Source organism: Bombina bombina, chromosome 1 (genome assembly GCF_027579735.1).
Source record: "Bombina bombina isolate aBomBom1 chromosome 1, aBomBom1.pri, whole genome shotgun sequence".
NCBI classification, from domain to species: Eukaryota; Metazoa; Chordata; class Amphibia; order Anura; family Bombinatoridae; genus Bombina; species Bombina bombina.
The window spans coordinates 523,112,873-523,184,961 of record NC_069499.1 but is presented as its reverse complement, the minus strand read 5'-3'; positions in this window follow the sequence as shown (position 1 = coordinate 523,184,961).

Below are 72,089 nucleotides of genomic sequence, written 5' to 3'. Positions count from 1 at the left end.
CAGAAATGTTTCCTCCTCAATACACAAATGGTAGGTGCCCGTTTGGCAGATATGCATTTATATACATTATATATATTACATTCCAGTTTACTGCCACTTTATGCAAGGACTTTCCAGATGCAAGGAGGCATTTTATCTAAGATTTTTGCATCTGTATAAAATGTTATACTCTCAGACTAAGATTGCTCAGTGTTTGAAATGAGACAGGTTAACTTAAAACTGTTCAGTTTACACTACAGCTGACTTAATTTTGAAATACATATACCAACAAGCCTAAATCCTGCATTTAACCAGATCTAATGGTATGAGTACCACAGCTTATGGTTCCACCAAGACCATATAGAGTACAGCATTTTCAAAATCCATAAGTACAGCTGACAGATGGGAACATTTGTACACTATATTTGAAGTGGTGCTTTTGGTTGGGGAAAATGGGGAAAAAACAAACATGTGTCAACCTATTAAAAGTACTTTTCTTCATCTAGCCATCTACCCCGATCACTAATGTACAATTTGAATTCACAGAATTATTTTTGTTTGCACATTTACAAATATGATTCTTTAAAAAGTAATCTCTTAATTTCTGCATTTTTTTTTTTATCATGCATATCACACAACGTTGATTTAGGGGATGCAAGGTGCATCAATGTTTCCTCCTGTGAGTGTTTCTGTGGGTGTCTGTCTTTATGTCTTTGTGCTTTCGTTTGTGTCTCTGTGTGTATGTATTTTTTTTCTGTGGGTCTCTCTGTGAGGGTGGGTGTGTATGTCTTTGTGCATTTTTTTGGATGTCTGTGAGGGTGTGTGCATATATCTTTGAGCTTTTTCTATGGGTGTCTCTGTGAGGGTGTGTGTATGTTTGTCTTTGTGTATTTTCTCTGGATGCCTCTGTGAGGGTGGGTGTGTATGTCTGTGTTTTCTGTGGATGTCTCTGTGAGGGTGTGTGTGTGTATGTATGTATGTATGTCTGCGTTTTCTGTGGATGACTCTGTGAGGGTGTGTGTTTTCTGTGGGTGTCTCTGTGAGGGTGTGTGCATGTCTTTGTGTGTTTTCTCTGGATATCTCAGTGAGGGTGTGTGTATGTATGTCTTTCTGTGTTTTATGTGGTTGTCTCTCTGTGTGTGTATGTCTTTGTGTGTTTTCTGTGAGTTTCTCTGTGTGTGTGTGTGTGTCTTTGTGTGTTTTCTGAGGCTGCCTCTGTCGGTGTTTCCTTGGGTGTATGTGCAAGTTTGTGTTTGTGTGTGTGTGTGTCCATTGTCTGTTCCTTTTTAGGACATTTTGACCTTACTACTGATTATTCACATCTTTCTACAGACTTTGAGACTAATAAGACCTTTCCGGAAGTCACCAATCCATCATTTAACCTTTAAATTATTGTTTAGGCAGTTCAGGGCCCTTCCTTTCAGCCACTGCATGCTGTTGTCATCATTTAGTTGGCATCTTCCTTTACAAAAAGATAATCAGAACTTCATATTTTGTTTTCTAAATCTCCTTTTTTTTTTTTTTTTACAAAACTTTAGTCTACCTCATTACTTGTCAGGTCAATGTAAACAAGTGCTGAGTGTCTGTTTGGGTGTCTGTGTCTGAGTGTGTTTCTTTGCATATCTGCTAGAGTGTCTATATGTGAATCCTTATGTGTGAGTGTGTGTTTCAATGTATGAGTGTGTCTGTGTGTTTGTATATTACTACCTTTACAACATTTCCAAGTTTAAATAGACACAAGAATAAAGTGCATATACGTTTTAGTAACTTGGTCAAAAATTGCACATGTCAAGGGGGGGGGGGGGGCTGATCAATGGTTAAGTCAGGGGCCCAAAATTCCTAGTGGCGGCCCTGTCTGCAAGGTCTGGAAAATATATTCTAGTGAAACATGCAGATTTTATTGCATATATCCCAGCGTGTTTCTGAAGATTGAAGAGAAGGTCCCTCCTGCTGTACTGCATCATTAAATAAGAGTAATTAATTCAGTGCTACAGAATATGAGAGGCTTTATAATTATTAATTTCTATGAAGCACTTCTTCACAGATTGGGTGTTTTTTCTTCAAAAATGCATTGGATAAGAATAAGCCTGTGGGCAGGCTTGTTGGGTCTAAGGCTCTTATCTGCCAATAAAATCTGTTTCTATAGAAATTGTATTAATAATAATAACTAAAGGGACACTGAACCCAAATTGTTTATTTCATGATTCAGATAGAGCATGCAATTTTAAGCAAATTTCCTATTTACTCCTATTATCAATTTTTGTTTGTTCTCTTGCTATCTTTATTTTAAAAAGAAGGCATCTAAGCTAGGAGCCAGCAAATTGTTGGTTCAGTACCATGGACAGCACTATTTTATTTGTGCTGTCCAATCAGCAAGGACAATCCAGGTTGTTCACCAAAAATGGGCCGGCATCTAAACTTACATTCTTGGTTTTCAAATAAACATACCAATAGAATGAAGAAAATGTGATAATTAGTGATGTCGCGAACAGTTCTGCCGCGAATAGTTCGCAGCGAACATAGCATGTTCGCGTTCGCAGTGGATGGCGAACATATGCGATGTTTGATCGTTTGACCTATTCGTCATCATTGAGTAAACTTTGACCCTGTAGCTCACAGTCACAAGACACATTCCAGCCAATCAGAAGCAGATACTCCCTCCCAGACCCTCCCACCTCCTGGACAACATCCATTTTAGATTCATTCGGAGCCTGCATTCTTAGTGAGAGGAGGGACAGTGTAGCTTCTGCTGATTTAATAGGGAAATCGATAGCTAGGCTAGTATATTCAGTGTCCACTACAGTCCTGAAGGACTCATCTGATCTCTGCTGTAAGGACAGCACCCCAAAAAGCCCTTTTTAGGGCTAAAACATCAGTCTGCTTCTTTTTTTTTTCCCTGTGTAATCTAATTGCAGCCTGCCTGCCAGCTCAGGCGCACAGCGTATACTGTGCCCACTTGCCCAGTGCCACCACTCATATGTGGTGTAACAGTGTTGTGCATTTAAAAAAAAAACAAAAAAAAAACTTTTTTTAATTTGAAATAATAGCAGTCATTTTCCTTCACACGTGTGCGTTTGAGGTCCTGCCAGGGCACAGTGTGACACCAGTGCAAGTCATATCTGCTAAAAAAAGTAGTGTACATTTAAAATAAAATAAAAAACTTCTTTTAATTTGAAATAATAGCAGTCACTTTCCTTCACACGTGTGCTTTTGAGGTCCTGCCAGGGCACAGTGTGCCACCAGTGCATGTCATATCTGCTAAAACAGTAGTGTACATTTAAAAAAAAACAAAAAAACTTTTTTACTGTGAAATAATAGCAGTCAGTTTCCTTCACACGTGTGCATTCCAGGTCCTGCAAGGGCACAGTGTCACACCAGTGCAAGTCATATCTGCTAAAACAGTAGTGTACATACATTTAAAAAAAAAAAAACCCTTTTTTTATTGTGAAATAATAGCAGTCAGTTTCCCTCACACGTGTGCGCTTCAGATCCTGCCAGGGCACAGTGTCACACCAGTGCAAGTCATATCTACTAAAACAGTAGTGTACATACATTTAAAAAAAAAAAAAAAACTTTTTTATTGTGAAATAATAGCAGTCAGTTTCCCTCACACGTGTGCGCTCCAGGTCCTGCCAGGGCACAGTGTCACACCAGTGCAAGTCATATCTGCTAAAACAGTAGTGTACATTTAAAAAAAAAAAAAAAAAAAAAAATTTTTTACTGTGAAATAATAGCAGTCAGTTTCCTTCACACGTGTGCATTCCAGGTCCTGCCAGGGCACAGTGTCACACCAGTGCAAGTCATATCTACTAAAACAGCAGTGTACATACATTTAAAAAAAACAAAAAAACTTTTTTACTGTGAAATAATAGCAGTCAGTTTCCTTCACACGTGTGCATTCCAGGTCCTGTCAGGGCACAGTGTCACACCAGTGCAAGTCATATCTGCTAAAACAGTAGTGTACATTTAAAAAAAAAAAAAAAAAAACAACTTTTTTACTGTGAAATAATAGCAGTCAGTTTCCTTCATACGTGTGCATTCCAGGTCCTGCCAGGGCACAGTGTCACACCAGTGCAAGTCAAATCTACTAAAACAGTAGTGTACAATTGTACATACATTTAAAAAAAACAAACCTTTTTTTACTGTGAAATAATAGCAGTCAGTTTCCCTCACACGTGTGCGTTCCAGGTCCTGCCAGGGCACAGTGTCACACCAGTGCAAGTCATATCTGCTAAAACAGTAGTGTACATTTAAAAAAAAAAAAAACCCTTACACTACCTGAACGATACAACATCATACCTGATGTTTTAAAGCACGTTATTCCAAACAATTTAGGAATGTTAGGTGATTTATGCCCTTTATGGATTAAAACCAGACTCTGCATCAACTATGTAATTTTCCATGGGAGTTTGCCATGGATCCCCCTCCGGCATACCACAGTCCAGGTGTTAGTCCCCTTGAAACAACTTTTCCATAACTTTTGTGGCCAGAAAGAGTCGCTGTGGGTTTTAAAATTTGCCTGCCTATTGAAGTCTATGGCGGTTCGCCCGGTTTGCCGGTTCTCAAACTTTTGCGGAAGTTCGCGTTCGCTGTTCACGAACGCAAAATTTTAGGTTCGCGCCATCACTAGTGATAATAGGAGTAAATTAGAAAGTTGCTTAAAATTGAATGCTCTATCTGAATCACTGAAGAAAAAATTTGGGCTCAGTGTCCCTTTAATAATAATAGAAATAAATCTTTAGAAACAAACTAGGAGCTGAATAATCTTCAACTTAACTAAAGTTAAAATAGTAGTTGATGGTACTGCTACAAGCCAGCAAATATTTAGATTTCTCTCAGCTAGATTTAGAGTTCTGCGGCCAAAGGGGTGCGTTAGCTACGCATGCTTTTATTCCCCTGCACCTTTTAAATACCGCTGGTATTTAGAGTTCACAGAAGGGCTGCGTTAGGCTCCAAAAAAGGGAGCGTAGAGCATATTTAACGCCACTGCAACTCTCGATACCAGCAGTGCTTACGGACGCGGCCAGCTTCAAAAACGTGCTTGTGCACGATTCCCCCAAAGGAAACAATGGGGCAGTTTGAGCTGAAAAAAAAACCTAACACCTGCAAAAAAGCAGCGTTCAGCTCCTAACGCAGCCCCATTGTTTCCTATGGGGAAACACTTCCTAAAGGGACATGCCACCCACATTTTTTCTTTTATGATTTAGAAAGAGAATGCAATTTTAAACATCTTTCTAATTTACTTATATTATCTAATTTGTTTTATTCTCTTGATAGTATTTGATGAAAAGCATATCTAGATATGCTCACTAGCTGCTGATTGGTTGCTGCACATAGAAGCATCATGTGATTGGCTCACCATGTACATTGCTTTTTCTTCAAATAAGGATATTTAAAAAATGAAGCAAAACAAATAATGGAAGTAAATTGTAATGTTGTTTAAATTTCTATTCTCTATCTGAATCATGAAAGAAAGATTTTGGGTTTAGTGTCCCTTAAGTCTGCACCTAACACTCTAACATGTACCCCGAGTCTAAACACCCCTAACCTTACACTTATTAACCTCTAATCTGCCGCCCCCGCTATCGCTGACACCTGCATATTTTTTTTAACCCCTAATCTGCCGCTCCGTACACTGCCACAACCTACGTTATCCCTATGAACCCCTAATCTGCTGTCCCTAACACCGCCGACCCCTATATTATATTTATTAACCCCTAATCTGCCGCCCCCGCTATCGCTGACACCTGCATATTATTATTAACCCCTAATCTGCCGCCCCCAACGTCGCCTCCACCTACCTACAATAATTAACCCCTAATCTGCCGACCGGATCTCACCGCTACTCTAATAAATGTATTAACCCCTAAAGCTAAGTCTAACCCTAACACTAACACCCCCCTAAGTTAAATATAATTTAAATCTAACAAAATAAATTAACTCTTATTAAATAAATTATTCCTATTTAAAGCTAAATACTTTCCTGTAAAATAAACCCTAATATAGCTACAATATAAATTATAATTATATTGTAGCTATTTTAGGATTAATATTTATTTTACAGGCAACTTTGTATTTATTTTAACCAGGTACAATAACTATTAAATAGTTATTTACTATTTAATAGCTACCTAGTTAAAATAATTACAAAATTACCTGTAAAATAAATCCTAACCTAAGTTACAATTAAACCTAACACTACACTATCAATAAATTAATTAAATAAAATACCTACAATTAAATACAATGAAATAAACTAACTAAAGTACAAAAAATAAAAAAGAACTAAGTTACAAAAAATAAAAAAATTAATTACAAACATTAGAAAAATATTACAACAATTTTAAACTAATTACACCTACTCTAAGCTCCCTAATAAAATAACAAAGACCCCCAAAATAAAAAAATGCGCTACCCTATTCTAAAATTAAAATAGAAAAGCTCTTTTACCTTACCAGCCCTGAAAAGGGCCCTTTGCGGGGCATGCCCCAAAGAATTCAGCTCTTTTGCCTGTAAAAAAAACATACAATACCCCCCCCCAACATTACAACCCACCACCCACATACCCTAATCTAACCAAAACCCCCCTTAAATAAACCTAACACTAAGCCCCTTAAGATCTTCCTACCTTATCTTCACCATGCCAGGTTCACCGATCGATCCAAAAGAGCTCTTCCGATGTCTTGATCCAAGCCCAAGCGGGGGCTGAAGATGTCCATGATCCGGCTGAAGTCTTCATCCAGCTTTATAATCCAGCGTTAGCCCAGAAAGCTCTTAACTACTGACTTTTTTCTGCGGCTGGAGATAAATGCTTACCAATATGTCAACGCGTTTCTGCCCTCAAAAAAGGGCCTTTCTCAAGACTAAAAACAACTAGCGTTTTTAGTCTTGAGAAAGGCCCTTTTTTGAGGGCAGCAACGCGTTGACATATTGGTAAGCATTATTTTAATCTTTACTTCATTCTCATATTGCATACACTATGTTGTGAATTTCTTTTTTTTCGGGACACTTTTTAGGTAGGGATGGGCGAATGTGCAAATTTTCGAATTTCGAATGTAGAACGAATGTTATTACCGAAATTCGAATTCTAAATTCGAATGTCGATAAGAACGAATATTCTTAAAAATTCGAAAATCGAATGTTATTTACAGTTTTCGAATGTCACTTTCGAATTCGAATGTTTATAATTATATCAAATGTCTACATTCGAAATTCGAATTTTTCGAATTCGAATATAAATTCGAATTTTTTGAATTCGAATATTGCATAATTCGAATATTACATTTAAAAGCATTAGAAATACTATTCCAATCTAAATTCAAATTTTTCGAATTCGAATACACGCATTGCATAATTCGAATATTACATTTAAAGATAAAGCATTAGAAATACTATTACAATCTAAATTTGAATTTTTCGAATTCGAATACACGTATTGCATAATTCGAATATTATATTTAAAGAAAAAGCATTAGAAATACTATTACAATCTAAATTCGAATTTTTCGAATTCGAATATTGCATAATTCGAATATTACATTTAAAGAAAAAGCATTAGAAATACTATTACAATCTAAATTTGAAGTTTTCGAATTCGAATACACGTATTGCATAATTCGAATATTACATTTAAAGAAAAAGCATTAGAAATACTATTACAATCTAAATTCGAATTTTTCGAATTTGAATATTGCATAATTCGAATATTACATTTAAAGAAAAAGCATTAGAAATACTATTACAATCTAAATTCGAATTTTTCGAATTCGAATATTGCATAATTCGAATATTACATTTAAAGAAAAAGCATTAGAAATACTATTACAATCTAAATTCGAATTTTTCGAATTCGAATATTGCATAATTCGAATATTACATTTAAAGAGAAAGCATTAGAAATACTATTACAATCTAAATTCAAATTTTTCGAATTCGAATACACGTATTGCATAATTCGAATATTATATTTAAAGAAAAAGCATTAGAAATACTATTACAATCTAAATTCGAATTTTTCGAATTCGAATATTGCATAATTCGAATATTACATTTAAAGAAAAAGCATTAGAAATACTATTACAATCTAAATTTGAAGTTTTCGAATTCGAATACACGTATTGCATAATTCGAATATTACATTTAAAGAAAAAGCATTAGAAATACTATTACAATCTAAATTCGAATTTTTCGAATTTGAATATTGCATAATTCGAATATTACATTTAAAGAAAAAGCATTAGAAATACTATTACAATCTAAATTCGAATTTTTCGAATACACGTATTGCATAATTCAAATATTACATTTAAAGATAAAGCATTAGAAATACTATTACAATCTAAATTTGAATTTTTCAAATTCGAATACACGTATTGCATAATTCGAATATTACATTTAAAGAAAAAGCATTAGAAATACTATTACAATCTAAATTCGAATTTTTCGAATTCGAATATTGCATAATTCGAATATTACATTTAAAGAGAAAGCATTAGAAATACTATTACAATCTAAATTCGAATTTTTCGAATTCGAATACACGTATTGCATAATTCGAATATTATATTTAAAGAAAAAGCATTAGAAATACTATTACAATCTAAATTCGAATTTTTCGAATTCGAATATTGCATAATTCGAATATTACATTTAAAGAAAAAGCATTAGAAATACTATTACAATCTAAATTTGAAGTTTTCGAATTCGAATACACGTATTGCATAATTCGAATATTACATTTAAAGAAAAAGCATTAGAAATACTATTACAATCTAAATTCGAATTTTTCGAATTTGAATATTGCATAATTCGAATATTACATTTAAAGAAAAAGCATTAGAAATACTATTACAATCTAAATTCGAATTTTTCGAATTCGAATATTGCATAATTCGAATATTACATTTAAAGAAAAAGCATTAGAAATACTATTACAATCTAAATTTGAATTTTTCGAATTTGAATATTGCATAATTCGAATATTACATTTAAAGAAAAAGCATTAGAAATACTATTACAATCTAAATTCAAATTTTTCGAATTCGAATACACGTATTGCATAATTTGAATATTACATTTAAAGAAAAAGCATTAGAAATACTATTACAATCTAAATTCGAATTTTTCGAATTCGAATACACGTATTGCATAATTCGAATATTACATTTAAAGAAAAAGCATTAGAAATACTATTACAATCTAAATTCAAATTTTTCGAATTCGAATATTGCATAATTAGAATATTACATTTAAAGAAAAAGCATTAGAAATACTATTACAATCTAAATTCGAATTTTTCGAATTCGAATATTGCATAATTCGAATATAACATTTAAAGAAAAAGCATTAGAAATACTATTACAATCTAAATTCGAATTTTTCGAATTCGAATATTTTCGAATGTAATCGTAAAATTCGAAACCGAACTTTCGAAAATCGAATGTTAGAATGTTATGTAAATATTCGAAATTCGATTCAAACGAAAGAATGTGTTAAAATTCGTGCCGTTTTTCGAATGTTGCAAAACATTCGCCCATCCCTATTTTTAGGATACCATAGGAGCAGCTGACAGGTGCTAGGATCCAAGCAGCTACTTCAGCTACCACACTCAGGAATTTGGATCTGTTAAAGTAACAAATATTGAAGGAACCAATTTCCTCACTTTCACCTTGTTTTTCATCACCCATTTTTTTGGTTTTGATGGACTTATTTTTGTTCTTCACTAACATTTGTTGATCAACTTTTTTGGAATATATTTTTTATGTTATTGCATATTGTTTATTTTATTTAATTATATCTTTACCTCACTGGATTAGTAGCTAGCATTTGTTATATCCATTTGCACTCACTTACCATTTGACTCTCTTTTTGCACTGCAGTGCATTTTTCTGACACACTATTTTTTGAACATTATTGTTTATACTATTGTTTATTAATTTCTTGCTTGATGCACTTGTTATAGTTGTACTTAGGCTTATTCTGTTTCACTAGTTTACACTCTTAGGCCTAGATTTGGAGTTTTGTCGGTAACGACCCGAAAAACTAACGCCGGCTTTTTTCTGGCCGCACCATAAAAATAACTCTGGTATCGAGAGTCCACATAAAGGCTGCGTTAGGCTCCAAAAAAGGAGCGTAGAGCATTTTTAACGCAGCTTCAACTCTCGATACCAGAGTTGCTTACGGACGCGGCCAGCCTCAAAAACGTGCTCGTGCACGAATCCCCCATAGGAAACAATGGGGCTGTTTGAGCTGAAAAAAAAACAAACACCTGCAAAAAAGCCGCGTTCAGCTCCTAACGCAGCCCCATTGTTTGCTATGCGGTAACCCTTCCTACGTCTGCACTTAACACTTTAACATCTACCCCGAGTCTAAACACCCCTAACCTTACACTTATTAACCCCTAATATGCCGCCCCCGCTATCGCTGACCCCTGCATATTATTATTAACCCCTAATCTGCCGCTCCGTAAATCGCCGCTACTTACATTATCCCTATGTACCCCAAATCTGCTGCCCCTAACACCGCCGACCCCTATATTATATTTATTAACCCCTAATCTGCCCCCCACAACGTCGCCTCCACCTGCCTACACTTATTAACCCCTAATCTGCCGACCGGACCTGAGCGCTACTATAATAAAGTTATTAACCCCTAACCCGCCTCACTAACCCTATCATAAATAGTATTAACCCCTAATCTGCCCTCCCTAACATCGCCGACACCTAACTTCAATTATTAACCCCTAATCTGCCGACCGAATCTCGCCGCTATTCTAATAAATGTATTAACCCCTAAAGCTAAGTCTAACCCTAATACTAACACCCCCCTAAGTTAAATATAATTTAAATCTAACGAAATTAATTAACTCTTATTAAATAAATTATTCCTATTTAAAGATAAATACTTACCTGTAAAATAAATCCTAATATAGCTACAATATAAATTATAATTATATTAGAGCTATTTAAGGATTTATATTTATTTTACAGGTAACTTTGTATTTATTTTAACCAGGTACAATAGCTATTAAATAGTTAAGAACTATTTAATAGCTAAAATAGTTAAAATAATTACAAATTTACCTGCAAAAGAAATCCTAACCTAAGTTACAAATAAACCTAACACTAGACTATCAATAAATTAATTAAATAAACTACCTACAATTACCTACAATTAACCTAACACTACACTATCAATAAATTAATTAAATACAATTGCTACAAATAAATACAATTAAATAAACTAGCTAAAGTACAAAAAATAAAAAAGAACTAAGTTACAAAAAATAAAAAAATATTTACAAACATAAGAAAAAGATTACAACAATTTTAAACTAATTACACCTACTCTAAGCCCCCTAATAAAATAACAAAGCCCCCCAAAATAAAAAAATGCCCTACCCTATTCTAAATTACTAAAGTTCAAAGCTCTTTTACCTTACCAGCCCTGAACAGGGCCCTTTGCGGGGCATGCCCCAAGAAATTCAGCTCTTTTGCCTGTAAAAAAAAACATACAATACCCCCCCCAAACATTACAACCCACCACCCACATACCCCTAATCTAACCCAAACCCCCCTTAAATAAACCTAACACTAAGCCCCTGAAGATCATCCTACCTTGTCTTCACCATACCAGGTTCACCGATCGTTCCATAAGAGCTCCTCCGATGTCCTGATCCAAGCCCAATCGGAATTCGAGGGACGCCATCTTGGATGATGTCATTTAAAGGAACCGTCATTTGTCGTTCAGTCGTCGGCCAGGATGGATGTTCCGCGGTGGGGGTCTTCAGGATGCTGCCGCTTCGCTCCGGATGGATGCCGCTTGGATGAAGACTTCAATCGGATGGAAGACCTCTTCTGGCCCGATTGGATGAAGACTTCAGCCGGATCATGGACCTCTTCAGCCCCCCGCTTGGGCTTGGATCAGGACATCGGAGGAGCTCTTCTGGACCGATCGGTGAACCTGGCATGGTGAAGACAAGGTAGGATGATCTTCAGGGGCTTAGTGTTAGGTTTATTTAAGGGGGGTTTGGGTTAGATTAGGGGTATGTGGGTGGTGGGTTGTAATGTTTGGGGGGGGGTATTGTATGTTTTTTTTTACAGGCAAAAGAGCTGAATTTCTTGGGGCATGCCCCGCAAAGGGCCCTGTTCAGGGCTGGTAAGGTAAAATAGCTTTGAACTTTAGTAATTTAGAATAGGGTAGGGCATTTTTTTATTTTGGGGGGCTTTGTTATTTTATTAGGGGGCTTAGAGTATGTGTAATTAGTTTAAAATTGTTGTGATATTTTTCTTATGTTTGAAAATATTTTTTTATTTTTTGTAACTTAGTTCTTTTTTATTTTTTGTACTTTAGCTAGTTTATTTAATTGTATTTATTTGTAGCAATTGTATTTAATTAATTTATTGATAGTGTAGTGTTAGGTTAATTGTAGGTAATTGTAGGTAGTTTATTTAATTAATTTATTGATAGTCTAGTGTTAGGTTTATTTGTAACTTAGGTTAGGATTTCTTTTACAGGTAAATTTGTAATTATTTTAACTATTTTAGCTATTAAATAGTTCTTAACTATTTAATAGCTATTGTACCTGGTTAAAATAAATACAAAGTTACCTGTAAAATAAATATAAATCCTAAAATAGCTCTAATATAATTATAATTTATATTGTAGCTATATTAGGATTTATTTTACAGGTAAGTATTTAGCTTTAAATAGGAATAATTTATATAATAAGAGTTAATTAATTTCGTTATATTTAAATTATATTTAACTTATGGGGGTGTTAGTGTTAGGGTTAGACTTAGCTTTAGGGGTTAATACATTTATTAGAATAGCGGCGAGATTCGGTCGGCAGATTAGGGGTTAATAATTGAAGTTAGGTGTCGGCGATGTTAGGGAGGGCAGATTAGGGGTTAATACTATTTATTATAGGGTTAGTGAGGCGGATTAGGGGTTAATAACTTTATTATAGTAGCGCTCAGGTCCGGTCGGCAGATTAGGGGTTAATAAGTGTAGGCAGGTGGAGGCGACGTTGTGGGGGGCAGATTAGGGGTACATAAGGATAACGTAGGTGGCGGCGCTTTGCGGTCGGCAGATTAGGGGTTAATAAGTGTAGGCAGGTGGAGGCGACGTTGAGGGGGGCAGATTAGGGGTTAATAAATATAATACAGGGGTCGGCGGTGTTAGGGGCAGCAGATTAGGGGTACATAAGGATAACGTAGGTGGCGGTCGGCAGATTAGGGGTTAAAAAATTTTTTTGAGTGTCGGCGATGTGGGGGGACCTCGGTTTAGGGGTACATAGGTAGTTTATGGGTGTTAGTGTACTTTAGAGCACAGTAGTTAAGAGCTTTATAAACCGGCGTTAGCCCAGAAAGCTCTTAACTACTGACTTTTTTCCTGCGGCTGGAGTTTTGTCGTTAGATGTCTAACGCTCACTTCAGAAACGACTCTAAATACCGGAGTTAGAGAAATCCCATTGAAAAGATAGGATACGCAATTGACGTAAGGGGATCTGCGGTATGGAAAAGTCGCAGCTGAAAAGTGAGCGTTAGACCCTATTTTGAGTGACTCCAAATACCGGCGGTAGCCTAAAACCAGCGTTAGGAGCCTCTAACGCTGGTTTTCACGGCTAACGCCAAACTCTAAATCTAGGCCTTAATCTGGTGTACCACTCACACTGATCACCTGTGATTATCTCTGTTTTTATTGAAATTATCAGCTTTAGCCGCTCCTGCAAGATATTCCTGTTTTTGTAATTTTATCTATATGTGTTTTTTACATTTTTTAACTGATGCTTTTTAACATGGTTCATTAAATAATCTTCTTTTATCTCTCTGTGAGTATATTTATCCCTTGGCCTCTTGTTGGCGCTGTATTAATTTCTTACTATTTGTGAATTAGCAAATCACACAAAATGTGGTTGTTGCATTCCGTCCTTCATTGAGTTATTAGTCACCATTCATTTGTCATATTTCCGATGAATACAGCAAATAACAATGTACAAGGTAAAAATTGTTCTTTGTATTAATGAGAGCAGAGGATGAAGTGTGTAGGTCAAGGATAAGCTTTGATAAGGAGCCAAGAAATCAGTCAGTGACTGGACAGCATTGCACAGGGAGAAATTAGAAGAGTTCCAAATGTAAGAAGCCAGGTAATCAGTAGAATACAGACAGCATGACATCTTCTGCTGGAACAAGCACCATCTTTGTTGCACAATGGATCTTGCACCAAACTAAGGACTAGATTACGAGTGGGGCGTAAAATTGCGCTTTCGCATGCTCGATATTTGTGCTCCACTCAGTAATACTGGCACATGCAAATGTGCGCTGGTATTAAAAGTTTAACGCAATGCAAACACGACCTTGTGTTCACATTGCAAAGAAGCTTTGCACTAACTAAGAGGTCTGACCGCTGGTTAATTTTTCTTAGTGCAAAGTGCTACCGCCAGCTCATGGTAGCATTAACCAGCCACTTGTAATGGCTGGTTATTTAACGTGCGTCCCATAAACGGGCAAATTTGTCCATTTATGGGCGCACTATAAATTAGCGCTCCACTTGTAATTTAGCTCTAAGTGAGGTAAATGTGCCATTTTGGGCCTTACAAATTTAGGGCCAGATTACAAGCTAAAAGTAGACTTTTAACGCGGGCAGGTTGGCACACGTATTACAAGTTGAAAGTAAATTGTTTGAGGTGCCAGCAAAACCCAACACGCTAAATTCAGGACTTCGGATATCACAACCGCATTAACTTCTTCCCCCATAGATTTCTATGGCATGCACTTTATGTTTAAATATTTTTATTGGTAACGTAATTCTTGTTTACTTACAATACAAAAGTTGATCAGCCATTTCTCCAGAAACATAACCATCAAGATAACAGGAGATGACAATCTCAATATACCCAAACAGCATTCTCCTCCACCCTCCTCCACATCCCAATACATAACATAGACCCAGAAAGACCTATCTTTGTGTGTAGAGGATTCTGGAATACTACATCAGCATCCAGAGATGTCCAAGGTAGTCCTCTGTATCTTGGAGATTGTCCCAGATAGATTGTTACAGTTACGTAAGTCTGTTTCTCAATAATAGAACAGTAAAAAACAAGGGTGACAATTTCTTAACTCTCGTAATGATCAAGTAAACATTTAGGTTAAGGTAAGTAGTTGTCCTTAAGACTCCTTTCAAACAAAACAGTTTCAGAAAGGGAAAAAAAGGGGGGGGAGGGGGGGAGGGAAGAAAGAAGAGAAGGGGGAGATAGTGTCCCCGCTCCCAGCGATCCTCCAAGGCCTACGAGAAGCGTTCAGACCCAGTTTCTAGGGGTCAAGTCGGCCTGCACGTTCTCCTCTGTGGAGTGTCGCATTGCTAATCCAGTAGTACCATATCTTCTGAAAAGAGGCCCTATTATTTAACGTGTCTGTTGCGTATTCATACATAGTATAGGTGTGGCATATTTTATTGTATATTTCTAACCATGGGGGTGATCCTATCTTCCAGTATTTTGCAATGCAAACCCTTGTCACTGTGCACAGAATTCTGATGAATGTATTGATATATCTATGGAATCTATCTATGTGTTTGTGTAGTAATGCTTGTTGGATAGTGAGTGTAACCTCCTCCTCCAGTGTTTGGCTAATAAGGGCAGAGAGTTTTTGCCATGTCCCCTGTATTTCCCTACATTCCCACCACATGTGTTTATAGGATCCCAATTCCCCGCACCCTCTATAACATAAGTTGCTGCCATTTGGCTGTATATGGGCTGTCCTCATTGGGGTTAAGTACCATCTAAATAGGGTCTTTGTGACATTTTCCTTTAGATCCATACTAATTAATCCCTTATCAGCTACTTGGAATAGTACATCCCATTCGTGTACTTCTTTACTTATGTTCAAGTCTTCCTCCCATTTTACCATTATCATGGATTTAGTTCTGTTTGGGGGCGTCTGCAGTGTTATGCATATTTTAGAGATATTGTGTTTGGTCCTTGTAGGATTTGTGCTATAGGTCTCTAAGACCGTAGATTGTCCCTTTTTTGATTTTTTCAGGAATAAGTGCAAGGAGGAGTTTAACTGAAGATATAGGTACCAGTGGAGCTTTATAGGAATCAGTTTTGTCTGTAACTGGGTAAAAGGAAGCAACTGTCCCCCCTGTATCACGTCCGCTACTCTGTAGAGCCCCTTGTTTTCCCATTTGGCCACTAGTCTGCGGGAGTCTCCTGATAAGAGGCATCTAATTGGTGTCATTAGAGAATATTCCGGGAACAGGTCTGCTCTTTTAAGTGTTTGTGTCCAAGTCTTTATGGTCAGGTCCGTGGTGTATGTTTTAGTATGTGTCTTAGTTGGGTGAGTAGTTTGTGCATCCCATAGAATTGAGTCTCTTTCCTCCCACCCCCCCAGTTCCATCTCCAAGAATACCCAGGTGGCCTCTTCCGAGCTTCTCAGGAGGCAGGAGTCTTGGGCTAGCCTGGCGGCTTTATAGTATTCCAAGAGATCTGGAGCTCCCACTCCCCCCGCCGCTCTACTCCTACAAACCACCTGTTTTGCTATTCTGGCCGATTTCGGCCCTCTTATAAAAGCTAGTATTTCAGCCTGTATTTTAACAAAATCTGTTTTGATCAATTTAATGGGGAGAGCCCGAAAAAGGTATAATATACGTGGGAGTATGTTCATTTTGACCAACGCTACTCTTCCCATCCAGGAAAAGCCGCACATCCGCCACCCCGAAAGGTCTTTTCTAAATTGGTTAAGGAGTGGAGTATAGTTGTATTTATACAACTGTTGCATCTGAACCGGAAGATTGATACCTAGATATCTTATTGTTTTAGGAGCCCACCGAAACTCAAAGTTAAGTTCTATTATTTTCTGTGTGTGGGGGGGAATGGCCACCGGGAGGAGCTCGCTTTTTTCCACATTTATTTTATAACCCGATATATTTGAGAATTCACTTAGTAACAAATGTAGATTAGGAAGCGATATGAGCGGCTTAGTAATGGTGAGCAAGATGTCATCCGCAAATAAAGAAATTTTGTATTCAGAGTGGGCTGCTTGAACTCCCGATATGTCCGGATGTGCCCGAATTTTGGCCGCCAGCGGTTCAATACAGAGGGCGAACAACAGGGGCGACAGAGGGCACCCCTGTCTCGTCCCGTTCAGTATGGGGAAAGAGTTGGACCTATACCCCCCTGAAGTTACTTGGGCCCGTGGGTTGGAGTATATAGCCCGCAGAGCGGACAGAAAGGTGTCACCGAAACCCATCTCCTCCATGACTGCAAACATATATTTCCAGTCTATTCTATCAAACGCCTTCTCCGCATCCAGTGATAGGATCAGAGAAGGCGTCTGTGTTTTTTCTAGGTGGTGAACTAAGTTAATCACTCGTCTGATGTTATCTGGGGCTTCTCTATGCTGTATAAACCCCACTTGGTCAGGGTGGATTATAGATGGCATGATTGGTTTGAGGCGGTTGGCTAAAATTTTGGTAAAGATCTTAAGATCCTGGTTAATTAAAGATATGGGACGATAGTTTCTGCATTTTTTGTGGTCCTTATCTGGTTTGGGAATAACTACTATTTTTGCATCTAACAACTCCTGGGGGATGGGGTTACCCTCCAGAATGAAATTACAAAACTTGGTTAAGTGGGGGACGAGTGTGCTTTTGAAAAGTTTATAATATTCTCCTGGGAAACCATCGGGGCCTGCTGGTTTCCCCGGTTTCAAATCTTTAATGGCCCCTAGGATCTCTACAGGAGTTATCTGGGCATCAAGGGCATCTCTTTGTTCTATTGTGAGCGATGTCAGTCTGCAGTCATTTAAGAATTTTCCCGTTTGGGTCGTTGTCTCCGTGTTATGAGTCACCTTTTCCCCATCATAGAGTTTGCCATAAAAATTAGCAAAGGTATCAACTATCTCCTGGGGGTGGGAGGTCAGAGTCCCATTTTCTGTTTCTATTGAGGGTATCGCTGATGCTCTACATCTCTCCCTAATCCTATGTGCCATAAATCTGTGTGGCTTGTTCGCATAGATAAAGTACTGCGATTTAAGTCGTTGCACCGCCCTTGCTGCTTGTGTATTTAACAGTGTAGTTAGAGATTGTTTCCTATCTTGTAGGGCTCGTAGCGCCGCTGGGCTCTTGGTCAATTTGTGCTGTCTCTCCAATACTTCGATATCTTTGTGTAATTGCGCTATGTGGGTTCTATATTTCTTGGTATTTTTAGCTTTGAGTTGGATCAATAGACCCCTAATCACTGCTTTATGAGCAGCCCAGGAGTACATAGGGTTTGTGGTGGAGTCAGTGTTAATAGTCCAGAATTCAGTCATGGTACGGAGTATGTCATTATGATCTTGGTTGGCTCTTAGCAAGGTAGTGTCGTATGTCCAAGTCCTGGTCCTATTAATATCCCTTAATCCTTCTAGGTCAGCCGAAATTATGGAATGGTCCGACCACACGCAGGCGTGTATACTCGAACTTCGTAACATGGGTTGCAATATCTGGCTTATATAGATGTAGTCAAGTCTAGTGTAGGAGTCATGTGCAGCTGAATAAAAGGTAGTGTCTGTGGTTGTACCATATAGCGTGTTCCATGTGTCTCTAAGAGTGTGTGGTGCAAACGAATCTTGTATGTCTTTGACAATGCGGTTGTGTCTGTGATGTTTAGGAGTCAATATTTTGATGCGTGGAGATTGAATAGGGGTCATGGTTATGTTAAAGTCTCCTGCTAATATAATCTTAGTTTGTGACCAGTCTGTCAAGAGATGAGCCACGTTGGCAAAAAATGTGTGCTGGTTATCATTGGGGGCATATATGTTACACAGGGTGACCTCACTGTCCAGGATACGTCCCTTCACTATTAAGTAACTACCCTCAGGGTCGGCTAGTGTGCTGTCATGATGGAACCCCACCGAAGAATGTATCAAGATAGACACTCCTCGAGTCTTCTTGGGTGCTGTGGCGTGGTAGTGTGTGGTGAATTGCTTTGTCCAATATTTCGGGGGGCTGTCTCTAAGAAAGTGTGTTTCTTGCAGAAACACTATATTGGCGTTCAGTGCCCTATATTGATTCATTGCCATCCTCCGTTTAATGTCAGTATTGAGACCACGAACGTTGTGAGAAATCAGTCTAATTCTATTGTTCATAGGTGTTTGTGTAGGTTTGCGTATACGTGAGTGATGGGTTATGCAAATACATGTGGCCTAGACAGTGAATTATCTTACCCCAGGACATCTGGTCCGCTGTGGTGGATTGTAGTTTATGAGTCTCTATTTCGGAGGGATCGCTGAGAGGGGGAAAAAGAAGAGCAAAGGATAAATAACAACAAATCAAACATTCAACATTCAATTGGTCCCTAACAGTGGGACAACTTAACAGTGCCCGAAGGCATCTTAAAGGTTGTGTGATGTTCACTCAACCTTAGGTATTGGGGGGCATCCGCCCATTTCTCTGAAATATTAGCAGGGCGAGAATAATCGCAGAGTGCGACTACCTCCTAACCAACTAGGGTAAGTGATGGTAATATTAATATCTGTCCATGACATGATGTTAAACCTATGTGGTTCAGATAGCTGATGGGGATCAGTTCCCTAGCATGGTTAATGGCACTTAAGCGTTGAAGTCTCATATCTATGAAGAATCTTTGTGGTTTCCTCTTTTCTCCAAGTCTCTTGTTGCAAGAGAGGAAACCCAAGAAAAAAAAAGAAAGGAGTTCACGATACCTTGTCTCTGAGTTCATTGGTTTTTTGCCTCTTGTTGTTGACCTTCTGCCAGGTCAATTGGGTATTAGAGCTCACTGAGGGTTCCTTCCGTGGTGGTGGTGAATCTTGTTCCGGAAGGGTTGGTGGCTCCAGGCCCAATAGGCCACATACCTCCGGAATATCCTCTTGGTTTTTAATATTTATTGTTTTAGAGTCCTTGAGAATGCTTAAGATAAAGGGGAATCCCCATCTATAAGGTAGTTAGTGGTCTTAGTGATCCCCTTCGTTGTAGAGTGCGCAGACTCAGATCTTGGAAAAATTGTACTATATTTCCCTGAAATTTAAAAGTAGGGTTTTTCCTAGAGGCCTGCAGTATTTTTTCTTTATCAGGAAAGAATGTCAATTTAACTATTACATCTCTTGGGGGTATTCCGTTTTTGGTTTTAGCTTTAAGAGCTCTGTGTGCCCTCTCCACGTGGAATGTGTACTCAGGGGGTGAACCTGTTATCTGACTGAAGAGTTGTGCAATGTATGCTGGGATGTTTTGATTTGTGACATCTTCTGGGATTCCTTTTAACCTAATATTGTTTCTTCTGCTCCTGTTCTCTAAATCTTCCATCTTATCCTGTATGTCCTGTAGGAGCTGTTGTTGGTTAGAGACAGTTTGCGCTATTTCATCTACGTTTTCCACCATCACATCTTTTTGGTCTTCCAATATATCGATTCTGTTTCCCATATCTGTGAGATCAGACTTAATTTCAGCTAGGCTGGATGTTACTGACGTGTGTATGGAATCTATCTTTTCCCACAGCTTTTCAAAATTATCCGTTAGATCTTTTTTGGATACTAGGGAGTGTAGATCCGCTCTAGTGATAGGGGATTGATCTTCATTGGGTGGTTGGGAGGGTTGATCCAGTTCTTCGTCTGTCTCCATGTCTTTGTTACTTTTGGGTGGATGAGAGGCTTTAAAAAAAGAGGATACTGACGAAGGAGTGTTTGGGTTAATTATTTTCTCTCCCTTCCCTCCACTCCTTGTAGCCATTGCTTTGATATGTTGATTATAGCAGCTATTGAATCTAGTGGTGTTAGAAAGGATGGTCACTTTTGTGGTTTAGGGTGGTCAAAAAGTTCCTTATATTTCTCTGTCTCAGGATATGGTGGAGCACAGCTCAAGGAGCAATAGATTCCCCCAAATAAGACTAATGTTTCAAGAGAGTTGGGGCAGAAGGAGAGAAGAGGCAAAAAGAGAAAAAGGGGGGGAGGTAAAATCCCCCACTAAGGTATGGTTGTATATTAGTGGTTCTTCATTTAAATGACAGACAACGCCCTGCTAAGTCTCTTTTGCAGCGTATGTAGAGGCAAATGTCCCCCCACTCTCTTACAATAGACTACATATCACTTAGATGGGGTTTAAAGTTGTGGAAAGTGTACTCCCTTAGCATGCAGTTAAATGTAATGCCCAGTGGGGTGCTGGATAAGCCCCAAATAGTGTTAAGAGAAAAATTCCCCATTTAAGTTTTGCTTGTAGTGAGAAGGCTTAGTATCTGTCAGAGCAGGTCAAGGCAGAACCACATTCAAGGTGTGTATTTCAGTTTAAGTATTTAACCTTTGGGATTATCAGGGTGTGTGAAGCTTTTGCCTCAAAGGTTAACAGTTCTCTGTTGCAGCACAGTCCTTGGCTTGTAAGCTCTATTCTCAGTGTCCAATTTCTACAGTGGATTAGTAGTAGTGATTATTTCAGGGGGTACCTGGGAGAAGCGGTGGCGAGGGGACTAGTGGAGCTTAGGTATATTTATGGTAGGGGTCAAAGCAACGTTATTTCTGCAGTTACTAATAGGGTCTTAGCAGTGTGTCCCTTGATTTTTATTTCCTGAAGCTCTGTTTTAATGGCCACTGACAGTCCGGTGCTTATTGGGCTTCTCTGGGAGCAAGTGGGGCCCTGGACCAGATCGTATGTTATGCCTTAGACTGTGGGCCACCCCACCTCCTCAATCTCCTCCCCAGATCCCCCCTACCTTCAGAAGATTGTTCCTCCCTGCTGTTGTGTGGATCTGATGACACCCGGCACCACGGGCGGCTTCTTTGCCGTCTCTCTAGGCCCTGCACGGGAGAGGTGCAGTGGCCCAAGCAAGATGGCGGATCTTCGCGCCAATTCTCAGTGCGGCTTCAGCACTCCGCTATATCGGGTCAGTGAGCAGGTTCCGCCGGAGACCAGGCAGCACCAGTCCTGATCTGGTAATCTTGAGGTTCTGTTGTGGGGTGTAATCCGCCCGGTCTGCGCTGCAACATGCGGGTAATTCCTTCTCACACACTGCCGGGCCGGGTGGTGTTAAAAGTGTCCGGTGCGTAGTTGTTCACCGCCCAATATAGCTGGGGTACCCTTTACAAGTCTTGAGGGGTAATCCGGTTCTGAATTAGCCTGGGTTTTATTGCAAAAAACATGGTTTTATTGCCCAAAATCAGGGAGCTCTCACTCTGTGCATCTGCTTCCTTTGGTTGCTAGCTCTGCCTCCCTATGGCATGCACTTTAAAAGAAAAAATATAACACTTATGCATGTCCACTAAATCAGAAGGTAGTTATGAATACTTTAAATTCTAATGTTCTTTACATAGAGGAAAATGTTCTTTATATTTTAACCCCTTCACTACTGGGACTTTGAGAGAAGAGCTTGTCCAAAATACCAGAGACGTTTTACCATTTTGCTATCACTTAACCCCTTAATGACCACAGCACTTTTCCATTTTCTGGCCGCTTCGGACCAAGGCTATTTTTACATTTTTGCGGTGTTTGTGTTTAGCTGTAATTTACCTCTTACTCATTTACTGTACCCATACATATTATATACCATTTTTCTCGCCATTAAATGGACTTTCTAAAGATACCATTATTTTCATCATAGCTTATAATTTACTGTAAAAAGATTATAAAATATGAGGAAAAAAACACTTTTTCTAACTTTGACCCCCAAAATCTGTTACACATCTAGAACCACCAAAAAACACCCATGCTAAATAGTTTCTACATTTTGTCCTGAGTTTAGAAATACCCAATGTTTACATCTTCTTTGCTTTTTTTGCAAGTTATAGGGTCATAAATACAAGTAGCACTTTGCTATTTCCAAACCACTTTTTTTTTAAATTAGCGCTAGTTACATTGGAACACTGATATCTTTTAGGGATCCCTGAATATCCCTTGACATGTATATATTTTTTTTTAGAAGACATCCCAAAGTATTGATCTAGGCGCATTTTGGTATATTTCATGCCACCATTTCACCGCCAAATGCGATCAAATAAAAAAAAAACTTTTTCACATTTTTTTTTACAAACTTTAGTTTTCTCACTGAAATTATTTACAAACAGGTTGTGCAATTATGGCATAAATGGTTGCAATTTTTTCTCTGGGATCCCCTTTGTTCAGAAATAGCAGACATATATGGCATTGGAGTTGCTTTTTAGTAATTAGAAGGCCGCAAAATGCCATTGCGCACCACACGTGTATTATGCCCAGCAGTGAAGGGGTTAATTAGGGAGCATGTAGGGAGCTTTTTGGGGTAATTTTAGCTTTAGTGTAATGTAGTAGACAACCCAAAGTATTGATCTAGGCCCATTTTGGTATATTTCATACCACCATTTCACCGCCATATGCGATAAAATTAAAAAAAAACGTAAATTTTTCAAAATTTTAGGTTTCTCACTGAAATCATTTACAAACAGCTTGTGTAATTATGGCATAAATGGTTGTAAATGATTCTCTGGGATCTCCTTTGTTCAGAAATAGCAGACATATATGGCTTTGGCGTTGATTTTTGGTATTTAGAAGGCCGCTAAATGCCGCTGTGCATCACACGTGTATTATTGCTTGCAGTGAAGGGGTTAATTAGGTAGCTTGCAGGGTTAATTTTAGCTTTAGTGTAGAGATCAGCCTCCCACCTGACATATCACCCCCTCCAGAACCCTCCCAAACAGCTCTCTTACCTCCCCCACCCCACAATTGTCCCCACCATCTTAAGTACTGGCAGAAAGTCTGCCAGTACTAAAATAAAAGGCATCCTTTTTTCCCCCCCTTGCATATTTACATATGCTGCTGTGTAGGATCCCCCCTTAGCCCCCAAACCTCCCTGCCCCCCCCCCAAACAGCTCTCTAACCTCCCCCTCTACCCTCTTGGCAGCCATCTTGGGAACTGGCAGCTGTCTGCCAGTACCCAGTTTAAACTATATAGTCTATTTTGTATTTGTTATTTTATTTTTTGCTCTAGTGTAGCTGTAGTGTAGCCCAAGACCAACCCCCACCCCCTCCCAGATCCCTTAGATTACTTTTTTGGGGCATTTCTTCCCCCCTTCCTCCCACTTATACTTGATAATTTTCTGTAGTGTAGCGGTTCCCACCCGCTCCCTCCCCGTGCACGCACCCGCCCGCCGCCCCCAGTGCACGCGTGCGCATTGTGCGCGCGCCCGACTTTCCCGCCCCCCTCTGTGTCTTAGAACCCATCGATGGCCGCCCACCCGCCTCCCACTGCAGCTCCCACAAACCAATGAATGCGGCCATCGATGTCCGGTGTAGAGAGGGCCGCAGAGTGGCTCTCTCTGCACCGGAGGGGTACAAATTGTTATTGCAGGATGCCTCAATATCGAGGCATCCTGCAATAACCGTAAAGCAGCTGGAAGCGATCAGGATCGCTTCCAGCTGCTTTCCAAACCGAGGACGTACGCCATACGTCCTCAGGCGTTAACTGTATTTTTTTCTGAGGACGTATGGCGTATGTCCTTGGTCATTAAGGGGTTAAACAAAACTAGAGCCTTTTTTTATTTACCCATCAAAACTATATATATATATATATATAATATATATATATATATATTTATATATATTTATATATATATATATATATATATATATATATATATATATATATATATATATATATATATACAGGGAGTGCAGAATTATTAGGCAACAACCATGTTCTCAATGAACCCAAAAAACTCATTAATATCAAAGCTGAATAGTTTTGGAAGTAGTTTTTAGTTTGTTTTTAGTTATAGCTATTTTAGGGGGATATCTGTGTGTGCAGGTGACTATTACTGTGCATAATTATTAGGCAACTTAACAAAAAACAAATATATACCCATTTCAATTATTTATTTTTACCAGTGAAACCAATATAACATCTCAACATTCACAAATATACATTTCTGACATTCAAAAACAAAACAAAAACAAATCAGTGACCAATATAGCCACCTTTCTTTGCAAGGACACTCAAAAGCCTGCCATCCATGGATTCTGTCAGTGTTTTGATCTGTTTACCATCAACATTGCATGCAGCAGCAACCACAGCCTCCCAGACACTGTTCAGAGAGGTGTACTGTTTTCCCTCCTTGTAAATTTCACATTTGATGATGGACCACAGGTTCTCAATGGGGTTCAGATCAGGTGAACAAGGAGGCCATGTCATTAGATTTTCTTCTTTATACCATTTCTTGCCAGCCACGCTGTGGAGTACTTGGACGCGTGTGATGCAGCAATGTCCTGCATGAAAATCATGTTTTTCTTGAAGGATGCAGACTTCTTCCTGTACCACTGCTTGAAGAAGGTGTCTTCCAGAAACTGGCAGTAGGACTGGGAGTTGAGCTTGACTCCATCCTCAACCCGAAAAGGCCCCACAAGCTCATCTTTGATGATACCAGCCCAAACCAGTACTCCACCTCCACCTTGCTGGCGTCTGAGTCGGACTGGAGCTCTCTGCCCTTTACCAATCCAGCCACGGGCCCATCCATCTGGCCCATCAAGACTCACTCTCATTTCATCAGTCCATAAAACCTTAGAAAAATCAGTCTTGAGATATTTCTTGGCCCAGTCTTGACGTTTCAGCTTGTGTGTCTTGTTCAGTGGTGGTTGTCTTTCAGCCTTTCTTACCTTGGCCATGTCTCTGAGTATTGCACACCTTGTGCTTTTGGGCACTCCAGTGATGTTGCAGCTCTGAAATATGGCCAAACTGGTGGCAAGTGGCATCTTGGCAGCTGCACGCTTGACTTTTCTCAGTTCATGGGCAGTTATTTTGCGCCTTGGTTTTTCCACACGCTTCTTGCGACCCTGTTGACTATTTTGAATGAAACGCTTGATTGTTCGATGATCACGCTTCAGAAGCTTTGCAATTTTAAGAGTGCTGCATCCCTCTGCAAGATATCTCACTATTTTTGACTTTTCTGAGCCTGTCAAGTCCTTCTTTTGACCCATTTTGCCAAAGGAAAGGAAGTTGCCTAATAATTATGCACACCTGATATAGGGTGTTGATGTCATTAGACCACACCCCTTCTCATTACAGAGATGCACATCACCTAATATGCTTAATTGGTAGTAGGCTTTCGAGCCTATACAGCTTGGAGTAAGACAACATGCATAAAGAGGATGATATGGTCAAAATACTCATTTGCCTAATAATTCTTCATTCCCTGTATATATATATATATATCTTAAGTGGACAACCAAAGGTATTAATCTAGGCCCATTTTGGTATATATTTTATATCACCATTTCCCCACTAAATGCAATTATATATAAAAAAAAAATTGTTAACTATTTCACAAACTTTGTGTTTATCACTAAACTATTTACATACCGCTTGTGAAAAAATGGCAAAAATTATGTAAAAGCTTCTCTGGGATCCCCTTTGGTCAAAAATAGCAGACATGCATGGCCTTTGCCATTGTTTTTTGGTAATTAGAAGGTGGCTAATGGCAGCTGTGCACCATGCTTCTATTGTTCCCGGTAGTGAAGGGGTTAATCAGGTAGCTTTTAAGGTTAATTTTAGCTTTACTGTAGAGATTACCCTCACACCTGACCATTTCCCACCTCCTGATCCCTACCTGATCCCTCCCAAACAGCTCTCTTTCCTCCTTCACCCCCACTGGTTACCACCATCTTAGGTACTGACAGACACAGTATGAAGATTTAAAGGGACAGTAAACCTTAAAAATAATGTTATATAATTCTGCACATAGTACAGAATCATATAACATTATATTAGCCAATCATTTATAAAATATAATTTCCCCTATTAATTTAAAAAAAAAAACGCTGTTTCACAGACCCTCTCTCTGCTCTCTGCTGAGCGGGTCTGTTATATTTACTCAGCGCACACAAGGTGTGACAGGAGCGAGCTGCACTTATGGCGCGGTCGGACCGGGCTGTGACTATACAGCTGGCCCGATGCGCTGGGTAAATATAACAGACCCGCTCTGCAGAGAGCGGGTCTGTGAAACAGCATTTTTTTTTTTAAAAAATTAATAGGGGAAATTATGTTTTACAAATGTTTGGCTAATATAATGTTATATAATTATGCACTATGTGCATAATTATATAACATTATTTTTAAAGTTTACTGACACTTTAAGGGAATTTTTTTTTATTAAATATTTTTTTATATATTTCTAAATATTTTATGCAGTGTAGGATCCCCCTTTACCCTCCAACTTCCATGATCCTTCTAAAAACAGCTATCTAATCCTCCCCCCTCTATCTATTGTCCAACATCTTAGGTACTATTTTATAAAAAAAAAAAAGTCTAGTGGTTTTAAATGTCCAAACACAGCAATCATATGCGATTATACTTACGTTTTATACCTTTCATATCTTATAAATATTATTTAAAGGGACGTGAAACCTAAAAATCTATCTTTCATGATTCAGATAGATCGTACCATTTTAAACAAGTTTACAATTTACTTTTATTATCATTTTTCTTCAGTTTCTTAGAATCCTTTATTAAATGAGCATAAATTCACAACTGGCAGCTAAATGAACACATGGGTTATGATAAGAGGCATATATGTGCAGCCACCAATCAGCAGCTAGCTCCCAACTTCTGATCATACCTAAGTATCATTTTCAACAAAGGATAAGAAGAGAACAAAAGTAACAGAAGTAAATTGAAAATGTGTTTAAAATTGTATGTTTTATCTGAATCATGAAAGAATAATTTTGTGTTTCATATCCCTTTAAGCTATAATTTAAACTTTGTTTTTCCAGAAAATAATCAGTGCAATCAAGATATGAGCTGAGCATATGCAAATTTTTAATATAAAGACAAAAGAAGTGCCACTGGTTTTTACCGAACAAACTTTACTAAAATTGATTTGATTGAATTTTAGAAGCCTTTACCCTTCAGTCTTTTCCAGGGCTTTTGTTCTTCAAGATCATATTCCATTGCCACTTTGTCACTGATAAGAATCTTTTAACGTTTACTTTGTACCTTATTCCCTCAAACTCTCCACTCACATTTTATAAAAAGATATGTCAATTATTTGTCCTTTATAGATTTTCCTAAAGGCAAATATTACCTTGAAAGCTGCATATCTCACTAACACCTAGATTACGAGTTATGCGCTTATAGGCAAATTAACGAACGCAACAAAAGCTGCGTTATTTAACCCCCTATAGCGCAGCCATTATAAGTTTTCAAACAGCCAGCTTGTGCTTGCGATCTGGCTGCGTTGAGCTCCATACTGCGCACAATCCAAGCAATGTTTTGACATGCTTGTGCACGCTTTCGCCATTGACATCAATGAGGAGAGCGGGTCAGAAAAAAGCCTAACACCTGCGATCGCGGAAAGAAAAGCTCCGTAACGCAGCCCCATTGATGTCTATGGGGAAAAGAAATAATGTTTAAACCTAGCACCCTAACATAAACCCCACGTCTAAACACCCATGATCTGCCCCCCAACGACATCTCCACCACCTACATAATGTTATTAACCCCTAATTAACATAATGTTATTAACCCCTTACCGCTGCAGATTCTGTTGGCGCTCTACAAATAACCGATAATAATAATAATAATAATAATAATAATAATAATAATCTGCAGCTCTTGATATCCCACCACCTAAATAAAGCTATTAATCTCTAATCTGCCGCTCCCAATATCCCCGCAACTATACTTAAGTTATTAACCCCTATTCCCCTGCACCCTAACATCGCCCACACTATAATAAATCTATTAACCCCTATTCCGAGACTCCCCAACATTGCCGCAACTAAATACATTTATTAACCCCTAAATCTCTGGCCTCCCACATCACTACCAGTAAATAAACCTATTAACCCCTAAACCGCCAGCCCCCCACATTGCAACAACCTAAATTAAACTATATATTAACACCTAAACCTAACCCTAACGTAAACCTAACCCTAACTGTAACCCTAAACCTCACCCTAACACCCCCTAACTTTAACATAATTAAAATAGAGCTAAATTAAACTTTCAATTATTAACTAAATAATTCCTATTTAAATCTAAATACTTACCTGTGAAATAAAACCTAAGATAGCTACAATATAACTAATAGTTCTATTGTAGCTAGCTTAAGTTTTATTTTTATTTCACAGGTAAGATGTTAGGTTTTAGTGTTAGGCAGGTTAGGTTTTATTTCACAGGTACGTTTGTATTTATTTTAACTAGATAGACTAGTTAGTAAATAGTTATTTACTATTTACTAACTACCTAGTTAAAATAAATACAAACTTAACTGTGAAATAAAAGCTAACCTGCTTAACACTAAAACATAACCTTACAAAAAAATAAAAAACTACCAATACAAAAAAATAACAAACGAAATTATCTAAAACAATAAAAATTATTCCTATTTTTATACCCTTAAAAAAAACACCCCAAAATAAAAAAGCCCAATCTAGAATAAACTACCAAGGGTCCTTAAAAGGGCCTTTTGTAGGGCATTGCCCTAAAGTTAAAAGCTCTATTGCTACAAAACAAAACAAACACCCCCTAACAGTACACAACCCCCCACCTCCCAAACCCACAAAATAAAAATAAAGTAAAACCTAATCTACCCATTGCCTTAAAAAGGGCATTTGTGTGGGCATTGCCCTTAAAAGCGCATTCAGCTCTTTTTTCCTGCCCTTAAAAGGTCATTCAGCTCTTTTATGAAATGCCCAAGCCCTAATCTAAAAATAAAAACCCACCCTATAACGAAAAAATACATTACACAACATAACAACAAACAAATTATCAAAAATAATAAGCATTATTCCTATTCTAATACCCATTTAAAAAAAAAAAAAAACTCCCCAAAATAAAAAACCTAATCTAGAATAAACTACCAATAGCCCTTAAATGGGCCTTTTATAGGGCATTGCCCTAAGTTAAACAGCTCTTTTACCTGAAAAAAAATACAAAGACCCACTAACATTATAACTCCCCACCCCCACAAACTCACAAAAAAAAAACTATCTAAAAAAACTAATCTATCCATTGCCCTGAAAAGGGCATTTGTATGGACATTGCCCTTAAAAGGGCATTTAAGTCTTTTGCTTTGCCATGAAAAGGGCATTTAGCTCTTTTAAGAAAAGACCAAACCCTAAACTAAAAAAAAAAAACACCCCAAAAAAAACCTTAAAAATCACTTACAGATCCACTTATAGTTTTTGAAGTCCTGTTTGAACGATCTTCATCCAGGCAGCAAAGTCTTCATCCAGCCGGCCTCTTCTATCTTCATCCAGGCAGCATCTTCTATCTTTATCCCGGCGGGTCGGAGTAGGTCCATCCTGAAGACATCCAGAGTGGAGCATCCTCTTCATACGGTCACCGCCGTACACTTAATCTTCAATGCAAGCTAGGCGATTCAAGATGGCGTCCCTTGCATTCCTATTGGTTGATTTGATTTTGGAAATTCAAATCAGCCTATAGGATGAGAGCTACTGAAATCGTATTGGCTGTTCAAATCAGCCAATAGGATGAGAGCTAATGAAATTATATTGGCTGATTTGAATTTTTTTAATGTGTGTTTTAGTTTAATTTAATTGGTAGTTAGTTTAATTTTAGTTTAATACGTATATTATTTTAATTGTTAGTTTAAACTTAGTTTTTTTAATTTGACAGGTAAGTTTTAATTTAATTTAGGATAGGGAAATTGTAATTTTAATCTAAATTTAGGGGGGCGTTAGGTTTAGGGGTTACTAGTTTAAATTAGTTTATTGCAATGTGGGGGCTTTCGGTTTAGGGGTTAATAGTTTAACTTAGTATATTTTGTTGTGGGGGGCTTGCGGTTTAGGGCTTAATAGGTTTATTATAGTGGTGGCGGTGTAGGACTAACTTTAGTATACACTCAGAATGGAACCAAGTGCTGCTATAAAGCTCTCTGCAAACTGTGTCAACATGTTTGTGAAAGCAGCACAGCAAATCACAATAATAAATCCTATAACATTAAAGGGGCATATTCATGTATATCTGCAAATATGGTATACATGATACATTGCACTGCATGTGAAGTGGGATTCTATATTGGAGAAACAAGCCAAAAACTGCACCTTCGGATGAACTTACACAGACACTCAATCAAAAACCACTGTGAAACAAAATACTGCACCCCTGTTGGTAACCATTCCACCCAACCTGACCACTCCATCCAAAACCTCAAAATTAAAATTCTCAGAGGCAACTTCAAAAACACCATGGAAAGAAAAACCTTTGAAATGAAAATGATAATGCACTTCAACTTGTTTAATTCTGGACTAAATGTGGACTCTGGATTCTTAACACATTATCAGAATTTTTTGTAATGTACTTTCATTTAGTCAATTACATTGTATATTCCACATTCTTTATACATAGGTACACAGGTAAGCCTATGTCCACACTTTTGTCTTTTTTTTTAACTTTTGTATTCCCCTGTATATAAAATTTCTCATCTTTATAGATATTGATTCAATGTTGATATATAACTTTATGTCAGTATATGCTCTATGTATAGCTATATATTTCCCCTGTCTGTTCTCCTACACTGGACACTGTCTGCCTGTTACCTAAGCCCCCCTCATAATTTTTACGACACCTCCTCCTCTCCCTGCACTTTCTGTCTTCTTAGCTATTCTGTGTTTTAAGTTATAATCTGTAAATTCCATTGAATTGGTCAGTATTGCTTTAGACCAATAAAGGAAGGAACTCTTCCGAAAGCTTGTCAACTTATAAATGTATAGTTAGTTCAATAAAAAAGTATCGTTACTCAATGCAATATGTATATATATACTTTATGAGGTGAACTGTTAGTGTTATTAGGATACACTGGGTGGAGCAATTTGTTGCATGTTTATTGAAGTAGTAATATGTTTAAATGTATAAATGTGTGCATGATATATGTAAATTATTGCTGCTATGTGTAAAGGTCTATTGTTTTTGTATAAAATCTGTTGCAGGTCGAACAATTAAGGCCACTCTCTGGCAAATTCTAACTATCACCAACCACATCTTGTCTGTTCCAATATCAACATAGTTTCTCACCATGCATCCAAACCATTCTATAACTAGCAGAGAGTTGGTGGATATTGATATAATTAGGAGACAGAATTTGTTTTTTAACCCAATGCATGTCAGATTGCTCATGTACAGCAATTTATAATGCACACCAAATTAAAATATTGGAATTTCCTTGTCAGGTAATTAAGATACTTCACAGTTATTAATTGCTCATTAAAATGTATCATATGAACTAAAATATTGCTTGCAGTCATTTTTTTTAACTTACAAGGAGACATTGCTGTAGGCAGTATAATTAACCTCTATGTGCAGTAAAATTGTATTTTTCCTTTAAAGTTAAGTATATTTTTATGCAACAAATATTACTCAACAAGCAAGTGATCAACAAAGACTTATGGCCTTTCATGTTTCAGTATAGGCCACAAAGTAAAATATGCACATTATAATAAAATACATTATTCCATAACATGAACAGAAATAATACCAGGATATAATAATATAATCATTGGTTTCTTTAGAGGATAAGGCTTTGTTCCTGATAGTGAATAACAGAGAAACATATAATTTGATTATATATTGTATGTTGACTGCTCGGATTTATGTCTGTTTATTTTAAAATCTATTTAGAATTTCTAGTTTCAACAGTATATCACGTAAAGCTTGATAAACTAGATTTAAGTCATAAAAATGCTATATTGTGTGTTGTTTCTAGTAACCTCTAAAACATATTGGGCTAGATTACAAGTGGAGCACTAATTTATAAGCAAATTAATTTGTTTACTGGCTCATGATAAATAACCAGCCATTACAAGTGGCTGGTTATTGCTACCGCAAGCTTTTAAGTAGCAATTAGTGCTCCAAAAGTTAACCAGAGGTTAAACCTCTGATTTATTTTTAAAATATCCCCCAATTTTCCAGAAAATTAAGTGTGTAGTGGCTCTAATAAAAAAAAAACTATGGGCTAAAGTGAGCGGGCCTGGGATGTTAGAAAAAAAAAAACAGCACTGAAAAGTGCCTTTACTTATCGGTCTAAGGGAACTCTGTAAAAACTGCAAATATATATATGTATATGCTAATATATGTATATATTTATGTGTTAATATGTGTATATACACAAATAAACACATAAATATGTATATATTCATATACACACACTATATATTTTAAATCTGCTGCTCATTTCTTCGCAACTTACCCCCATCTCTGCGCTAGGTTCTGTGCCGTTAATGATGGCATCAGAACAAGGCCTCCATTGGAGCCTATGGAAGCGCACTCTCGTGAGCGCAAAACTTTCATGCAATTTGTGAACGTGAGGTCGCGTTTGCATTGCTTTTAATTTGTAATTGTAATTTGCGTGCACTGGTATTACAGAGTGGATTGCAAATATTGTGCTTGTGAAATAACAATTTTGCATTTCACTCGTAATCTGGCCCATTGTTTTTTCATAACTTTTCTCACAGAAGTCTAATGTCTATATAATTCTATCATTGCAGGTAAATAGTTGTTTTGAAACAAAATATTTCTCCATATATATAGTTATGAACACATCAATGATGGTTACATCTTGCACCTTAGACATGATTAATCATGTTGCCTATACCAGGCACCTCCCACCTGTGGAAAAATAAGCCAGTGCCTATCTTTAATTAGTCCTGTCATCAGGACAACACATGGCAGACATTTTTGACATGTCATTCTAAGCTGGTATATATCATTTGTACTTAACCAGTGTGGCCAACACAATAAAATTAAACATTGCAATTGTCCCAACACAAATATTAATGATTCATTAATTTAAATGTTTTATTAAATTATAATTTCTCTCACAACTCAATGAGCGGAGGAGCTTGCTGTACTCTGAACCAGACACACTTTTTGTAAACTCTTTTAACTTTTAAGCTGACTTAGCAAATCTCACTTTTGTTCTTGTCTCAGAGGTGCTTATCTGCTATGGGCTACCACTCTGCTCTAGAGACTGCTCCTTTCTTGGACCCGGCAGTCTTTTTTAATGGGTTTTCAATACTGTGATCCTCTTTAGACCATGAGAATATGCTGGCCATATTGCAGATTGCTCCTCATTCAAGGGAATCTCTGGTGATATCAAGAGTTACACCTCAATATTACAAGTCTGTGCTTTACTGTAACTTCTGCAGGAGGCTACCTCTTAGCAGCAGGAATAAATTGCTGGCTGCACTGTGCCTAATATTGGTTAGACTTCAGCCTACTTATTCGAGGCCTGATTCTCTGTTGTAGTAAACTCTTCTGGCGATAAAAAATTTCACTGGGTGAGTGTCTCTCCAACTCAACCATTGACTTTTTCTGTTAAATAATATAGTATAAATAATATAAACAGCAGTTCAGATAATACTAAAATAAACATTTGATTTAATTGCTTTATACCTCATCTCAAGTGTACAACTTTGTGATGCAGATATTTTCAAATACTTCTGGCAATCAGTCACATTGCTATACACCAAAACACAAGAGACGTGACTACAACTTAACACCTTCTAGCTTACAGCAACTTCTTTTGGAGAATACTTGTATTAATTGGCTGATCTTCCTAAATCCATAACTTTTATTTTCCACCTCCTGCTATTTATAGCTCTGACATACTAGGCCTGCACAGAACCTAACCGTACTAGCCTATAATTTAGCCTGGACTTCGAGTAACTGAACACTTACTCACCCAGCATCCTACAGATTTCATCCTATGTAGCTTTTATTGTAACATGACTCTCTAAAACCTTCTAGATGACCTGAAGGATGGGGTACACTATGTTCATAATGTTTTTTCAATAGAGACTTACCTTTTTGCTTTATGCCTATTATCTTCAGTGAGCAAACAACTATTGTTCTCGTTTGTTAACAGCAGTAATTTTATTGCTAAATAGTCTGTGATTTTATAAACAACCTAGTTTAACTGACTTATTATTGCAAAGGGTGTTTTCTGTTTTTACTCAAAATGGCCTTGTCCTCTATGAAGAAATCCAAACTGTCTCATCAACTTAAGAGGACAGTTGTCAACCATTTTGGATCCCAGCAACCACCTAGGGAGCCCCATTCAGATGAAGATGATTGCTCTTATGCGTCCAACTCTCCTGACTGAAGGAAACTCTTCTAATCTTGAAAACTCTCTAATCATAGCAACTACGCTAAAAAAGATGCTTGACGAGCACCAAAAAGAATAAACTCTAAATTTAAATCTTCCTTGGCTGACTTGTGGAAGGACTTCTCTGTCATAAGTGAAAAAAACAGTCTTTGGCTGACTTGTGGAAGGACTTCTCTGACATAAGTGAAAAAAACAGACAGCCTTGAAAGAAAGCATGAAGATGTATAGACCTCACCAACCTTATCACCTAATCTAACGGTCTTACAGACCACATTGCAGCCCTAGAATATAAACTGGCTGACATTCAGAACAGATCAAAGCAAAACAAACGTCTGTATTTGTGGCATCCCAGATTCTGTATCTGCAACTAATCTAACCACATACCTTCAGGAATTTATCACTGAGCTGTTTGGCTTAAAATTCTCATCCAAAAGCATCATTGACAGGGCCCATCAACCTCACTCAGATAATACCACACAGCCTCAAGATAAGAAGTGCACTTGCATTACTACCAATTTCAAAAAAATCCCCTATCTCTGATAAATATAAAAACTTTATTGTCTTCCAAGATCTCTCAACCTACACAATAGCCCAAAGGCACTAACAATATTCACCACAGGTGTGGTTATTCTACAACATTTTTTGTCAACCTAGATAAATCAGAGAGCTTCAATCCTGGGACATTTCTCTGACTGTTAGTCCTGTCAGTAAATAAGCTCAATAAAGAAGGTTTATTCTTAAAGGAATATTAAACCCACATTTTTTCTTTCTTGATTCAGATAGAGCATGCAATTTTAAGCAACTTATAATTGCTTAAAAGTGTATGAATTGTGATGAGAGGAAAGGACCAGACACTGTAATTGGTCAAGATGGTATGGTGGTAATTATCAGAAATGGTGGCTTATGTGTTTGTATCCATCATACAAGACTTTGCAAAGTGAGTAACTCAAATCCAGAAGAAGCAGAATGTGAAAGTCAACATCTAATGCAAGGAGCGGTTCTCAAAATGAATGAAATGGGTAATGAAAAGCACATTTTTCTCTACATCACATAATGAAGAGGAAATAAAAAGCCATGGCATTGACAACATTTATGATACAAGTGAGGTAGATAATTATCCAGATGCTCAAGCAATGACGCAAACAAGATCCCTCAATCTTAAAAAAGGACAGGCTGTTCAGTACTTAAACTTCTGAAATTCGGGGGCGGAGCCTGGCTGATCAGGAAGATGGCCGCGTGAAGTAAGAGCTCCCGGGCCCTGATCCCTTAAAACCCTGGTATAACCCATGCAGCACCTGTTTTATAAACGATAGTTGATCCCCCTTGACAGTTAGATCCCCCGGAACCCCCTAGCAACAACCTAAGAGTAAAAGGCTGAGTGCAATACTTCACCAGGCTCACGCAGAGATCACGGCCCAAACTGAAATGGCGCGCACTTCCTTGCGCATTTAAGAAAAGCAGAGACACAGGCGCACACTTCGGACAGCAGCAGACAAGCACACGGGAATAAGCCCGCAGCGGACCGGAGAGCGCAGAGAGTGAGAACTGACCGGGAGTCAGGAAGGAGCCGCATTAGACCCGGAGGGCATAGTAGCGGTATGTAAAGACACGCTATAAAGCGTGGGAGTAGCCCAGACACCACCACCATATAACGGAGCACCTTGAAAAGTGTCCGCTGTAGGCACAAACCGCAGGTGGCAATTAAGAGACAAGAGAGGGTATAAATCATACATAAGCAGCACGCAGTGGGAGAAAGGCCCTGCATAGTACCAGCGAGACATAAGACAGTAACAAAGCAATTGTGCTGGCTGAACACCCCCTACATGACAGGGAAAAAAACAGGCCTAAGAAAGTGGAAATCAAATAAATAAACAGACAATTACATGCAAACACTTTGGGACACTTTATAACTGAAACAAGGCAGCTAAAGCCTCAGGCAGCTATTTAAATAAAAGCAAAAAAACTGCACAGAAGACCCATTAAAAGTTTCTTACTCAAGTGGAGGTGTATGCAGAGCAGGCCAAAAAAAGCAAAGGCACTACTAACAAACTATAACCAATCATCTATTAAACGCCACATGCTGGAAGGTGCCAGCAATATGCCAGGCCGCAGACTTAATAGAGCAGAAAATACACCACGCTCTAAAACTTTACAGCAATATCTGAGACCTGTAGACCCCGCATCAGACATCCATCCTGAAATAGTAGGGATGGACCAGCAAAGAGATAAATCGACTGACATGGGGGATACTGATCTAGCAGCAACGGGGCTCAAAACCTGGTACGGAGAGTTGAAAAAAGATATCACTCGTATAACGCAGAGAGTCACGACACTAGAGGAGTGACATAATATTATGGATACCGACATACAACACATGTCACAGCTGGTATATGCACAAGATGACACTATCCACCATTTGCTTGAAAAAGTGGAGGACCTGGATAACCGAGGGAGGAGAAATAACATGAGAATACGTGGAATCCCAGAGTCCATTCTCCCGGCTGCCTTAGAAGGCTGTCTACAGGCCCTGTTCAGAACGATTAAAGACGATAACAACGCTCCAGAAGTGCAGATAGAAAGGGCGCATATAGCTCTGAGAGCAAAACCCCCTCCCAAGGCTCCCCCGAGAGACGTGATTCTAAAAATGCTTCACTTTAAGGACAAAGAGGAAATCATGAAACATGCCAGAGCAAAACAAGAGATTACACATGCAGGAAATCGGATACAAGTCTTCCAGGACCTCAGTCCTGCTACACTACAGAAGAGGAGAGATCTCCAATATGTCACAAGAGTACTACAGGAACAAAGAATTACATACAGATGGGGTTTCCCAGTTTGTATCATTGCTACAAGAGGAAGTAACACAGCAGTACTCAAGACGGCAGAGGATTTGACACACTTCTGTGACATCTTGCAAATAAAAATTCAGCCCCCAGAGATGATCCAACAATTAGGAAACAGCCGCCATCAAACAGACTAGAGGGCACCACCATCGACATCACGAAACCTAGACAAACAAGGGAGAGATCCCGATGTGAAAAAACAACTGCAGGGGGAACCTGCACAGGGACTGACTTCTGATGAGTAGCACCAAAAGGGGACATTTGATATGAAACATGGACACCAGGTCGTATGCTAAATAACTATAGCTATATTTTTTCTTTTTCTTCACAGGGTTTGGGGACAGGGATACTGCCCTCATTATATTGTTTACATTGTTTATACTATTTAGGAGTTGTATTATTGCATAGTTTGCTCTTTAACGTGTCTTTTGCATTGTTTTTGAATAGCTTGAACTTTGGTTTAAATCAATTGCTACTATTAATAGATACACAACAGAGCTTGGCGTCAGGATACTGTGATTAACTGTTTTTTGTTGCATTCATCTGATATTCTTTCCTTCCTTGATAGGCACACACGCGTCACCAGAAGTCCACAAAGACACGCATTACATCAGCGTATACGGTAGGCCCACTTCGCACTCAGGCACTTAAGAGCATCTAAAACTAGAGGTAACACACTACAGTTAACACTAAAAATTATGTCGAGACAACCTGGAGACAATGGGGACTACACCTCACCCAGACACATTACATTGTTGACAATAAACGCAAAGGGACTCAATAGTCCGGAAAAACGCTCCATTGCTTTCAACAATCTATACAGGGAGTCAGGTGATATCCTATTCATTCAGGAAACGCACTTCAAAAAGGGCAGTGAGCCAAGATTTTTGAGCAGCAAGTATAAAACCTCATATCTAGCCACAGGAAACTCCAAGAAAGGGGGGTGGGAATCCTCCTAAGAAATAATATTCATTTTAGCCCGACCAGAGTTATAAAAGACCCCAATGGCCTTTATTTAGTGGTAATAGGGACAATGTTTGGCACACCTACCACACTGGTAAATGTATACCTTCCCAATCAGGGACAACAGCTGGTATTCAAACAAGTCATGAACCTGATTCTAGAACACTCAAATGGAATAATTCTATTAGGGGGTGACTTCAGTCTCCCACTAGACCCCACACTAGACACTTCCTTGGTACACTCTAGCACACATCAAAGAGTAATCAGAACAATCAACACTCAGATGCATCAGCTAAAACTACACGATGTGTGGCGGACAAGGAATCCACAAAAACGTGACTACACTTTCTATTCACACCCACACCACTTCTACACTAGAATAGACTACCTCCTTACAGATCAGATAGGCCTAACAAGTGTAGTGAGCTCCACTATTTTACCAATGACATGGTCAGATCACGCCCCAGTTGTATGTAAAATGCACTGGCCAGATCTACCTATAAGACCCTTTATGTGGAGGCTAGATGAATATTTGATTAATGACACGCTGATTAAATCAGAGATAGATACAGCATTAGGACACTACTTCAGGGAAAACCCGGCTGGAGACACCTCGGCCTCCACAGTATGGGAAGTGCACAAATGTGTTCTGAGAGGGGAGTTCATTAGGCTCAAGGTGAGGAAAACAAGAGAAAATAGACAGTTTGTTAACTCTACGATATCCCAAATTAAGTACTGGGAAACCCAACTCAAACTTAACCCCGACTCCCCGGAAATCTTGAGGAGACTGACCGCTGCCAGACAAGACTTAAATAACTACTTGCTGAAGGTTTACCAAGAGCAAGCTACCAGACTACAACAGAAATATTTCGACAGCAAAGACAAAATAGGACCCGCAATAGCTAAGACGCTCAAGAGAAAGCAATTAGACGCACATATATACTCTATGACGGATCACACAGGGCAAACGCATAGGGATAGTCCACAAATAGCAGAAACTTTCAGGCGCTACTATCAGGAACTCTATAACATTCAAAACAATACTAGTCAGGAAGAAATAGAGGAATTCTTAGCGGACACACATCTGAACACCCTAGAGAAGGAAGACAGTGAGTATCTAGACTCACCTATCACACACGAAGAAATTAAGACTGCAATAAAAAACATGCCCAGCGGTAAAAGCCCAGGACCTGACGGACTAAGCACACGCTACTATAAGACCTATGTGCACCACTTGTTGGCCCCACTATCAGCTGTATTTAATTCTATACTAAAAGAGAAGGGATTCTCAGACAATATGCTTGCAGCACACATAACAGTAATCCACAAGACAGGCAAAAAAACAGACAAACCGGAAAACTACAGACCTATATCTCTGTTGAACACCGACATCAAGATATTTGCAAAGATATTAGCCACTAGGATTAATAAATTTCTCCCAGACTTAATTCACCCAGATCAAGTGGGGTTTGTACCTGGCCGAGAGCCCAGGGACAACACACTAAGAACGTTCCAAATTATAACTCATGTTAAAATACAAGAAATCCCTATGATTTTAATCTCCACGGACGCTGAGAAAGTGTTTGACAGGGTACACTGGAGCTTTCTCAGATCAGTCTTACAAAAGATGAAGTTCAGCGACACCTTTATAAAATTGATTTTCACTCTTTACACGAACCCTACGGCTCAAGTAAAGGTGAATGGCCTACTATCAAATAGCTTTGCTATTAGGAATGGTACGAGGCAAGGCTGTCCCCTTTCCCCTATACTTTTTGCTATCACGATTGAAGCCTTAGCCCAAAAAATTTGGAATGATACCCAAATAGAAGGAATTCAAATAGGCTCAAACGTATATAAAATAGTTTTATATGCTGACGATGTCTTGCTCACCTTGACTAACGTTAGCACCTCCATAAACAGAACACTAGAGAAATTTGGACAGTTTGGCAGAGTCTCCAATTTTCAATTAAACCTATCTAAGTCTGAGATCCTTAACATTTCTTACGACACAGCTGCACTAGACCAGTCTTTACAGGGTTGCCCACTCACAAAGCAAGACACTAAGATGAAGTATTTAGGCATATTCTTATCCCCAGACCAGCAGGTGGTGCATGCGGCCAATTACAAAATACTGGAGACAGATATAGTTGCGGATCTGTCGAATTGGAAAAATAAACCCATATCCTGGCTGGGCAGGGTAAACGTGATTAAGATGAATATACTGCCTAGGCTCCTATACCTTTTACAGACTACACCAATCCCCTTACCACCTAATTATCTATCCAAATTACAAAACACAATAGAGCAATATATCTGGGGGAATATTAGGCCCAGGGTTAAGAAAGCTACATTATACCTGCCCAGAGACAGAGGAGGACTGTGGCTTCCTAATATCTTGATATACAAACAAGCCATTACACTGCGAAAGCTACTAGATTGGTGCGGAAACGACCCTAACAAACTGTGGGTTCAGATAGATCGCTCAATACTGGGCATGGGAAACACAGGGGGAGTGGCCTGGCTCCTGGAAAGGGACAGACCATTGGTAATATCCAGGTACCCGTTGTTCACTGACTTTTTTGCCACGTGGGACAGATTGTTAAACACCTCTACAAACATTTCCACTCGCATATCCCCTCTGACACCAACATACCAGAATCCTGCGGTGCCTTGGAACTATAGAGAAACAAGCACTAGACACACAGTTTCATACAGGGAATGCACACTATCGGCACTACTGGAAGGGAACAAAGTGAAAACACTAAACATGATAAAAGCAGATACCCCAGACATGGGAATGAACTGGCTGGAGCACGCCCAGCTCTGTCATTTTCGTACGATGCATAAACAGAAACATAACATCTTTAGACAATTGACAACCTATGAGACTTTGTGCACAAGGGAAAACCCAACGGAGCATGCAATCTCATTAATATACAAGCTCCTACTGATAGAAGATGCTCAGACACTACCATCATACACTAAGGCGTGGGAGAGAGAACTGCACACAGATATTGACACCTCAGATTGGTTAACTGCTTTTCTCATTACTAAGCGGGCTTCGGTCTCAAGTAGGATTCAAGAATCAGGATATAAGTTTTTATCTAGGTGATACCTCACACCCATCCGGTTAAATAAGATATATAAAATGACCTCAGGAAAGTGCTGGAGAGGGTGCGGAGGGGAGGGCACTTTAACGCACATATGGTGTGACTGTCCGGGGCTAGACCAGTTAATCAGGAAAGCAACAGGGAAAATGTTACAAAACAGTCCAAAAACACTACTTTTCTTGTCTCTCCCCGCACTAGAAAGTACTGCTAGTAAGGCATTGAGAATGGTTATGTTAAATAGCGCAAAGATGCTAATCCCGAGGTACTGGAAAACTAAAACGATACCAACAGTAGAGGAGTGGAAAGGACAGGTTAGTTCATTACTGAATCTGGAAAGGTACCACCACCTACAGAACGACACAATAGACACACATGAAATTATGTTAATGCAATGGAAGGAATGTAATACGGAGTGAAGTGGAGAAGGGTAGTTAAATTTACAACCTTGAAACATAAGGCTTACCTACTGTGTTACCCCAAGCTGGAGGGGAGGGGAAAGTAAGGGAATGTACTGAACGTGCTTAGTAGCATAACACTTGAACTGTTACAAAGACCATATGTGAAAGTGACTAAATGTCATAAGGGTTAGATGCAACACTTCTTCTACCTGACTACTAGTCACAGGATAATTGTGAAAGACTAAAAAGGACATTCAAGATCTGAAAGACAGATGAACCAAATAATTTTTGGGCACAGTTGCTGTGTATATTTAGACATTTAGATTGCAAGACGCAATATAGCAAGCTCACTATGACAGAGTTTTGCGGGCAGTTGTTGAGTTATTGTTGATTTCTGTACTGATGCACTGATACTGGTTGTGCAATTGTCAATTTTATTTGCATTGGATTATACTCAATAAAGCTTTTGAAAAAAAAAAAAAAAAAAAAAAACCTTCTGAAATTCTTGGCCGTGCAGGAAAAGCAACTGGAAAATTGAATAACTGGTAACTGGTATTCAGCACCAGACAGTATTGCTGGTACATTTGGATCAGCTGATTTGTCACATGGGGAGAATCTTTGCATTAGACCATTTCAGAACTCAGTAGCTCAAATCAATCAAGAAGAGGTAGATGTGCTTGCCATGAATGATGCATCGCTTGAAGTAGCAAAACAAGTTGAATTAAGTATATAATAAAAAGTGAATTACTGTTGCAAGTACGCATAAACTCACTGCCACGTATCCTCTATGTGTGCTGAATACAATTCCTCTTTCCTCTCAGTGTCCAACCTTCAAATTCTCCATCATATTATTTTCTATATAGATTGTTAAATCCAGGAAATTAATTTCCTTTTTAATATATTCCCAACTTAATTTGATGCTCCACTCATTTAAATTCAGATATTAAATATATTACGTATGTGATGTTACATCTCCTTTCCAAATAAATAAAATATCATCAAAGTATCTGCAATGGGCCGCCAGATTTGCACTCCAATCATGTTCTGCAATGGACCACCAGATTTGCAGTACAGCTGAATTAAGTAACTGAAACAATAATTATATTTTTGATGAGGTAATAATTGTTGGCCAAAAGTGCATTTCAATCAGATGGGTCTGCACAATGAAAGAGACCTCAAATAGACTTGTTACAAAAGCACAACTAGAAGCTTCAAAGAGTTTAACATTCAGCAACTTAACAAATATTCCACAACATGTGCTTCTTTAAGTAAAATGCCAAACAAATAAAAACTCAAGTCTTTGGACATAAAATCAACATTTTTACAATGAACTGCATTAGATTGCGACATTTACATTCGTCCTCCACCCGAGGCTAACTGTGTGGGGATGCTGTGGAAGCTTAAAAATTTGTTAATGGGGGGCGGAGCAGAAGATGGCCGCATAGCATATTAGCTCCTAGGCCCCACTTTCCAGGCAACATAAAAAAAGCTGCATGACTGCATCGAAAAGTGCCCCGGACCATCTATAAAACCTCAGTACAACCGGAGGAAGACCCGTAGTGTGTTAAAAGCAGCCGGATCTGTGCACGCTCGGTATTCAACACAGATCACGGCGCCCATGTGGCGCTCCGTAACATCCAAAGAGGCACCGGACGGACAGAGAAAAACCGCAAGGTACCTGTACAACTATTACTGTTAACATACTAAGCTGCAACAGGCCCACAAACAACATAGATCAAGGGTCTTGACTATAAAAGACAGCTACGAGGTGGGACCCCACATTAGGGCACTCAGGGCCAGAGACATAACACAAGAAGGGGGAGGTAAAAAAAAGGATACAAGAGGCAAGCAGCAGTGGATGAAAAGGAAGAGAGCCTGTTTAATTGTAAATCTTTGTATATAAAACTAACATCGGCCACAATCAGAGCCCTCTAGAAGTATTCTGCAACCTCCATACCTGTCCTCTACCCTGAAGATAAGTTATACAGCAGCAAACCACCTGAAAGGTCATTATTAACACAGCCCTCAAAAAGTATTTGAAAGCCATTAGCCTGCAGGCGCGAGGCACATTTATACTGCCGCTGGCTCCACGTGGGAGCAAACAACTAACAGATAGACTCTCATTCATAACCCTTTAAACTTTTATGAATAAAACAGATACCTGCATATAGCAGTCCTATACCATTCACATCACAAGGCTAGCGGATATGCCTGTCCGCAAACAGCACAAGCCAGAAAAAAATAATAAGACTAAACCAATACACCAATATCTGAAAGCCCAAGCAACAATATCCTCCACTGCAGAGATGGAAGCAACACCAACACAAGAGAATGTAATACTGCAAAAACCACCTCCAGACACAAACACCAACTTATTAACCAAAGACGACCTTAAAACCTTGTGTACAAAAGAGGACATAAACGAAATCATGGGTGAAGTCAAGGGTTGGTTTGGTGAGCTTAAAAGAGATTTAACTAAAATTACAAACAGAGTCTCTGTGTTAGAGGAAAACCATAATACCACAGACAAAGACATACAACATATTTCGAGAATAGCTTATGAGCAGGAGGACACTATTCATCATTTATTAGAAAGGGTTGAGGATTTGGATAACAGAGGCAGGCGTAACAACCTACGCATTAGGGGGATAACTGAAACCATACACCAAAATGCAATAGAGGGCTGCCTTCAAGATCTGTTCCGAACCCTAAAGGGTACGAGTGAATCTCCTGACATCTGTATAGAAAGAGCTCATAGAGCTCTGAGGGCGAAACCACCCCCTAAAGCCCCTCCAAGAGACATAATCATAAAATTACTGAATCACAAAGATCGAGAGGAGTTACTGCGACATGCCAGATTAAAACAGAAGTTTACCCATGCAGGGAACCATATACAAATTTTTGCAGATCTCTGCCCAGCGACATTGCAGAAAAGAAGGGACCTCAACTTCATAACTTCCACACTAAGAGCACACAACATCCCATATCGCTGGGGTTTTCCTGTGTGCATTATTGCCTCTAAGGATAACAACACAGCTTTCTACAAAACCTTGGATGACCTCCCACGCTTCAATAAGGTTCTGCAGCTTAGTATCAAGCACCCAGAAGAAGAAGATGGATTACAACAAAGAGGAAGAGAACACTTGGCCGGGACTGGCACTAAAACAACACAAAAGGAGCGTTCTCTGACATGCTCCCCACCAGGGGTGCACTCAGAGAGCACAGAGAACTCTGGAACATGAACTAATTCACATATGAACTATCTATCTGAAGTAGCAGTAGCAGCTTAAGGTCGTATGTCTTATTTCTTATTCAAAATGTTTTGTTAGTTGCCTGGGGGTGGGGATACTACCCTCGGTTGGTATTTATTTCAATGCATTTGTATTGTTGATTGCTGTTTAAGTTGTTTTCAGGAACAGTTTGAGAACTTATAGTTTTTTTCAACCACATTAAAGTATTGCACATTGCTAATTGTTTTGTAACACAGACCACATAAGGAAGCATAAAACCATACACGAAACATAAACAATTAGCTTAGTTTAACAGGTAGCAAGGTAGCAGAGAAGCACATTGCGAGCTCCCAAACAAAGCCCAGGTCAAGCTCAGTAACTACCTTAACAACACCCTATATTCCACACTCTTATCAACAATCACAAACATGCACTCTATTACACTCACAACAGTGAATGTAAATGGCCTGAATAGCCCAGAAAAAAAGATCAATGGTTTTTAGGGATCTATACAAAAACACAGGAGATCTACTCCTTATACAAGAGACGCATTTTAAGAGGGGTAGGGAGCCAAAAGTACTATCACACAGGTACAGAAACATGTATTTAGCATCAGGACCAACCAAAAAGGGAGGAGTGGGCATACTGCTCAAGAACTCTATGCAATTTAAACCCACTTATATAGAGAGAGACAAAAATGCCAGATACATAATATTAGTGGGCCTCTTATTCAACAGACCAATCACCATGGTAAATGTTTACCTCCCAAACAAAGACCAACAACACATCTTCAAAACAGTGTTCCACTCGATATTAGTACATGCTAAAGGGGTACTATTTCTTGGGGGAGATTTTAATTTCCCGATGGATCCACAGGTGGATACATCCTCCGGCTCCACCAGCACTCCTAAAAGAGTGATTAAATCTATTAAGGGACAATTGACCCAATTAAAGTTACATGACATATGGAAAACATTGAACGCACACACAAGGGATTATACATTCTACTCCAATCCCCACAAAACATTCACCAGAATAGATTATATATTCTCAGACCAAGTAGGGTTATCTATGATTTCTGACTCACAGATTCTAACCACCACATGGGCAGATCACGCCCCAGTACAATGCAAAATAGATTGGCCTGATATTCCGTTAACGACATATACATGGAGACTAGACGAACACATGCTGGAAAACCCCATACACAGGCAGGCGATAGACAACACGCTGACTGAATACTTCAAAGAAAATGTGACAGACAACATGTCAGACAGAATTGTATGGGAAGCACACAAATGTGTATTGCGGGGCAAATTCATAAATAGAAAGGCAAGAGAGAAAAAAGAGAATAGGCTATTTTTAGCTTCCACGATGGCTCAGATAGGGTATTGGGAGAAAGAACAGAAGGCAAACCCACAATCCAAAGACATCTTAGCATCACTACAAAAGGTCAGACAATCACTAAGAAGCTATTTTACAAAAGAATATCAAACGAAAGCCACCTATCTTAAGCAAAAATTATTTGATGTAAGAGACAAAACAGGCACCTCATTAGCAAAGGCTCTCAAACGCCACCAACTAAACTCACACATACACAATCTCAAGGATAAACAGGGGACGATACAAAAAGACAGCAAAAACATAGCAGAAACTTTCAGACAATATTATATCTCACTTTACAATATAAAGGAAGACATCACACCACAGAATATAGCAGACTACTTATCGGACCTCAATCTCCCTACACTAGAGTCAGACGAAGCTGCATAATTAGAATCCCCCATAACAATAGATGAAATTAAAAAAGCCATAAAATCTATGCCAAGCGGCAAATGCCCAGGTCCAGATGGCTTTAGCGTGAAATACTATAAAACCTTTTCCCACCACTTATTGATCCCACTAGCAAATATTTTCAATTCGCTTCTACAAATTGACGGATTCCCAGACACCATGCTGGAAGCCCATATATCTGTTTTACCAAAACCGGGACGGGAACCAAACAGACCTGAAAATTTCCGCCCAATATCGCTTTTGAATTCGGACGTTAAGATTTTCGCCAAAATATTAGCTCAAAGACTTAATAAATATCTCCCCAATTTGACTTCCGGTGGGCGGGCGAACTGACTAGCCGTAAGACAGAGGAGCTCCGCTACACCTCTTGCTTAAACACCAAGGCAGTCGGTGATTGAACCCGAGCATAACCCCTAGCCTTAACAGGTGACCACTGCACCTTGCCTGGCATCTTAAACTGCGGGAGCCCCCAAGAACGGCTTCCCCAGCGGCAGGCTACCGATTACTGAGAAGAGCCGCGTTTGGGAGTGGCAGAAGATACAGGACAATAGTGGTGTCCCCACGACCCTCTGGCCTCACCTTACCTGCCGCAACTGAAGCCACACAGGCGACCCGACCTGCACCACAGCGGTAAGATAGAAAGGGACGACACACACTGATTTTGGCGCGACCGCCATATTGCCTCCACTCGGCCTACGCAGCTGCAACCTTTTCCCTATCTGGGCAATCCGGAGCCTAGGCCACATAACTAGAGTGCACCTTAGAGGGGGGCATTGAAGATACTCTAACGTTCACATAGAGTCTATGGGTTTGGAGAGGAGGATCACATAACAGTACCGCTGGGGACATTTTTCTAACCTGTTTCCAGGGACAGACCTGACTGGGGTGCACCGCCATTGGGCAGGGTGGCAGGAACAGCAATACACTTAAGGTTCTCCTCATAACTATCAGCGCTGCAGCTACTTCCCTGATATATACTCCAGGCCCAACTTCCAACTTTCAGTGAGGACCCTTATATAGACAATAAAGCCTAACGCCCCCAGTCACACTGCCCTACACTATATTCCTTCCACCACTGTTATCGCTACAACAGCAGAGCACAGGACTGAACCACCGTACCCCCCCCCGACTAACATTTATTTCTACAGTCATTGACCCCCTCTGAAAATCTGGAAAACTGAAAAACTGAAAAATTGAGAATTGGAAAACTACATTTTCATTACCACGACGTTTTGAAACACACATACTGAATACTGTTGTGGGATAAAGTGCTCACTAGTCTGCCTGCGTTTCAGGACAGGGACCTGCACCCACGTGGTTTAGGCCTCAGACCTTCCTAAGATTGCAGAGGACAACAGAAATTAGAGGCAGCAAGAAACAAATTTTAAACCTCCACGCAACAGCTGCTAGCGGACACCACAGATAAACACCACCACATCAGGGAGAAGACTGCTGCCCCTACGCTTCACATAGGGAACTTTGCCATTAACCTCTCCAAAACAGGAGGAGAAGGAGCCCGCATTCGAAGGGCATAGTGTTACTTGGAGGATAGGAGAGACAGAATTTTTCCCGCAAGTCCTGTTCAAACATAACATACCAGACGTATTGCCATATTCTCCACTGCTGCACTGGCAGTTGCGTATCCTAACGCAAAATACTCTCTATGACCACGTACAGAAAGAAGGCATAGAACACCATCCCTTATGAAAGTCGATAAATACTTCAAGGTATCAGCATCACAGGCTATACCCATCATGTCTGGTAGGCAGAAAGCAGCAGACAAGACTAAGAAGCATACCGCAGAATTCCACCAGGATCTTCCCTCCCCTATCCAAAGAGATTTTAGCTCTGAATCACCTCCTGACCTACTCCAAGACCTCAAAGCCTTTTTTCTGCCTAAGATGGAAACACTCCAGGCAGGAATGGACACCCTCACCACGGAGATCCGACAATATGCCAATAGACTACAACATGCAGAGCAAAGGATATCTGATGTGGAAGACTCTCAACAAACATCCACGCTGGCCATACAACGCCTAGAGCGTCACAACTCCACATTACAAGATAAGTTAGACGATCTCGAAAATAGATCTCGCCGCAACAATCTGAGGATTGTGGGGGTCCCCGAGTCAATTAAAAATAAAGACTTACTAGAATTTACAGCCTATACCTTGCCTAAATTATTAAAAATGGACCAGGAGACTATGCCGCTTGATATCGAGAGGGCACACAGAATAGGCCCAGAATCTCTGCCATCCAAGCCTAACCAGAGACCACGACAGGTCATCTTCAAACTGCTTAGATACCAAGAGAAATTGGCACTCCTAAAGGTATATCGATCTAAACCTGACCTTCTCTACGAAGGCCACAAACTCCTCCTCTTTCAGGACTTCTCTGCTGAGGTGGCTAGAAAGCGGAAAGAGTTCGCACTCCTCTGCTCCAAACTACACTCCATGGGGCGCCAAGCCTCACTACTATACCCGGCCAAGCTGAGGCTCATGACATCTGGAGGCCCCAAGTTCTTTTTGAACCCACAACAACTACAAGAGTTCCTAGATGCTGAAACTCCTAATGGCGAGGGTTGAAAGGACATTCTGCATACACCCACCCTCTAGCCTCCTTTAGCTTGTGGAATGGAAGACCTATACCAAAGACTCTTATTACTACCTAACCCAAAGACTAAGTATTTGCCCTTGTCTGTATATGTTCATGTTTTTGCATACCTTTTGTCTCGCATAATGACTCTGGCAATGTGTATATCTAAACCTTCTAAGGATTTACTGTTCAGCCTCTTACTTCTTTTCTCACCTTATGTGTTTCCCCCCCCTCCCCACCCCTGAACTTGGCCTCTGTGTGTTTCCCTCACCCCCCCCCCCCCACTCTCTATGCTGATCAGCCCCCACCTCTTTCCCTTTCTTGTGTGTCTTTCCCTCCCTCCCCTGCCCTGACCTTGGCCCTTATATGCCTCTCTTGCCCCCTTTCATCCTTTCCATGCCTTGAAAACCAGGTTGTTAACCTTTTACTTATATGCATGTTTTTTTCCTCAGGCTGCGGGAGGAGCACCCGGATTCTATCCTGCTTGATATCCACAGATACTTCAGACCGTAAGTTGCTAAAGTTTCAGACACAACTATCTGAACACAACCCTCTTATCTCTCAATCCCCTAACAGATCTACTACACAACCCACCACTCTATACAGAATTAAACAGAGACAAAATATACCTATAACTCACACAACTGTTGTACGACACCCATCAAATACATCTTCCCCTCCCCAACAATATGGCGCGTCCCCTTAAAATTGTATCCTGGAATGTGGGAGGGATTACCTCCCCAGCCAAGCGTAGCATCATTTTACAGCACCTAGGGCGACTTCAAACTGACATTGCTCTCCTACAGGAGACACGACTCACAGGGGCAGAACATGAGAAGTTAAAGAGTAGGTGGGTGGACCGAGTCTATTACACCCCTACAGAAGGGCGTAAGAGAGGAGTTGCTATACTTATTAGAAAAGGAGTGACACACTCAGACACTAAATCCATAATGTCAGAATTCCTAAACTTCTACTCTGCACTCTACACCGCGCAGCCATGCACACAGAATGATAAGGAGGAATTCTGGAAGCAGATTGCTCCTCCCTCACTTAGTTCAGATAACCTAGACCTCCTCAACGCTCCAATCCATGCGTCGGAGGTACTGAAAGCCATTAAATCAGCTAAGCTAGGCAAGACCCCGGGACCCGACAAAATACCCATTGAGTACTACAAGTTGTTACAAGTGGAACTTAGTCCACTGTTAGCCCAAACATTTACAGCCTATCTGAAGGGCACAGCAACCCCCCCAATTGACTTCGCAGATGCACTTATGTGTTTAATCCTGAAACCAGGGCGAGACCCGACATCCCCAGCCTCCTATAGACCGATAGCGCTCTTGAACAGCGAATACAAGCTTTTTACGGCCATACTTGCAAATAGGTTAGCTGCTGTATTAGGGTCAGTCATTCATAAAGATCAGACAGGATTCATGAAGCACCGCTCCTCAGTTACCAATATACGTAAGACCTTGTCGGTAATAGAGTATTACTGGCAGAGAAAAGACTGTAACAAAACTGAAACTGTTGCACCCCCAGAGGCCTGCCTTCTCTCTGTCGACGCGGAAAAGGCGTTCGACAGAGTAGAATGGGATCACCTCTTGACTACCCTGGGAAAATTCGGTATAGTTGGGGATTTTCAAAGGCTCATACAAACGTTATACCACAACCCCCGCTCTTCTGTGATAGTGAATGGAGAGGTATCCCAACCTTTTTTCCTCGGAAGAGGTACTAGGCAGGGATGCCCTCTATCGCCCTTACTATTTAATCTGGCCATAGAACCCCTAGCTATATATATCAGAAATAAGCTCCTGGCATTACAGGTAGGGTCTCATTCAATGCACCTCTCCCTGTATGCCGATGACCTACTCTTATATGTAACTAAGCCCTACGATAACATACCTAAACTCATCTCCATATTTCAACAATTCTGCACCATTTCGGGTTACAAGGTAAACCTGGACAAATCGGAAATGACATACCTGGCTAACAGGCTCCCCCCCACACCCATACAAACTACGCTCAAAATCACGGATGGCTCCTTCAAGTACCTGGGCATCCTCCTGCATGTTAACCCGCACTCAATATACAAACTGAACATCCCCCCAGTGATCAAGCAAGTTTGCTCGCTATTGGCGAGCTGGTCTAAACTACCCATACCCTTGTCGGGGCGAGTGAGTCTAATTAAAATGTTGGCAATGCCCAAGTTATTATACCCATTGCAGTTGCTTCCCTTCCTATTGACGCAGAAGGACCTGAAGAGCATATCTAGTGCCTTCAGTAATTTTGCATGGAATTCAAAGAAACATAGAATCAGCAGAACAAAACTAGCGCTACCTATTGACAAAGGTGGGCTAAAGCTCCCAAACGTTGAATGGTACAATTGGACGACGCTGACAAAATTAGTCTTTGAATGGTTAGCACGAACATCAGTCTTTAATGATGAAAACCTCGAAAAATCCCTTGTCCACCCACTTCACTTAGCCTTCCTCCCGCATGCAAAAATAGCATACTCTTCAGAGACCCACTACGTGCCTGGGCAAAATTATGCAAGTGGTGGAAGCTCTCCACCACAACCACTAAGCATCTACCACTGAGGGGCAACCCTAACTTCCTCCCAGGCATGACAACGCGAATATTCGCCCAGTGGGAAGAGAAGGGACTAGGTGCAATCTCACATCTAATAAACCCACTCACCAACACAATATTCCCTTTGGCGCACCTGCAAGATAAATTTGACCTCCCCAGACACAGTACATTTGCATACCTCCAAGCCGCTCACTACACACGTAAACTCCTCACTGAGGGCCTCAACGTCACGACGACCTCCCCAGTGGACTCCATTTGCTCTCTGACTAGGCAGGGATCACACTCTATTTCCTACATCTATAGCTTAATTACTGAAGGCAAATCTGCTGAGATCATGCAACAGCTGAGTGCCAAGTGGTCCTGCTGTACAGGCCTCGACATTAGTGAAGACACTATATCAAACAGCTTTAAGCTGCTTACCACTAGCACATTAGCAATGAGATATAGAGAGATGCATCTTAAATTCATTCATTTCAGCTACATCACCCCCCACCTTAGAGCCAAATGGGTCCCGGGCGCGATAGATTCATGTCCTAAATGCTCCTTACCTGGTCCAGACATTACACATCTGTTTTGGGGTTGCCCTAAAATAACTCAATACTGGAATAAGATCCAATACTGGTTGAACAAGATACATAGCGAAACACTACTCTTAACAATGCACAACGTCTTCTTTCTTAAGGGACACACACGAAGCGCCCCGCAGGATCGCTTTATAAACACCGCCATCCTATTAGCTAGGAAACTGATCTTACGACACTGGATTTCAAGTAAACCGCCACATATCACACATTTCACTAGCCTCCTGCATGCACAGCTTCTAATTGAACAAGCAGACGTCAAGGGAGACCTAGAGAGGAGAATTAAGACCTTTTACAGAAAATGGGAACCCTACCTATTGACCTTGCCCGTCAGCATCTACACGCAGATAATATCACCTTTTGCCAATAGTACATTCATGATGTCAGAGAGACTGAGAAGTCAGGACATGTAGGAAAGCTAAATAACACTTAAAAACACTAACTTCCCTCTCCCTCCCCTTCTCCCCCCTCCTTTCCTCTTCTTTCTTTCCTTTCCTTTGCTCCTTCCCTCCTTTCTTACTTTCTTACTCCCTTCACTTTTCCGACTATCCTTACCTCTCCCATGAGACCCTGACCCGTTGGAGCTAATCTGTGTAGGAAACCGCGACATATCACGCAGGGTGGACCGGGTGCCTCCTCCCCAGCAAAACCCAGCGAACTTGGGGCCTTCGCCTCTTCTCATGGATCACAAAATTGAACCCTGCCGCCCAGGTGGAGGACTTTGTTGTTGTTGTTGTTTTGACTCTTTACGTTAACTGGAAATGTTTTGTCCCCTCCCTCCCCGGAGACCACTTGTGTTAGCACTAACCGCCCCGGGAATCCATTTGACTTGCACTAGCCATGGGATGTAAATATAAATCTCCTCATATATATGTATATATATCTAAGTTTTTATTATGTAAATTGGATTGTCGCCCCGACAGGGTTACTGCTTTTTCATATGATGCTACCCGATCCAGACTCTGTTATTTATATGGGAAATTTTGTTGTTGTTGTTGTTGTTTTGTTGGTTCCCCCACCCCCCCCCCCCCTTTTCCTCTTCTCCCCCTTCTCCTTCCCCCCCTCCCCTTCCAACAGGATTAACCCCTCTCCCTTTCCCTCTCCTTTCCCCTTCCCCTCTCCCCCTTGACCCTACCCCTTTCCCACCCCCCCATCCCTTCCTCCCCCCCCCCCCTTTTTTCCTTTCTTCCCGGTTTTAGACAAAAATTTAAAATGCCAGGTTGGGTGACAATTGCTTCAAGACTGTATCAGACCAGTACAAACACCATGAAGAGAAGTGTCTGCTATGATGCCATTTTTGTGAATAATTGAGTTTCGCTTCTTCATGTATATTCATGTATATTCTACTGTTACTTGTCGTATTGTGCCCCCTGGGGTTTTTTCACTAAATAAAGAAATAAAAAAAATAAAAAAATATCTTCCCAATTTAATACACACCGATCAAACAGGCTTTATCCCAGGTAGAGAGACAAAGGATAACACTTTAAAAGCCCTCCAACTTATGTCCTATGTCAAACATAAAAATATCCCTGCGGCTCTGATATCAACAGATGCTGAGAAAGCTTTTGACAGGGTTAATTGGAAATTTCTAAAAGCAGTAATGCACAAAATGAAATTCGGCGATAAATTCATACACTATGTCTTTTCCCTTTATACGGACCCTTGGGCCAGAATTAGAGTAAATGGTACACTATCTGATAAACTATACATCAGAAATGGCACCAGACAAGGGTGCCCACTCTCCCCGGTACTTTTTGCAATTTCCATAGAGGCACTTGCCCAAAAAATAAGAAATAATTCACACATTAAAGGCATAGAGGTGGGAGGCACAGAGCATAAGTTGGCCTTATACGCCGATGACGTTTTATTTACACTTACAGATTTGGAGAATTCTCTACCAGAAGCATTGAGATTGCTTCAGGAATTTGGGAAGGTGTCCAACTTCCTAATAAATACTACAAAATCGGAGATGTTAAATCTAACATATGACGACAGTGAGTTCCAGCACTTATCACAATCCTGTCCACTTAAAATACAAAAATCAAAGATCAAATACTTGGGCATTTACTTAACCACAGACCCCAAAGAGTTATTCCAATCGAATTATAAAGTATTAGAAACCGCACTAGTGGCGGACCTTTCCAGCTGGAAAAGTAAATCAATATCTTGGATAGGTAGAGTAAATGTGATAAAAATGAATGCCCCCCCCCAGACTATTATATTTATTGCAAACTATCCCCATATATCTACCACAACAATATCTTTCTAGGGTGCAATCTTTACTAGAACAATTTATTTGGCAGGACATAAGACCCAGGATAGCTAAGAAAACAATGTACATGGCTAGAGAAAACGGGGGGCTGGGAGTCCCAAATCTCCATACGTATAAAACATCAATAACATTGCAAAATTTAGTCGAGTGGTGTACTAACAATGCACATAAGCAGTGGGTCCAAATTGATAGGCACATCTTAGGGTTGTGTAATGCAGGAATAGCAGCATGGCTGCCGACCAAACAAAGACCACCAATCCTCCAGCATTACCAAATATTAGAGGAATTTTTTCAGACGTGGGACAGATTATTAAACACTACAACACACATGTCCAACCTTATTTCCCCCATGGTACCAATAATCCACAATATTGCCCTCCCTTGGTTTTACAAAGACACACAAAGAGCTCCAGGTACACACATTAAGAACAGAGTCATCTCTATATTTCAACAGGAAGGGACAACTAATACACTCGACTCAATACAGGAATCCCATCCAGACATTGGAGTTAATTGGTACTCATATTCACAAACATGTCATCTTATCCAACATCACCCGAAGAGGCAGAGCTTAACCAGAAAACTGACCCCATTCGAGACCATCTGCCTCTCTACTAACACTCCCAGACATCTAATATTGTTAATATATAAGCAACTAGTGAAAGGGGACTCACAAGAACTACCCAGTTATACCAAAGCATGGGAAAAGGAACTGGGATTGGTTATACCAGACAAAGACTGGCAGAGGGCTTTCTCAGAAACGAAGAGATCGTCTATTTCAGTTAGGGTACTAGAAACCATCTTTAAACTTCTTACACGCTGGTATCTTACTCCCAGTATACTCCGCAAAATATACAGAACAGCGAGCAATAAATGCTGGCGAGGCTGTGGGGAAGAGGGTCACTTGACTCACATCTGGTGGAGCTGCGACAGACTTGACACATTCTGGCTGGAGACACTGGGCTTTATATCAGAAGTGATAGGAAAACATATACCTAATGACCCTTTGATACTCTTGTACATGTCCCTCCCTAAAACAAATAATAACATAGCAAGGAGACTACTCATCCTAATGATTAACAGCGCCAAAACACTAATACCAAAACACTGGAAATCGAACATACCCCCTACAATAGAAGAGTGGAAAGCTCAAGTAGAAAACTTTCTCCAACTTGAGAGATACCACCACCTACAATCAGGCACTATAGAAACACATGAGCTGATGACACTCCATTGGAAGCAACATTCATCTACAGACTAATACCTATATAGACACCACACGCAGAGGCAGGTAGACACATCACTAGGCCTGTTGTCTCATAAACCGGCCACAAAAATTACAACATACAGAATGACAACCTGGACTTGTGTGATTAGATAAAGTGCAAGGTAATTACATGAAAAAATAGTTGTTTAAATCCTTGTTTTTCTAGATACTGTAAATTAATGTGTATAAAGTTCTACAATGCTGACGATAATTTGTATAATTTCTTTGCAACTACGTAATCCTCTAAAACGGACACTACAAGACACTTTTTATGAAAGTAACTAATGAAGAGGAACTTTAACAAGAGGACTCAATCAAACAGTCTTTTATAGATCTCAACCGTTTATAAGATTTGTTCATATAATGTGACATTGAAGTATAACTGATGTTAATCCTGTATGACACTTTTGTTTCAATAAAGCTTTTTTGAAATGGAAAAAAAAAATGTGTTAATGGACTTGTAGATGCCTCATCACATTGGTACAAAAGAGTGAGAGATTTGGTATATAAAGCAGGAGGCAGGGTCTCTCAGCTAGATCCAGCTATATTTTATTGGTTAGATTAGGAAGGCAATGTTAACAGAATACTTTGATGTCATGTTGATGATTTCATTGGAGAGGCACAACTGACTTTGCAGATAATGGGATTTCTCACGTGAAAAATACTTTCAGGTTGGCAGAGAAAAAAATTATAATTTCTGTTACATTGGCATGGGAATTTTTACTCACAATGAAGATGTCTTTGTACGACAGGAAAAATATGCCAAGAGTCTGTCTTCCATTCACATTAATTCCTCTCAAGCTTTAAAACATAATTCTATTCATACTGAATTTGAAGTTGATCTGCCTAGATCTAAGATTGGTCAGATGAAGTCGTCCTCCTGACTTCATGTTTGATGTGTGTTACCTAGCTTCATCAATGAAACATGCCGCCCACGGTACAAAGCCTTCATGAAGCCATTAAAATAGTGCGAAAATTAAAAACTGACCATGTGAAGCTAAAGATTCTGTTTTTATGAAAACCAGATAACCTGAAGTTATTTTCAGTGATGCATCATTGGGTAATTAACAAGATGGAGGCACACAAGGCAGGCACTTCATCATGCTAATAGGCTTGATGGAAAGTTCTTGCCACTATGTTGGTAGCCAAAGAGAATAAGGAGGGTTACTCATAGTAGACTTGCTGGAAAAACTCTTGCACTAGCTGATGGAATTGATAATGCCATATTCATTTCTACAGTGTATTCAGAGCTCATCACAGGTAATGTGGATGGACTGAGGTCATCCATAACCTGTGCAAATGTTGATTTAAATAGAACTTGTAATAAACTGCTTACGAATAAAGCTTCTTTATTGATCTTCTTTACCGATAGCTGCCATTTTGCATTCTCTCACAGGGAAAGCCTGCCAACAGAACAAGCTGCCAACCCCTCCTACACCCCACGTGCTCAGTCTTAATAACTACTGTAATAATAAAACAGCAAGTTAACACATAATATTTGAAAAACTATTGTGAACATAAATATTGCTGTCTACATATTAATGTGTTTTAATACTTAAACATGACTACAGTCCTCTCAGTTTGCATCCCTCCCAGTGTGAATCTCTGAAAGCATCAGCACCTGAATAGGTCGCTCTATTTAAATGTACAGCTCCGCACACTACAAGGCGTACTAACTCTCACCCTGTATCTGAAAGAGCCACTTGATTCTTTTTGCCATGTTTTCCCTTCTCCTACACCATAGGTGCTATCTTTTGTTTTGTTTTTTTTACGTATGTTTATCCAAAATCTTTGTTGGCTCCAGAAAATTTTATTGCAAATATAACTGCATAGTTTGATATTATTCATTGTGAATTTGATCATTTTGGAAACAGTTATCATATTCAAGGTCTTTATAAATGAAAGTTTAGTTTTAGCTCAGACAGGCCATTATACGAAATGTAAACTAATTTATTAACTGGATTATACTTTAGCTGTGATGATTTGCACAGTAAAACAATCTTCACATATTGTATTTGTAGATTGCATTTGCTATATTTTTTCTCTCTCTGTAGAATTAATTAGCTTTCATTCAAACTTATATTTTTATTATTAATGTCTACTAATGACATATAACGTTTATTATTGTGATCTATATAATGTTATCACTGTTTCCCAATCTACTATAATGCTTACAATTGCATTGTGATTAACATACTAAGAGAGAGGAAGAAGAAAGAAGAAGAAAGGGAAATATTCTTTTTTTGGGGTACAATTTATTAACTTATATTCTAAGCTATATCTTACTACTGATGTTTATTAATGGAGTATAAAGCTTATAATTGCAACCCGAATCTTACTATTATTGCCTTCTGAAGTACTACAATGCTCACACTTTCATTCTGATTAAACCAATTAACACACCCCTATTTTTTGTTTTTGTCTCTATTACTATGCTTCCTTGAATCTTGTGCCCTCAGTGAGGATATGGTGGTTGTCAATTACTGCTGTATATAAAACTATAAATCCTTTAAAAAGTGCTCCACTACTCTTTCTCCTCTCTGAGGGGGCACATGACAGGGCCATCACTGTTATTAGTACCTTATCTCCAAAGTTTTCCCTAATCTTTCCCACTTCAGTGTATTGCATACTCCAACCTTGACTCCACAACTCTGACTTTATTAAAACTTTTTTTTCCATTTTTTCTGGTATCCTCTGTAAGGCACGGTGGAGCTTGCTGACGCAGCCTATTCTATTCCTCCTTCTACCTCACATTAGTGGTTAAGGGGATTTTTTTTTAATATACTTCTCATAAATTATGACCTTAACTTTCTAATCCCTTAACATTAATCTCCATTGCTAAAATAAGCCCCCTTCTCCATACGCTGCATAGGTCCAGGGCATGGGTAGTATTTTTACAGGAGACACACCAGTCTGTTGAGTATTCCATTTTTCTCTGTTCCTCCAAATTCCCCATCCTTGAAACTTCTTTTTTTTTCTCTCATAAAGTAAGTGAGGGGGGTCACAATCTTGATTCACTAAAATATTATTTTTGAAAATGTTTATTTAGACCAGGACCCCAGAGTAGATACATTGCACTGATATGCAAACTAGTATACTCTTTTTACCTTAATATCAGCCTATGCTCCAAATAAAGACCAGATCCCCTTGCTCCAAAAACGTCTCTCCAGAATAGATAAACTTAAACCAATGGTTAATAAACCTCATACAAACAATTAAGTTCTCAGCTTCTGCGCAGTCAGATCATGAGTTTTACAAACTTGCAGTATAATCAAGATCTTCCTAGACCTCCATGGAGACTTCCTGACACACTTCTCTCGGACAATCTTACTTAGCCTATCTACAAACAGACATTAGTGATTTCTTGGAAATTAACAACAATGGTCTCACTGAAAACACTATTCTTTGGGGTTCTCTAAAAGCTTATTTAAGAGGGCTCTTCATCAAGGAGATGGTAAAGAGAAATAGAAAAAAAAAGAGCTACTTTAGTGAGCTTACAAATTAAGAGATATTAAACAGTATGAGATTTTACTACAAAAAGTTTAATTATTTTTAATATACTTTAATTATTTATTTTGTCCACTTTTACTGTAATTTAACTCTAAAAATTGTTGGTGTTTTAAATTCCACTAAGTTTCTGTAACGCAATTTACGCCGCCATGTCTAAACTTATGTTTTAAGCTTATCTTATTGTCCTGCTGCAAACAAATAGGAACAGATGTAAAGCAGGCAATAAAACTGACTAATAGTGATGTTGCAAACCTAAAATTTTCAGTTCGCTAACGGCGAACGCAAACTTCCGCAAATATTTGCAAACGGGCGAACCGGGTGAACCGCCATAGACTTCAATAGGCAGGTGAATTTTAAAACCCACAGGGACTCTTTCTGGCCACAATAGTGATGGAAAAGTTGTTTCAAGGGGACTAACACCTGGACTGTGGCATGCCGGATGGGGATCCAAGGCAAAACTCCCATGGAAAATTTCATAGTTGATGCAGAGTCTGGTTTTAATCCATAAAGGGCATAAATCACCTAACATTCCTAAATTGTTTGGAATAATGTGCTTTAAAACATCAGGTATTATGTTGTATTGATCAGGTAGTGTAAGGGTTACGCCCGCTTCACAGTGACAGACCAAACTCCCCGTTTAACGCACCGCAAACAACCGCAAACAGTCCATTTGCACAAGCCGCAAACTCCCCATTTGCACAAGGTTGGACCTGAGCTCTTCAATGACGGCATTCTGGTGGTGGCAACAGCATGCGTTGATTGGCGTGCTGTCTGGCTGACTGCGCCACTAGCTCCTTACGACGACCTCCCCCTGCTTCCAACTCGTCTCCTCCTCCACTCTGTCTCCCAATGTGAACTTCCCCCTGTTCTTCTTCTCTTCTAGCGGGTACCCACATGAAATTCACGGACGCATCGTCATCATCAACCGCTTCACTTGTATCTGACAACTCAGCAAAGGAAGCAGCAGCGGGTACAACATCATCATCATCACACCGTACGTCCATGTGTGTAATGCTGCCTGACTGAGACATATCCCTGTTATCTACATCCTCTGGCAATAATGGTTGCGCATCACTCATTTCTTCCAACTGATGTGTAAATAACTCCTCTGACAGATCAAGTGAAGCGGCTGTGGTGCTAGTGTTGGTGGTGGCAGCAGGCGGGCGAGTGGTAACTTGAGAGGTGCTCGAAGCTAAGCTGGAGGAGGATGGTGCATCAAGGTTCCGAGCGGAAGCTGTAGAAGATTGGGTGTCCTGTGTTAGCCAGTCAACTATGTCCTCAGAACTTTTCGAGTTCAGGGTACGTGGCCTCTGAACACTGGGCATTATTCTAGGGCCAAAGGGAATCACAGCACCACAACCACGACGGCCCCTGCGGGTGGCCTGCCTCTGCCTGTCATTTTTTTTCGATTAGTGGTACTATGTGTGCAAGCTACTGTGACAACAGATATGAGTGGCACTGTGCACTGGCAGAAGTTGGCAGAGTAGACGCTGTAGGCCTGACACACACGCTTGCAGACAACTAACTGCTATTCAATCTATTACAGTCAAATTTTTTTTTTTTTTTTTTAAATGTACACTACTGTTACACCAGATATGAGTTGCACTGGTGTGACACTGTGCCCTGGCAGGCCCTGAAACGCACACGTGTGAAGGAAACTGACTGCTATTATTTCACAGTCAAATTTCTAGTTTTTTTTTTTTTATGTACACTACTGTTACAGCAGATATGAGTTGCACTGGTGTGACACTGTGCCCTGGCAGGTCCTGAAACGCACATGTGTGAAGGAAACTGACTGCTATTATTTCACAGTAAAATTTCTATTTTTTTTTAATGTACACTACTGTAACACCAGATATGAGTTGCACTGGTGTGACACTGTGCCCTGGCAGGCCCTGAAACGCACATGTGTGAAGGAAACTGACTGCAATTATTTCACAGTCAAATTTCTAGCAATACAGAAAAATACAATAAAAAGAAAAAGAAAAACAAAAAGCAACTGCAATAAAAACTGGCATTCATTGATCCTATATCATTCATAATCAAGAACATGCCAGAGCAAAACAATAATCAAAGCCTCTTATTTTTCCATTATTTCTCAATAGTGTTCTACAGCTTATATCTTCAGGGTAGACAACAGAGTCTTTATAACAAAGCCATTTTGATCTGAGTAAGGGGGAAGGGGTGCGGGGGAAAAGAGAAAAAGAGAGAGAGCAAAGAGAGAGGAGAGAGAAAAAAAAAAAAAAAAGGGAAAAAAAAGGGGGGGGGGGGGGCTTAGAAGAGACATATAAACTATTCAAAACCTAGCTATTACCATAGTCCTAATATAACTATTTCAGAGTATCTAAAGGGGTATATTAATTGATTTATTTCCTCTGGAGTGAATATTTTAATGAAAGCCGACCATTTTTTGAAAAATGAAGTTACCTCCTTTTCTGAGGTTAGTGATACGTCCATTTGCTCAATAATACATTGCTTTTTCATATAGTTTTTGATTTCCTGAATACTAGGTATTGAGGGGTCTCTCCACTTTCCAAAAATTAAGTTCCTTGTTGCCAGAATTGCCCCATTCCTAATTTTTTTTTGATCCAAATTTGTTGAGGGTTCTACCAAGAATACCACCCCTGCCAATGAGAGAGAGAGAGTCGGAAGCTTCAATGTATTAGTTAGCCAAAATTCTACCTTTTTCCATAATTGCCTGATCCTCGGACAAGACCATATCATATGGACTATGTCCGCAGCCGGAAAGGAACACTTGGGACAGACATTAAAATTATAATTGTGCCATTTAAACCCTTTAAGCGGGGTATAATATGTTCTGTAAAGTAGCTTAATGTGTGATTCCCTCCAATTTGTAGATAGCGTAGATTGGGCTACTATGACTATGACTATGACTATAGATTTTTCCACCTGTTCTGCCTCGATACCTATATCAGGTTCTAATAGGTTCCACTTTTGAGTTATCTGTTGAAGATTAAGTGCTCCATCTTGGCTAATCAGCAGGTCATACCAGTACGATATAGATGATAATTCATTTTTGGCCAAGATGGGCCAATTATCTAACTTCCCCCAAGACCAAGACCAACCGAATTTCCGTATTAACGAAGCTAGGTAGTGTCTGGCTTGGAGATAAGCAAAAAAAATCTTTGTTGCTTATATCAAATTCCTGTTTCAACATTTTGAAGGATTTGACCGAAGCAGAACCTTGATCTATGAGTTGGGACATAAAAAGGAGACCCTTTCTCTGCCAAGTTTGAAATACTTGTGTTTCAATACCTTCCTGAAATTCTGGATTTCCACATTTTTTTTAATGTACACTACTGTTACAGCAGATATGAGTTGCATTGGTGTGACACTGTGCCCTGGCAGGTCCTGAAACGCACATGTGTGAAGGAAACTGACTGCTATTATTTCACAGTAAAATTTCTATTTTTTTTTAATGTACACTACTGTAACACCAGATATGAGTTGCACTGGTGTGACACTGTGCCCTGGCAGGCCCTGAAACGCACATGTGTGAAGGAAACTGACTGCAATTATTTCACAGTCAAATTTCTAGTTTTTTTTTTTTTTTTAAATGTACACTACTGTTACACCAGATATGAGTTGCACTGGTGTGACACTGTGCCCTGGCAGGCCCTGAAACGCACACGTGTGAAGGAAACTGACTGCTATCATTTCACAGTCAAATTTCTAGTTTTTTTTTAATGTGCACTATTGTTACACCAGATATGAGTTGCACTGGTGTGACACTGTGCCCTGGCAGGCCCTGAAACACACACGTGTGAAGGAAACTGACTGCTATTATTTCACAGTCAAATTTCTATTTTTTTTTTAATGTACACTACTGTTACGCCAGATATGAGTTGCACTGGTGTGACAATGTGCCCTGGCAGGCCCTGAAACGCACATGTGTGACGGAAACTGACTGCAATTATTTCACAGTCAAATTTCTATTTTTTTTTTTTTTTTAAATGTACACTACTGTTACACCAGATATGAGTTGCACTGGTGTGACACTGTGCCCTGGCAGGCCCTGAAATGCACACGTGTGAAGGAAACTGACTGCTATTATTTTACAGTCAAATTTCTAGTTTTTTTTTAATGTGCACTATTGTTACACCAGATATGAGTTGCACTGGTGTGACACTGTGCCCTGGCAGGCCCTGAAACGCACACGTGTGAAGGAAACTGACTGCTATTATTTCACAGTCAAATTTCTATTTTTTTTTTTAATGTACACTACTGTTACGCCAGATATGAGTTGCACTGGTGTGACACTGTGCCCTGGCTGGCCATGAAACGCACACGTGTGAAGGAAACTGACTGCTATTATTTCACAGTCAAAAAAGTGTTGTTTTTTTTAAATGTACACTACTATTACACCAGATATGAGTTGCACTGGTGTGACACTGTGCCCTGGCAGGCCCTGAAATGCACTTGTGTGAAGGAAACTGGCTGCTATTATTTCACAGTCAAATTTCTAGTTTTTTTTTTTAATGTACACTACTGTTACACCAGATATGAGTTGCACTGGTGTGACACTGTGCCCTGGCAGGCCCTGAAACGCACATGTGTGAAGGAAACTGACTGCTATTATTTCACAGTCAAAAAAGTTTTTTTTTTTTTTAATGTACACTACTGTTACACCAGATATGAGTTGCACTGGTGTGACACTGTGCCCTGGCAGGCCCTGAAACGCACACGTGTGAAGGAAACTGACTGCTATTATTTCACAGTCAAATTTCTATTTTTTTTTTTAATGTACACTACTGTTACGCCAGATATGAGTTGCACTGGTGTGACACTGTGCCCTGGCAGGCCCTGAAATGCACATGTGTGAAGGAAACTGACTGCAATTATTTCACAGTCATATTTCTATTTATTTTTTTTTTTTTAAATGTACACTACTGTTACACCAGATATGAGTTGCACTGGTGTGACACTGTGCCCTGGCAGGCCCTGAAATGCACACGTGTGAAGGAAACTGACTGCTATTATTTCACAGTCAAATTTCTAGTTTTTTTTTTAATGTGCACTATTGTTACACCAGATATGAGTTGCACTGGTGTGACACTGTGCCCTGGCAGGCCCTGAAACGCACACGTGTGAAGGAAACTGACTGCTATTATTTCACAGTCAAATTTCTATTTTTTTTTTTAATGTACACTACTGTTACGCCAGAAATGAGTTGCACTGGTATGACACTGTGCCCTGGCTGGCCATGAAACGCACACGTGTGAAGGAAACTGACTGCTATTATTTCACAGTCAAAAAAGTGTTGTTTTTTTTAAATGTACACTACTATTACACCAGATATGAGTTGCACTGGTGTGACACTGTGCCCTGCCAGGCCCTGAAATGCATTTGTGTGAAGGAAACTGTCAAATTTCTAGTTTTTTTTTTTTTTTAAATCAAAGGTTTTTTATTAAGGTAATTGGTCAAACATAAGCCATATACAATCAAAAAGAAAAATTACAAAGTAGTCATGGCTAAAAATAAAAGTAAATCATGATGGACATATTAAGAGCATGTATATCCTACTATATTACCAGTATACCTCGGATATAGTTATTATACGATTTACATTGATACCTTATTTTTTTAGTTGTTTAACAAAATATTACTATAGTACCTCATTAGTAAAGGGTTCTGTCCATTAGGATGATATTTTCAACTGTCATATGTAGAATAAAGATCATTAATGAGAGATACAATTTTACTCCTTAAGTTACAAAATACAAATTGAAGTGTAGTAGTATTAAGAAAAAGATATAATATACAATATAGTTAACATCATAAACCTCGTTTCCTCACTTTAACGCGTAAGGTTACTCAGTAACCTATTCACGATAATGTTACATAAGAGGAAGACTGGCTTAAATATGTGAGAATTAGCGGATTAATACCGCAGTGGTATTTACCATATTGGGTAAATAGATACATTAGATTACTGGGTCTAGCAAATCAAGCCGGTTATATTTTGTTTGCTTATATAGGATTTTGACATATGGTGCTAAAAGAGTAGTTATAGATGCTAAGTCTGGGCAGGCGCATCACTAGGCTAAAGAGCTATGCATCAATATGGGCCGATAAAGTATTAACACTTGGTGGGTAATGGGGTTATACAGGAACATATCCATTTATATATTGACTTTGCTCAGATATTTAATGTTCTTTCCAATGTTAAAGTATTTGGCGGGGCTGAAGAAGCCTTGTTTTGGAGGTATAGAGTGTACTGCAGCCACCCTAATGTGTGGGGACTTGAATAACGAACTACTTGTATTCTAATGTGATACCCCCCCACAATACATAGACCCCTCATCAGTATCTCAAGTTGCTGGGCTACTATACTCATGTGCAATATGTACATTTAACAGCTTGCTGAAAAGTAATGTTATAAAGGCAAAACAAGACTAAATAGTAATTTGCACAAAAGTTGAAGCAGGAGAGGCAGGGCAAGCGACATATCAAGTCATACATTTCAGGCTACAATAATATAAGTATTTTCAGAGAAATCCTGTCATTTTGATATCATATAGACAAAGAAACTAGATCTCTATCATGGTTAGTTTTGCTTATATGTAGAAAGAGCATACTTAATAGTTCTGTTCACTGTAAACTATTCTGCAACATATAATTCTGTGTGCTATTTTATGACAAGAGGATAAACGACAGTCTCCTGCGAAAGCTAAAGAAAAACCTAGCTCAGCACAGACACATGTGTAATAGTATGGTATAGAGTCCTTACATAGCTGGTCCTAGCTTCACAATATTCATGACAGAGTATAAACCATATTGCAGCATATCAAACTATAAAAAGTAAACATAACCGAGCAACTAACAGTAAAGGAGAACAAACAAAATGAAGTCTTCATATATGTAGAGCAAGCCCATCGTGGTAGGACACAATGGAGTCCACCGATACTAGTATAAAGTTTCTCTAGCCTATACCTTTCACAAAGTCCGTCTGACAATACCGGTGAGTGGCTATTCTTTCAAATGAAACACTGCTCCAGCGGGAGTCGGCCGCAGCTCCCCGGAGCCGGTCTCCATGTATATTGTCCGGCTTCTGAACATGACAGGTAAATTGGTTAGAGAATAGCGTATATCGGCAGATCAATAGAAGCTTCCTATCAAAGATGGGATCCACCCGCCTTGTACGCTGCCTATATACAGTGCAGCGTGCGATCTCGGTAGTCAGATGATGTTCCGAACCTCTGTCCTCCACTAACTCTGTACAATAATCAGAGGCCATATCCGTCCTCCTCTCTTCAACTGTGAAGGGCTGCTTTAGGGAGGATACTCTCTCGGTCCGCTCCATGCTGTAAGACCTGCAGTTTTCCATGTGTCGGGTGCCATCTTGTATGTATGGGTTTCTGATCGTGGTCAGTAGATCATGATATCCCTCATCTACTTTATCTTCAAGCTCCTTTAGGAGTATGCTTATAAGGGACTCCATTATAATGTAAAAAGAGACAGATGTTACCCAGCTGTATGTAGACACAGGGGGGGAGGATGTCAGTTCAATGTCTCAGAGCCGCAATCGCTATCTCAATCAAATAGGTTCTTCAATCAGGTTGATCTCAGAAATAATGGTATCCACAGACTCCTGACCCTGAAAACGCAGACATGTGAAGGAAACTGACTGCTATTATTTCACAGTCAAATTTCTATTTTTTTTTTTAATGTACACTACTGAAAACTAGGTAGCTATTAAATAGTTATTAACTATTTAATAGCTATTGTACCTAGTTAAAATAATTACAAAGTTGCCTGTAAAATAAAAATAAATGCTAAAATAGCTACAATATAATTATTCGTTATATTGTAGCTATATTAGGGTTTATTTTACAGGTAAGTATTTAGCTTTAAATAGGATTCATTTATTTAATAAGATTTATTTTATTTTGTTAGATTAACTTAGGGGGGTGTTAGTGTTAGGCTTAGACTTAGCTTTAGGGGTTAATACATTTATTAGAGTAGCTGCGAGGTCCGGTCGGCAGATTAGGGGTTAATACTTGAAGTTAGGTGTCGGCGATGTTAGGGAGGGCAGATTAGGGGTTAATACTATTTATTATATGGTTTTTGAGGCGGGAGTGAGGCAGTTTAGGGGTTAATACATTTATTATAGTGGCGGCGAGGTCCGGTCAGCAGATTAGGGGTTAATAAGTGTAGTTAGGTAGCGGCGACGTGGGGGGGGGCAGATTAGGGGTTAATAAATATAATATAGAGGTCGGCAATGTTAGGGGCAGCAGATTAGGGGTACATAGCTATAATGTAGGCTGCGGCGGTGTACGGAGCGGCAGATTAGGGGTTATAAATAAAATGCAGGGGTCAGCGATAGTGGGGGCGGCAGATTAGGGGTTAATAAGTGTAAGGTTAGGGGTGTTTAGACTCAGGGTACATGTTAGGGTGTTAGGTGCAGACTTAGGAAGTGTTTCCCCATAGGAAACAATGGGGCTGCGTTAGGAGCTGAACGCTGCTTTTTTGCAGGTGTTAGGTTTTTTTTCCAGCTCAAACTGCCCCATTGTTTCCTATGGGAATATCGTGCACGAGCACGTTTTTGAAGCTGGCCGCGTCCGTAAGCAACGCTGGTATTTAGAGTTGAAGTGACGGAAAATTATGCTCTACGCTCCCTTTTTGGAGCCTAACGCAGCCCTTAAGAGAACTCTAAATACCAGCGTTGTTTAAAAGGTGCGGGGGAAAAAAAACATGCGTAGCTAACGCACCCCTTCTAACGCAAAACTCTAAATCTAGGTGTAAGCCTTTTGCCTTTTACTATAGAAAATTTGTTTGAGAAACCACTAATCTACTTGTGGATTACTACCTTGTTTATAACAGACTTGAAACTTGTTTAATGTTACCTTGTATCTAAGCTGATTAGTTTCAGCAGTAACACCTGATCTTCAGTGTGTTTCCTCAACTGACTTTCCTCTCACTGTTACCTGCCTTGGATTCTGGATCTCATCTCCTTGCTGTTCCGGTGTTGTGAATCACAGAGTTACTTCCACAGTCTGACCTCCAACTGCGGTACCGTATCAGCTGCTAACCAAAGACTAACAAAGTAGCTTCTTACCAACTTTCATAAGTACCATTGCTCTCATTACTGCAGTTAATCTTATTTTATTTCTGTGAGTCTCTATATCCATATGTGGCAGTATTGTTTTTTTTCACTGGTTCTGTTTCTAACTCAGTTACATGAGCAGATATATGTTACACTCACTGATTCTGACTTTTGTTTGTTCCCCTAATTCATTAACCATTCACTACTATTTCTTTTGTAACAATTGTTACCTTATGCTGATATTGTAGTGGCAATTGGGAGTTAAGTGATTTTAACCCCCAAAATTCATGTCAGTATAATAAATACTCTTTTCAGTGAATTATTTATCTAGTTATGATTTATTATTTCCTGCTCTGAGCTACACACCTATACATAAATTATGCTACATGACATATATATTTAGATATATATAATAATTGTTGTTTTCTGTAAAAACAGATCCTGTTGATGTGTTTTGTGAAACTTTTTTGTTTCGCAAAACACATAACTACAGGTCTTTGAATGCGGAATAAGACCATATCACACCATACGGCACAACTTGTAATCCAGGCCCTATTGAGATCTGTTGCTTTCTCTCCTCATTACAACTTCCCAAGATTACTGATGCTCAAGCAGATGAGCTTGCCACGCCCATGAATCTACCTAAACTTCTCCCTGCCATCAAGTCACATAAGAATTTTAAATCCCGAGGTCCTGATGGATTTGCTAGGCTTTTTTTCCTAAAAAAATAGCACATATTGTTAGTCCTTCAACTGACAGCTTATGAAAGAGCAATACAGATAGGATAATTTTCCTGAGAGTTCCCCATCCCATTTCCCTCATTAATATTGATGATGTAAAGCTCTATGCCAAAATTATAGCAGCTAGACTAAATAATGTCTTACCCAGGCTCATAAGATTGGATCAAGTGGGAATTACTCCTTAACACCAAGGCCCAGATAACACAAGGCAAATACTTGAAATCGTATTTGAATGCAAAAAACTAAATTTACTTCTAATCATGATTGCCCTTTATGCCGAAAAGGATTTGACAGTGTAAACTGATGTTATTTGATAGAGGTTCTATATACATTTTGTTTCCCATAGACCTTCCTCTGTGCTTTATATTCTTGCCCGTTCGTGTTGGTGTGTGGTTTGGGCTTTGCTTTCTTGGCCTTTCCCAAACACCAATGGGACACAGCAAGGCTGTCGACTCTTTTCCCTTATTTTTCCCTTGTTATGGAACCTCTAGCAGAAGCAATCCGCTACTCTAAAAACATCCATGAGTTAACATTCCACTCCATCGTGCATAAAGTTGCCGAGGACTTTACATGATTCTTTCAGAAGCTGAGCATTCCTTGCCTGCCCTTTTTGATTGATTTAACTAGTTTGTTACCCTTGGTTTTAATAATATAAATTTTCTTAAAACATTATCCCACATTCTGAAGTTACTTAGCTTCAGCAGCATTATCAATTTTCATGGTCCTCATTATCTTTAAAGCAATTGGAAATTAACCTCTAAATGACCTGAAAATGATTATCTCTCTTAACTATCTCGGTATTACAAGAGATGAAAGATTATTTTTACAAATGGGACTTTGCTTCTATCTCATGGCTTGGAGGATTGCAGTCTTCAAAATTTCTTTATTTACCCAAACTGACTAACCTTTTCTGATGCCTCCCCATACCTGTTCCTAGGAGCCTACTTTACAAATTCCAAGCTCTATGTTACTCTTACGTTTGGCAAAATCCTCAATAATTTAGCAGCACCATCCAGGTAGTGATATTTTATATTTTTATTAGTCCCAGTATTTGACCCTCAAATACCTTCAATCTCCACTCCACTCTCGTTGTCATTCCATGCCTAATATTCTTGCTTACTATGAAGCCGCTGCATTAGCGCATATACATGCCTGGAGCAATCACCAGTCTCTCTCTAAATGGAAAGAACTGGAAGCTGTGATATTGTCCTCTTCCTTTAATTTGTCAAATTTACTGTAGGTTCCAGCTCACTCTAGACCCCCACATTGGCTTTCTAATCATGTTTTTAAATTCTGTTTCTCCTCATGGAGGCTATGTTATCTTCCAAAGTGTGCCCCTTACCCATCCCCAATTCACTTCTTAGAAGGACTTCTTGCAACCCAACTAGATGCCTATCCTAAGACCTGGACTTCTCATGGTATTGTAAAGATCAGTGATTTATTTAATAACAACAATCTTCTAAACATTCTAGATTTGCAACAGATATTATTTACCCTTCTTCTTATGGTTTGAATATTTGAGACTTTAGATTTTCCTATCCTCATGGAGCTTCCACTCTGGTGCTTCACAATCCCTTTACTAAGGGCCAGATTATGAGTGGCACTCTAACTGTTGCAAAAGAGTGATATTGGGTTTATAGTGGGTCTTTGCGCAAGTTGAAAGTAAATGTGTTTGCTCAAGCACAATTGAATATAACTCTCATTGGAAAAGCGCAACCTCAGAGCTCTGTTTAACTGTTACACTCGAATAAAAAGTGTGATAAAATACATCAAAATTACATTTAAAAGTACAGCTGCACTCATAATAAAACTATCTAGTAAAAATACATATTTTAAATTCTATTCTAAAGCTATAAGGGATCAAAGCTATAAGGTGTTAGACAAAAAAGGATTGTAAAATGCTTTAACATGCATAGATATAATGTAATACATATAAATGTTTATATGTGTATTTATATGTTTTACTGTATGTTTACTGTACATATTTCAAATTCCAATGTACTTCACTTACTGGATATATATGTGTATACACCTATACCTGCATAGCTATTCCTATAGGTATATATATCCTATACTATAAAAGGC